This window comes from Myxine glutinosa, chromosome 5, assembly GCF_964187855.1.
Source record: "Myxine glutinosa chromosome 5, kmMyxGlut1.1, whole genome shotgun sequence".
NCBI lineage: Eukaryota > Metazoa > Chordata > Myxini > Myxiniformes > Myxinidae > Myxine > Myxine glutinosa.
Window position 1 is genome coordinate 127,315,674 of NC_136265.1, and position 72,089 is coordinate 127,387,762.

The following is a 72,089-nucleotide window of genomic DNA, read 5'->3' on the forward strand; positions in this document are numbered from 1 at the left end:
GTGAACCTCGAAGATGTAAACGGTGTTTAAAATGGATATATATTTAAGTCGTGTATATCTATATCGACTATATTCATAAACGGGTTCATGTTAAATTTTTTATTTTTTTTCACCCGTATTCATTCTTCATGGAGATTCGTTCTTTAAATTAGGCGAAAGTGCAATTGATGAGGAATAGAGTGGTTTATGTACGAAATAAAGCACTAATAATTGAAACCTCAGTGTCTCACTGTGTTGGGTAAAAGATGGACGAGTTAGGAACGAATCAGTACCGGATGTGACGTGAGCGAATTGGGGTATTCCCATTTTCCCCGGAAGTAAGCGAATTAGCGAATTTAGTCGGGGAGGTGTTTCGTTCGGAGGATCGAAGTGAGAGGAAAAGGGAAGCTTGGTTTATTTGGTTCCGGGGAAAAAACCAAAACTCGGACTCGGACCAAGGCAAGAGGTAAGACAGGACTCCCACGACGCCACGGTACACACCAGACGGTACACACCAGACGGTACACACGTCACTGTACGCACACACCAGACGGTACACACGTCACTGTACGCACACACCAGACGGTACACACGTCACTGTACGCACACACCAGACGGTATACACCAGATTGTACACACGCCACTGTACGCACACACCAGACGGTATACACCATACGGTATACACCAGATGGTACACACGCCACGGCACGCACACACGCCACGGCACGCACACACGCCACGGCACGCACACACGCCACGGCACGCACACACGCCACGGCACGCACACACCAGACGGTACACACGTCACTGTACGCACACACCAGACGGTATACACCAGATTGTACACACGCCACTGTACGCACACACCAGACGGTATACACCATACGGTATGCACCAGATGGTACACACGGCACGCACACACGCCACGGCACGCACACACGCCACGGCACGCACACACCAGACGGTACGCACACACCAGACGGTACGCACACACCAGACGGTACGCACACACCAGACGGTACGCACACACCAGACGGTACGCACACACCAGACGGTACGCACACACCAGACGGTACGCACACACCAGACGGTATACACCAGACGGTACACACGGTACACACGGCGCGTTACGCACACCAGACGGTACGCACACATCAGATGGTACGCACACATCAGATGGTACACACCAGACGGTACACACGCCACGGTACGCACACACGAGACGGTATACACCAGACGTTACACACCAGACGTTACACACCAGACGTTACACTCGGCACGATACACACGGTACACACGGCGCGTTACGCACATCAGACGGTACGCACGCCACGGTACACACACACCCAGGCGGTGCACACGGCACGGTACAGTACACATGGCACGGTACACAAGGCACTGTACTCGAGATGGTACGCATGGCATGGTACACACGGCACGGTAGATACAATACACGGCACGGTACATGGTACAGAACACAGCACGACACGGTACACACACCAGACGGTACACACACACCAGACGGTACACACACACACACACACCAGAGGGTACACACACACACACCAGAGGGTACACACACACACACTCCAGAGGGTACACACACACACACCAGAGGGTACACACACACACACCAGAGGGTACACACACACACACCAGAGGGTACACACACACACCAGAGGGTACACACACACACCAGAGGGTACACACACACACACCAGACGGTACACACACACCAGATGGTACACACACACCAGACGGTACACACACACCAGATGGTACACACACACCAGACGGTACACACACACCAGACGGTACACACGGCACGATACACACCAGAAGGAACACACATCAGGCGGTACACACACGACACGGTACATACGGCACCGTACAGTAAACATTGCACGGTACACACGGCACTATACTCGAGACAGTAAACATGACATGGTACACACGGCATGGTACACACTAGGCGGTACACATGGCACAGTGCAGTACACACCTGACGTGCACACGACACGGTATACATGGCACGGTACTCGAGACGGTGCACATGACATGGTACACACAGCACGGTAGATACTTTATACAGCACGGTAAACGAGACGGTACACACAGAACACGACACTGTACACAGTACGGAACACAGCACGACACTGTACACACCAGACGGTACACACGGCAGGGTACAGTACACATGGCATGGTACACATGGCACGGTAGATACAGTACACGGCATGGTACATGGTACGGAACACAGCACGACACGGTACACACAGCATGGTACACACTAGGCGGTACACATGGCACAGTACGGTACACACCAGAAGGTACACCCGGCCCAGTACGGTACACACCAGATGGTACACACGGCACTTGGTGTTCTTTCAACAGTACGACAGGGGTTCAAACTCAAGACCTTAAGATCTTAATGAAGCCAGCCACCTTAACTGTTAAGCCAACACCAGTGTGAAGAATACATATTTACATAAATACCGCTCACACATAAATACATATTTACATAAATACCGCTCACACATAAATACATATTTACATAAATACCGCTCACACATAAATACACATTTACATAAATACCGCTCACACATAAATACATATGTACATAAATACCGCTCACACATAAATACATATTTACATAAATACCGCTCACACATAAATACATATTTACATAAATACCGCTCACACATAAATACACATTTACATAAATACCGCTCACACATAAATACACATTTACATAAATACCGCTCACACATAAATACATATGTACATAAATACCGCTCACACATAAATACATATTTACATAAATACCGCTCACACATAAATACACATTTACATAAATACCGCTCACACATAAATACATATGTACATAAATACCGCTCACACATAAATACATATTTACATAAATACCGCTCACACATAAATACATATTTACATAAATACCGCTCACACATAAATACACATTTACATAAATACCGCTCACACATAAATACATATTTACATAAATACCGCTCACACATAAATACATATTTACATAAATACCGCTCACACATAAATACATATTTACATAAATACCGCTCACACATAAATACACATTTACATAAATACCGCTCACACATAAATACATATTTACATAAATACCGCTCACACATAAATACATATTTACATAAATACCGCTCACACATAAATACATATTTACATAAATACCGCTCACACATAAATACATATTTACATAAATACCGCTCACACATAAATACACATTTACATAAATACCGCTCACACATAAATACATATTTACATAAATACCGCTCACACATAAATACATATTTACATAAATACCGCTCACACATAGTAAGAGATTTTTAGTGATTGAAGAACGTGATTTGTGATGAGGTGAAGGGCTACACCTAAAGCCTGTATTTGAATAATTCACAAAAGGTAAAGGACCCCAAATAGGTGACCGACCATCATACCTTTCAGTTATTATGTACTGGAAGGTAACCTATCATGGGATCTTTAAAGTCCACAAGTGATGCCGGCAAATAGGACACCCAGCTTAACATTCCTCTGAAGGACGGCACCGGGCGCACACGTTGAGGAAACGCCAGGATGGCGGTTTATGTCTGAGATGTGAAGCCTGGCTGGACGTCTCGGAAGTGAGTGTACGCACCTTTAGGGTCTAGTCTAGGCTATCCTGCCAGCCCAGAAAAAAAAGTATTTAAATTTCTGTCCTGACTGACTCCTAGGGAAGGTAGTGGCAAACCTACCAGGATAACCAAAACCACCCGGAAGGTACGGTATAAAGAAAGTGCTCACATTTACATAATTCGAGAAATTGCCTCTTCCTGTTCCATGGTGAATGATCCATGGTTTTGTGTGAATTTTAGTGTTGTGCCGCCATCGAGGGATATCGAAACGGAGTCGGACGTAGTGGTTGTCCTGTGCCAGTGCGTAGCTGCCATCGGTCGATCAGCCACACGCAGTGTGGCCTCGGCTGGCTTACATTTGGTCACGTGCTGCTGTATCCACATATTATTTCCCCGAATTATAATTCGCCATTACAATATTCCCAAATTATGCAAATGATTATATGAATTCACATAAATTACCAATATTCTTATGCAAACTCCAGGCAGCACAAATCTTACACCGCTTAAGAATCATCACCAGACGTGATTACAGCCTGGAATTGTGGTTCAACCAGGAACAAACCAGACTGGCCTTGTGGTTACAGCAACCGCTCTGGGTGTAGGAGGTCGAGGTTTGCTTCCAACGCTGGCCGAGTCGGTCGTACCAAAGACTTCAAAAAAGATAGGTGCTGCTGACTTGTTCCACGCTCCACATTGAGAGGAAAGAGCACGATGAACCTTGTGGTTTGGCATGTCGTGAGGTGGGGAATTTCTCATTAATTGCTCTGCTGACTGGGGAGAAAAAATACGTGTGCCCTGGGAAGTGACGTCATTTCCCCCCCCTCCCAAGGGCAGCAGCTGCGTTTTTCTGGTCAGGTCTGGCGTTGTGGTGTGTGTGTGTGTGTGTGTGTGTGTGTGTGTGTGTGTGTTATATATATATATATATATATATATATTTTATAAACAGGAATCAAATTCTTGCTAAGTGTGAAAAATTCTGACAATACGGGACTCGAACCACGGACCTCCATTGATTACACGTCAACAGCTCACTGCGCTATTGAGCCAGCCGCAATCTCCTCAGAACTTTCCGCACTTAACACTGCGAGCTTTAGTTTGTGTGTGTGTGTGTGTGTGTGTGTGTGTGTGTGTGTGTGTGTGTGTGTGTGTGTGTGTGTGTGTGTGTGTGTGTGTGTGTGTGTGTGTGTGTGTGTGTGTGTGTGTGTGTGTGTCAAGATCAGATCTGATCATGGTAGTGGTTACCAGGAAGCAAGTGCCACACCAGCTATTGCACATGCATCTTGACCAATAGAAAATGCCTACCACGCATTGCCCTGTGGTGGTTATTCACATTATCCTGCCGCACATTAACCAGTTCTGCTAATCAAATGCGAAACAGGCGGAGCCGAAGCAAATGTTTAGCCAGAAGAGCCTTAAAAAAAAAAGTATATGTTTGAAAATCCATTCTCCAACGTATTTTTTAAAACTTAAATTGGATTATTTACTTATTTATAGAACTTTACTGTATTTAGTTAATTTGCAAGGTTGTTATTCTTACCCTTCATCACACAAACCTTCAATGTGTTGACATTACATTTCACAAGTGAGAAGTAAATATTTGATTGAATAACGAGACTTCTTTAAACGACGTTGTCATTTTTAACAAAGTGATCTGCGGCTCATGGAAGAGCTCTACATGTACCATACACAGGACAAGGACATTTGGAGATAACAGTATACCTCAACATGAATCACAAACACGTGAGTGGACATCGGACAGGTTAACACGGTACATCGTCGTCTGAACCAGGTTAAGTCGTCTCGTGAGATGTCTGCCCAGCTGGGATTACCAAACATTGAGTCGATTTGTTTTTATCCAATGGGAAGACACCAACTGGTTATCTTTTAATGAATTGAGCAGGAATGAACAGAATTGCACGTGGTCATTCAGCTTTTCCATATTGTTCGTCGAATCGCAATGGAAACCTTTAAGAGTTTGGTTTCTTGTCGTAGTAAAAACTCTGCTGTTTGTCTGTTATGGCATCTAAGGAATGTGGTAGCTAACTTCCTGAAGTTGGTGATGGTTATGACGATAAGTCACTGCGGATATGTTTTTCTTGTTCCCTGCCCCCTTATAGACCTTCAGACTACGTACAGTTCAACACTTGTTGGAATGGACAAATTGAAACGGCCTCGGTTGAAGCTCATCTGCGTTATACGTTTATTTGGGGAGCGTCATCTATTTATACTAATAAAATAGCGTGTGTGTGTGTGTGTATGTGTGTGTGTGTGTGTGTGTGTGTGTGTGTGTGTGTGTGTGTGTGTGTGTGTGTGTGTGTGTGTGTGTGTGTGTGTGTGTGTGTGTGTGTGTGTGTGTGTGTGTGTGTGTGTGTGTGTGTCACCACCATAGATCCATGACGATGACAGCTAGAAACTTGAAACTTTGTACGCATACTCGGGGGACCCCAAGGGTGTGCACCTTCGTATTATTTATTAATTAATTAATTTTTTGAACATTTCTTTTTAAATTCCTTGCTTTTACCGTCACTGGGGATGGCTCGTTGCGAACAAGGGAAAGCAAAATGGTTAATTTAAAAATGCATGGGGTTTATAGAAAAAAAAATAGCCCCGAGTGGTCATCTCTTGAGGTTGTAGTTCAGAGCTCTGCTGATTTTGGGACACCCCCTTGGGAGTACCACCGATTCCCTTGGAGGCCCTCTGATACAAGATCGAAAAAAATCTAAGACAGGGCAATCCTGTGGACCATCGAGTAGAAGGACTGTCGGGTTTCAATACAATCGGTTGGTAAATAAGGAATGAGTAGGGATCCGAAGTTTCAGGGGGTAACCCTCCTCTGGGAGCCCCTATCATCCGAAACCGAAAAATGGAAGCTGAAGTGATTGTGCGGCTACTCTCTTGCATTCATGTGACCAGTTTCAGATCAGCCGGGGGGTGATAAGGGAGGAATAGCAAAAATAGCAAAAAGTTAACGGACAGAAGACCAGACGGACAGACATAGTGACCCGTTTTATAAGTTTATCTCTTCGAGAATCGAGATGAGATGACCTAAACATAAGGGCAATACTTCCCTGGTAGATAAAGCAGTACACGACACCGACCGAAGGTATTCTAAACCAATTTCAGTCGTTCCTAGAAGACAGGGCAGCAGCCTCCCCCTTCATCGAAATTGTGTGTGTAGTTTCTGAGAAAAAGAAGAAAGCAAATACCTATTTTGTGGGGTCAAACATTGGCCCACATTGACCCCCGTAGACCTCCTTAGAGTTTGAACATACCAAATATAATTTGTGCCAAGTTTGGTCGCAATCTCATCAGCAGTTTCAGAGAAGAAGGTGCAAGTGTTGACAGACGGACGATGTCCCATCACATAAGCTCCCTGGAATTACGTTCCAGGTGAGCTAAAAATTATCTTGCTGTTCTTTTAATTCTGGTTACAATGCCACGTCCACCCTTCCTCCCCATCCCTGTCTCTCCTCCCTCCCCGTCTCACCTCCTGCCCGGCCCTGTCTCGCCCCCCTCCTTACCCCCGTCTCTGCTCCATTCCAGTCATTGGGCGACCCCCTCCCCATCCCAGTCTCATCCCCTTCCCATCCCAGTCTCACCCCCTTCCCATCCCAGTCTCACCCCCTTCCCATCCCAGTCTCATCCCCTTCCCATCCCAGTCTCACCCCCTTGCCATCCCAGTCTCACCCCCTTGCCATCCCAGTCTCACCCCCTTCCCATCCCAGTCTCATCCCCTTCCCATCCCAGTCTCACCCCCTTGCCATCCCAGTCTCACCCCCTTCCCATCCCAGTCTCACCCCCTTCCCATCCTACCTCACCCCCTCCTTGTCCCCGACTCGCCCCGCCCCCCCATTCCCTGTCTTGTCCCACCTGTCCCCCTCCCATGTCCCCATCTTGCCGTCTGTCTTGCTGTCCCCATCTCGCCCTCCTCCCCACCGCCGTCTCGCCCCCTCCCCACCGCCGTCTCGCCCCCTCCCCATCACCGCCGTCTCGCCCCCGCCCCACCGCCGTCTCGCCCCCTCCCCACCGCCGTCTCGCCCCCTCCCCACCGCCGTCTCGCCCCCTCCCCACCGCCGTCTCGCCCCCTCCCCACCGCCGTCTCGCCCCCTCCCCACCGCCGTCTCGCCCCCTCCCCACCACCGCCGTCTCGCCCCCTCCCCACCACCGCCGTCTCGCCCCCTCCCCACCACCGCCGTCTCGCCCCCTCACCACCACCGCCGTCTCGCCCCCTCCCCACCGCCGTCTCGCCCCCTCCCCACCGCCGTCTCGCCCCCTCCCCACCGCCGTCTCGCCCCCTCCCCACCGCCGTGTTCATGCTGTCAAATCTGTTATGGCATCATAACCATGATGTATAAAGGGATGCGCCAGAAGAATGTGCTGCACGCCTGGAACAAGATTGCCGTCGGGCAGGTACTCTGCTATGGTATCACGAATCATAAAGACAAGTTGAGCTACATTCAAAGTACACCGCCCCCATGACAAATAAACAACATATCGTGCAGTGCTCGACATTGCTGGGGCGCTTTAAGTGCCCGAGAATGCCACAGTGCAGCACATGGAGACGGAATTAGGAGGGAGCGGCGTACAATAACGTGATGCCACTGTTCCTGTAGGGAGCAGGTGCTTCTAGTAATAACAAGCATTGTAAAGTGATGATGTTTCATTCCCCGAGAGTGTATTTTGAAAGTCAGTGTTTTGTGTTTTGATGGACCAGGTTGAAATTGGAATGCTGAGATGGCTTCCGGTACATCCAGTGAACCCCATTTTGGCGAGGCACAGACCCCACTGGCTGATCGACCTTATCAACCAACAACAGAACCTGCTGTGCGAGATCCCCCTGGATCCTCTTCCAAGGCGTATTTGAGGTCAATAAATGGTCTGCTCAAAATAGCACAGGTGGTAAGTGCCACAGTTTATTGAGAAACTTAGAGCAATAAATATAATAAATCTATCCATCTGTGCCTCATCTGTACCATTTAGGCCTTAAAATGCATGTTGTTGTTGTTGTTGTTGTATCCATCTGTACCTCGATTGGTTGGTACTTTGGCAGATACTTAACTTAGCATTTCAGTTCACTGTAAACCAATTTGGGAATGTATGATTACTATTAACTTTTCCAAACTAAATTTAACAACTACTCCATCTAATCATATGTATATATATATATATATAGCTGGGTTCACGTCTGTGGGTCATAAGCATCGACCATTTCCCAGATGCTACCATTTTTTTTTTGTATACTTAGTCGAGGCTTGTAAAGTGGGAGACAAAAATGGGAGAGACGGAGAGAAACACAACAACAGTAGGGAAGAGGGACATCAGGAGATCTGTGGAAGAGAGAGAGAGGGTTGCGGTGGGGTGCACAATAAACAAGATGGACACTTCAGGGGATTTCAGGAAGGAAAACAGGGAATTTGTGTTTTGGGTGGATTAACAGGGTTAGAAAAGATCAAGGTTTTGGATAAGAGATGGTGGTGAACAGCTGTATTGAAGACCTGGAGGGAGGAGTGGGATTGAAGAGTGTGGGAGTTTGTTCGAAAGGCGGGGAAAAGAGGAATGAAAGAGTGAAAGTGAGCAGAGATTCTTGATTTCGGCAGTTCACCAGAAGAGGATTGCTGGCAGATCTTGAGTCCTGCAGGAATATTTGGGGAACCGAGCAGGTTGTGCAAGGCAAGGCCGGAGAGGAGTCGGCAGAAGACAGAAAGACCATCAACCATCCTGCGGTGAAAGAATAAAAGGCCCACAGAATCGGCTTCATCACGGGAGATTCCAATGATTCTGAAAGCTTTGGTTTCAACAGCGTGAAGACGAGCTCGGTGTGAGGCAGGAGCACCAGCCCAGAGGGGCGAGCAGTACTCCATTGAGCTGCGGATGAAACCCTTGTATGTGGTAAGAAGCTCAGTGGTGCCGTCGACGGAGAATGGCTCTATCTGCAACTGGCTTTGGAGGCCAGCTTGGAAATGTGGTTTTCCCAGGAAAGATCATGGCAGATAGTGAGACCCACAAGCTTGAGTGACAGAACTTCGTCGTTGTATCCTGTTGGCATTTTGAGGGAATTTTTTTTTTTTTTTTTTGGTGGGTGCCTAAAACACTTCCTTAAACCCACTAAGGAATGGCGTTGGGTCTGGTTTCATATTACCTTGCACATAACTTAGGCATTCTAGAGCACTTAAAAAAAATCTAACTTTTGTTTTCAAATTTCTCAAAAATGTTTTTTTGCCTAAAACACCCCACGGCACACACTGAGGAACCTGAAAGTTTGACGAACATCAGTTCAGCCATCTGAGAAAAATGTACATACATGCACACACATGCACACACATGCACACACATGCACACATACATACACACATACTCCCACACACATACACAAACACAAATACACCCACACACATACGTACTCACACATACACATACATATACACACACACATACTGTACATGCATACACACATACACACATACACATACACACACACATGCACACACATGCACACACATGCACACACATAAACACACACACAGTCACACACACACACGCCCACACACACATACATACATACACACATACACCCACACACATACACAAACACAAATACACCCACACACATACGTACTCACACATACACATACATATACACAGACACATACTGTACATGCATACACACATACACACATACACATACACACACACACACATGCATACACACATACACACATACACGCACACATACACCCACACACATACACCCACACATATATATATACACACACACACACACTGACACTCACACTCACACTTATACATACATACTGACACATATACATACATGCACACATATACATACATGCACATACACACACACACACACACACACACACACACACACACACACACACACACACACACACACACACACACACACACACACGGCACACTCCCCCGAAGCCCTCTCCCTCCCACAGATCTCCCGATGTCCCTGTTCTCTACTTTTGTACTTGTGTGCTTCCCTCTCTCTCCCCATCTTGTCTCCCGCTCCCTTTATTGTATGTCTGGTGTGTCCGTTTTTATTTTTTGTGATTGATGTGTGTGGTGTTTGTGTGTGTCTTACACGAGCTTTCATGAGCCTCGATCGTGTATACAAAAAAAAAAAAAAAAATCTCATACTGTAGTGGAATTACAGCTATGACTGCCATTTAAACATTGCTTGATTGCCGGGGGAATGTCGTACATTATTATTTTCCTTACAATAGAAACTATTAAGTGCTCTTCCATCTTTTCATCTCTCTGTGGATCAGGTGACGTCCTTCATTGCCTTCATTTGCGTCGAGGTGGTCGATAGATGCCGCAACTGCAAAGCGTTGTACTTCTTCGAGTTTGTAAGCTGCAGCGTATTTCTCATCTCCTTCTCTCTCCTCATCATCTTCTGCTTCAGACTGAACAAACGCTTTTCTGCCATCAACTGGAAGCTCACGGTACGTTACTCAAAAATATTTTGTTCATGTGTTACAAAAAAAAAATGGTGCGCATCCCTTGTTCTGTTTCCATTTTATTTTGCTATCACTTGTGGATAGGCTGACAAGATAGCTTTGAGGTACGCACACTCGCCCCTGCTGTCTAGCCTTGGTTTGAATCCCAATAAATAAGCTATAAACTGTGATCCCTGTGTTTCACATGCAGGGTGAAACATCAATGTGTGTGTGCCGTTCCCCTGCTGGACGTTTAACGGGCTTCCCATCTACCAGAATTATTTGGTGGACGTTAGAGATCACATGGTGTCGTTCGTGAAGAGTAGGCGAGCTGTCGCAGGCACCCTGAACAAATTACAAATTCCTGCCCTAACCAGCAGAGGGCAGTGCATCTGTGGCACAGTGCACCCAGGCGGTGTATAACAGTGTAACGTGTTAGGCCCACCAGAAAACCAAGATGGTGGCTATATAAATTTTGTCTCGCTGCTATGGTGGGTGGAGTCAACCGACGTATGTGGGTGTGGCCTGGCAGCTGTCTGACCATTGGGTGCTCGTTATCAAGATTCAACCCCCAACAAGAACCCTATCAACAGCAATGCGAAACTCTTGTAGACCTGCAACATGTCGCAGGTAAAAATATGCATTTTTCAAAGGGAAGGAAAAAACTTTGAATGATAAAGGTGAGACGACTAGCAGGCACTCCCACCCTCCGGGCATCGTCATCCAGACCGATGGCTCACGCCTCCGGGCAGGAGTCTTGGCCCACCTTCAATGGAAAATGCTACGGCACAGTCTTCGAAATGCACAGTATATTTTTTGTCATTTTAAAAATAAATTTCATTGATCACAACATATCGTACTCCATATCATGAGATAAAGGAAGATGTGTGTAATACTATCTACCACCAAAGGGGGCGCTATTTGCAGCCACGTTTACTCCATTATAGTAAGATTATCATTTTGTTCTGGTAATATTATTCAAATTAAAAGCCCCACATAACTTGTATAAATGTATAAATACATTTAATACAATTTAATACAAAAAAAAAAATACAATTAACAGTCACATGTATAAATAGAGATGCTGAAAAGGATAAATCGACCCTTCTAGCCTGGAACTCGTGTCCATCCAAACATTACAGCGCTTGCAGTTCGACCCCACTCGAACCCAGTAGTATGCAGCACAATGAAAAGACAATCTTGAACAGAGAGACAGCCGAGCAAACCAAACAGGTGTTGCTTTTTCCCCAATAAGTGAAGGTACGCAGGCTTATTTGAGGCAACTAGGGCATTGCCCGTACGTGGGTGCCCGTTCCTTGCCAAAAAAAAAAAAAAACGCTACCCGTACGCTCTACCCCGCCCGTACGCCCGTAAACAAAAAAAACAACGCTCTTCGCTTCCGCCCTTCGCTCTGACTGAATTGGGAGAAATAATGCGCATAAGAAATCGAATTACGTACCGTAATGGCGGTCAGCTCGTAACGCGCTCAGCTCCGCTCGTCTCACATCGGCCACGCCTACGCAACAAAGCGTTCTGTGATTGGCTGCCGGAAGTGAAGTCTTCACTGTCCGGAAGTTCGCAAATCGCAGTTACGATGAATCGTTTTAATTTAATCGCAGTTTGAATTCGTTTTAAAACATAGTTTAACGGCAACATAGTTTTCCAACGTGAAATAAATGAATACGCTGTCAAATGTGCCGTCCGAGGCAGAGTCTGATCGCCACGTTCGGCACACGTGATAGCTCGCTGCTCTCTGATTGGTTGAAGCGTTTTTTGGACATAGCTCGGTAAGTACTTGTCCGATTAATTTCAAACCTTGAAAAGGCACATCCTCGGGTCCCCAGCAATATACCTGGCAAGTTTAAAGTATATCGGACCCGTGGTTGTCGAGAAACAGCGGTCACAGACAAACACACAGACACACAGACACACAGACACACAGACACACAGACACACAGAGATTACTGGAATTATAGATAGATGGAAACAAGCCGGCACACACAGAACATGTCCTCAAACAGAAGTCAGCACCCACATTCAAGCACCGGTACCTATCAACGAGCACACTTCCCAAACTCTTGTGGGTATTAATAAATAAATAAAATCCATTGCAACCCATGAATATTTGTTATTCAATGGACAACAACATTTTTGAGAACAGTTAGGGTTAGGTTTAGGGTTAGCATTTTCATCCAAACGAATGGATCATAATGTTTGAAGCCTGGGTTGGAATAATACGTATTTGTCATCAGCATATTTGTTTGTACGTATTTGCCAGTAAGCCTGGTGTTGGCTTAGCGGTTAGGGTGCCGGCTTGGGATCCTAGGATCCTGGGTTCGAATCCCGGTCGATCGCTGAATTAACGCCAGGGGGGTTGACTCAGCCTGTCATCCTTCCGAGGTCGGCAAATTGAGTACCAGTTCACTGGTAATTCCCTGTGTGTCGCAAGAGGCGACTAACAGGGTTGGCGGCAGGAAGGGCATCCGGCCATAAAACATTGCTTCAAAAAGGGGACCAAGGTGCCCGGAAAAGGCCAACCCCTGCTCTGCGGGGGAAAATGGCCTCTAAAGGTGGTTCTTCTGTCCAATGTCTGCTAATGTCATTCTAATTCACAAAGTACACATATGTTTACTAATGTCTTTGGCTTGCCTGTGATGTCTGTACAAGTTCCATGAAGAGCTTCAGATCAAGGTTAAAAAGGTTGAACCAGGTGATTAGAAATTATCGCATTACAAGTGTGCGGAGATTGTGGTCTTACAAAAAAGACAAAATCACAAAAATACAACCACCGTGGGGAGGCTGTACATAATCTGCAAAGATGCAAAACAAGCAATGGCTTCTTCTCTTCATCAAGGCAAAGTGGCAGTCTTTCTGCCGGCAGGATGGCCTAGAGGTACGCACACTCGCCTCTTAGCTGTCTTGCCTCAGTTTGAATCCTGATCCAGCTGTAAACGCGCTTCCCAGGGTTTCAGAGGATGGGTGATTCATCAATGCGTATGCCGTCCGTCGGATGGACGTGAAAACCTGGCTTCCTGTCTGCAGAAATTAGTTGGTTGACGATAGATCCCATCGTGTTCTTTGTTAAGAGTGGGCAAGCTATTTCCGGCATTCTGGAACAAATTACAAATTCCTGCCCTAACCAACAGAGGTTAGCATTGCATCAGTGTCACATCCACACCCTCAGCCAATGATGCTACGCTGCAGCCTTGTGTTGCATATAAAGGAAGAACAAGAGAGATCATTGGTTAGAATGGAGGATGGCATGAAGTGGCAGTACACTGCCTGCTTGAAGCCTTGGAGGGAAGAGTGGGGGGGGGGGGGCTGGTGGGGGGGGGGGGGGGGGAGAATGGCCTTTGGGAGGCCGTTCCATCGACAAAAGAAGTGAGGGACAAATTTTTCAGTTGACTCTGTTGTAGAATATAACCACCTTTAGAGGCCATTTTTCCCCGCAAGCGGGGGTTGGCCTTTTTCGGGAACCGTGGTTGTTGTTGTTTTTTGGTCCCCTTTTTGAAGCAATGTTTTACGGCCGGATGCCCTTCCTGACGCCAACCCTTTTTGCCGCCTTTAACGACAAACAGGGAATTACCAGTGAACTGGTACTCAATTAGCCGACCTCGGAAGGATGACAGGCTGAGTCAACCCCCCTGGCGTTAATTCAGCGATCGACCGGGATTCGAACCCAGGATCCTAGGATCCTAAGCCGGCACCCTAGCCGCTAGCCCAACACCAGGATGTATCATTTATGTATCATAGAATGTATCATAGAATGTATCATAGAATGTATCATTTAAATGAAAAGGAGCTTGGTATAGCGACTACTACTTAATTCCAGATGCTTGTAGCTCTGGAGTGGCAATTGAAAGAGTGTGGGCACAATATCAGCAGCAACATTCTCCATGCAGACTATGTGGTGGGGGTGGGAGGAGGAAGGGTTCGGTGAAGAATATGACGGATGGATGTATCACAATTCGACACGAATATTTTTCTCTGGTGGTTATACCCCTGCCCTCAACGCTTCTACCTCCCTCCTCACCCCAAACCTTCCATTGACCCTTATTTTATTTAAATGACTGAACTCGCAGCATTGGTATAAATCTGTTTATAATGTAAACCCCCCCCCCCTCCCTCTTGTTTTTCTAGGACGAGATAAATGCATTATTGGCTACATTGTTCCTGCTCATTGCCTGCATTGTACTTGCTGTGAAAAACTCTGGAAATAGTGCTGAGATTGCTGCAGTTGTGAGTACATTTCCTGCTTCCTGGTATTTGGTGTATAGGAACCACCTTTAGAGGCCATTTTATGTAGGTGTATGTAGGAAAAAAAAAAAGGCTTTGCTTTCCACGATACACGAGAACGTTCTTCTTGAACATGCGCCCCTGGCTGATTTGGAGCCAGGCCTAGAAACCATTGTGTTTGTATGATACGGCAGGCGAGAGTTTCTTCATGCATTTTCTATGAAATGGGAATCAGGTTTGTGACTTGTGGGACAGACGTTTTGAATCGCCCAATGCTTTGAGCATATCAGGTGTGCCTAATTACCTCCGCTACTGAAGGTGGACGGAAGTTATGTTTTCACCCCCGTTTGTCTGTCTATCTGTCTGTCTGTATGTTTGTCTGTGAGCAGGTTATCTCAAAATGTTATGGAGAGAATTGAGACAAAACTTGATGGACAGGTTAGCTTTGTGACGAGGGCGAATTGATTAGATTTTGGTGGTGAACCGGATCTGGATATTCGAATTTCTTCAGTGATTCTTCACAATTGAGTGGAAGGGCCAACACCGATATAATGCACAATATCTCAAGAAGGTGTGGAAGGATTATGACAAAACTTTGTAGATACGTTGGGTAGATGACAAGAAGAATCCGATTAGATTTGGGTTGAGGTCCAGATACAGATTCGGCCTATCAGTGGGATACAAAACATAAACTGTTCAGCCTGGCAGAGGTATGCGCTCTACCGAGTTCCTAATTACGAAATTAAATGCACTTGTTACTAAAGGTCTACCTGTCTATATAAAAGTAAGGTGGTAAAGCGCATCATTCCGGTGGGTGCTCCTCTTGTGCCGTTCTGGAGATTGTTGTTGTTCTTTGTTCCCCTTGTCCTAAGGGACGATTTTCAGGCATAAGCAATATATATATATATATAGAGAGAGACCAAATTTACAAGGTTATAAAAAAGGAAAAGCTGGTAGTCATATTAACCATCCAGATAGTACTCCCAGGACCTCTTGGTTTCAGTAGGTGGGATTCAGTCCTCCCGGTACCACTTGGTTTCAGTAGGTGGGATTCAGTCCTCCCAGGACCATTTGGTTTCAGTAGGTGGGATTCAGTCCTCCCAGGACCTCTTGGTTTCAGTAGGTGGGATTCAGTCCTCCCGGTACCACTTGGTTTCAGTAGGTGGGATTCAGTCCTCCCAGGACCATTTGGTTTCAGTAGGTGGGATTCAGTCCTCTCAGTACCACTTGGTTTCAGTAGGTGGGATTCAGTCCTCCCAGGACCATTTGGTTTCAGTAGGTGGGATTCAGTTCTCTCAGTACCACTTGGTTTCAGTGGGTGGGATTCAGTCCTCACAGGACCACTTGGTTTTAGTCGGTGGGATTCAGTCCTCCCGGTACCACTTGGTTTCAGTAAGTGGGATTCAGTCCTCTCAGTACCACTTGGTTTCAGTAAGTGGGATTCAGTCCTCCCAGTACCACTTGGTTTGAGTAGATGGGATTCAGTCCTTTCAGTACCACCAAGTATCTACCTTCGTTTTGGTGAAGGAAATACGAATCGCACCATGACATTGCAGAAGCAATCACAGACTGTGACAAAATCACAGACTGGTCAAACAAGTGGAACGTCTTTCAATCCTGACAAATCTCACACTCTTACTATGTCTCTCCGAAAAGATCGACTGGACAACCCTCCCATCTACTTTCTCAACAATCCTCTCCAAGAAGTTCTGTCGCTCAAGCTTTTGGGTCTCACTATCTGCCATGATCTTTCTTGGGAAAACCACATTTCCAAGCTGGCCTCCAAAGCCAGTAGCCGACTGGGCATCCTCCGTCGTGCGAAGTCCTTCCTGGGCACACCTGAGCTCCTCACCACATACAAGGCTTTCATCCGCAGCTCAATGGAATACTGTTCTCCCCTATGGGCCGGTGCTCCTGCCTCACACCTGGCTCGGCTTCACGCTGTTGAATCCAAAGTTTTCAGAATCATTGGAATCTCCCGCGATGAAGCTATCTCTGAGGGCCTTTCACTCACTCACCGCAGGCAGGTAGGTGGTCTTTGTCTTCTACCGACTCCTCTCCGGCCTTGCTCCCCCAGCTCTCTCTGTGCTCTGTCCCCCAAATATTCCTACAGGTCGCACAAGATCTGCCAGCCACCCTCTGATGGTTAAACTGCCGAAATCTCGGCTCTCTGCTCACCTTCACTCCTTCATTCCTCTTTTCTCCCGCCTCTGGAACAAACTCCCACACTCCCTTCAATCCCACTCCTCCCTCCAGGTCTTTAAAACAGCTGTTCACCACCATCTCTTATCTTCCCCGATCCAAAACCTTGATCTTTTCTACCCCCACTAATTCACCCCAGATCCACCTTGTTTGAAATTCCAACTTCTTTCCTGGAAGTCCTGGCAGTGTCCATATGTTTTATACCTCTCCAACCCCCCCCCCCCCCCTTCCCATGCCCCCTCTCAAAGCCCTCGCCCTCTCTCAGATCTCTCGATGTCTCCATGTCTCTCGGTCCCTGCTCTCAAATGTTGTGTTTGTGTCCTTCCCCCTCTCTCCCCATCTTGTCTACCGCTCCCGATGTTATTTGTTTTATGTGTCGGTTTGTCTTTCTGTGTGATTAATGTTCGCTCTTTCACGAGCCTCGATCTTGTATACAAAAAAAAAAAAAAAAAAGCTCAGGTGTTTGGGAAAAACAAGAATTCAGAGTGTTTCCCAACAAACAGCTGTAGTTGTAACTTGTCTACACCATTGTGAGTCATCGTGAAGACCACGCAATGAGTTATAGATGAACAAAATAGAAACTGTGGGAAGAATTTACATTCCAAACCCATCTTTGGAAGCGTCGCTTACTCCACTCAAAAATCCGACATGTTTAGGGACAAGTTCCAGGTGCTTGGTGACGTGTCAAAAGATGAGACCTTCTAAGTCTCAAGAACTCCTTCAGTCAGCAAGTAAATGTCCACGAGCCTCGTCGGAGGAGGTGTTAGGTCTTACCCTCATACTCTATGTTGCTCACCTCGAACGATGTTCACCTTGGCTGCAGCTCACGGACTATTGAAATGATTCCTCCCCTGCAGGATCCTTTGACCGCACCTTTTTGTAAGAGGCTCGAGGAGACAAAGGTGTGTTTCGCATCATCGAGTGAATTGTGTCTCGAGCGAACCTCGATCCCTGAAAGCTTTTAGCACCGACGGAGCAAAGATCGCGGACCATTGAGCAACACCTGTGCGAGCCATGGCTAATCATTATTATTAACGGCAGGACAATCCCTCGTTAATCGTCGTCACACGATGCGCCGAACAATTCATTGTGAAGGAAGGAAAAGCAAGGTGCACTTTGCTCCTCCGCCTCCTCTCGCTCGGCCGCTTATTGCTTCGCACCTATCGATTGAGCCCCGAGCGACGCCGAGCACCTTGCAAAATGACAAATTGCTACGTCGGCGTGCCCTCGCAGTCGGGTTACCTTTGCCAGGTGACATATCATCCATGCAGAGTTACGTCACCACGTCTGGAGACTTCGCAAGATTTTCTGTTTTATTCTTTACGTTTACACAGGGGAGTCTTGCTGGGCTATCCTTTGGGGTTACCTGTGTCTTTCAGGTGTCTGTCTATTTGCCCTCTGTTGATCTGCTCTTCCATGAGCCTCGATCTCTGTATGAAAAAGTAAATGTCTGTATGTCTGACAAAAAGAAAAAGGAAGTTTTCTTTCCAGAAGTCAATTCCAAGTCTGGAGGCTTCGTGTCTCTTCATAACAAGACCGACAGTCTGACGATGGTGTAACCTGGCTTGGATCTGCCGTGCACCTGTCAAGTGACCAGATCCTCAGCTCTGATTGGTGGACGTTTGTGAGGGACATACATACACCGGACAGACAGACAGGTGCTGTTCCAGATGCCCTGCGGGCAACATTGTAAAAATAGAATACACTGAGTGTGTCGTAGCACAACAGGTGTTTCACCCACACAATGAAAATCATCAAGTTCAAAATTACTCGGGGGGGTGAAAATAAACGATCAAAGGGAAGGAAACCTGAAGTACAACTTGTGAGACAATTGGCACAACGATTCGTCTTCATCTTTGAAAGGTCGGCTCGACGCCAGTAGAGGCACTCGGCCCGTCTTACCTGCACAGATATTGATAAAAAAAAATTCTCTACCTTGAACACACAATGGCTACCCCTCAACTTAGTCCTGACCCCCTGGGGCATGAACCTGGGGTCAAAAAAAAAAATCGTTACATATTTAATGCATAATTTAATGGCCTTGTTCCCCAGCTCTATCTGTGCTCTGTCCCCCAAATATTCCTACAGGTCGCACAAGATCTGCCAGCAACCTTCTTATGGTTAAACTGCCAAAATCAAGACTCTGCTCACCTTCACTCTTTCATTCCTCTTTTCTCCCACCTCTGGAACAAACTCCCTCACTCCCTTCAATCCCACTGCTCCCTCCAGGTCTTTAAAACGGCTGTTCACCACCATCTCTTATCTTCCCCCATCCAAAACCTTGATCTTTTCTACCCCCGTTAATTCAAATCCTGGAAGTCCTAGCAGTGTCCATGTGTTTTATACCCTCCACCTTCCCATGCCTCCTCCCCCCAAGCCCTCTCCCTCCCACGGATCTTCCGTTGTCCCTGTTCTCTACTGTTGTACTTGTGTGCTTCCCTCTCTCTCCCCATCTTGTCTCCTGCTCCCTTTTTTGTATGTTTTGTGTGTCCGTTTTTTTTTTGTGTGATTGATGTTAGCTCTTACACGATACTCGATCCCCATCTTGTCTTCCGCTCCCTCTTTTTGTGTGTTTTGTTTGTCTGGTTGATTTGTTTGTGAAATAAATGTTAGCTCTTTCACGAGCCTCGATTCAGTATACAAAAAAAAAAAAAAAAAAAAAAAAAAAAAAAAAAAAAAAAAAAAAAAAAAAAAAAAAAAAAAAAAAAAAAAAAAAAAAAAAAAAAAAAAAAAAAAAAAAAAAAAAAAAAAAAGTACTGAGAACCTCCGGGAATCTGGCAAAAAGCAGTGTGATTAGGAAATGTTACTGACCGATATGTATCTTAACTTGATACACACTAGTATTTTTTTTGTATACTTAGTCGAGCCTCGTGTAAGAGCTAACACAAAGAACATAAAATAAATGGAGCGGGAGACAAGAAGGGGAGAGAGAGAGAAGCACACAACAGCAGAGAACAGGGACATCGGGAGATCTGTGGAAGGGAGAGGGTTGGGGCAGGATCCACAGTATAGAAAATGGACAACTACAGGGACTTTCAGGAAAGAAAACAGGGAATTGGAAGAAGGTGGGTTTGGGGTGGATTAACGTGCATAGAAAATATCAAGGATTTGGATGGGGGAAGATAAGAGATGGTGGTGAACAGCTGTTTTGAAGATCTGGAGAGAGCAGTGGGAGTGTTCCTCTCTCCGGGAAACAGAGGAATGAAAGAGTGAAGGTGAGCAGAGAGTCTTGATTTTGGCAGTTTCACCAGAGGAAGGTTGCGTCCTGCAGGAATATTTGGGGGACAGAGCTGGGGGAGGTAGGCCGGAGAGGAGCCGGTCGAAGACAGAAAGACTGCGAACCTGCCTGCGATGAGAGAGTGAAAGACCCTCAGAATCAGCTTCATCGTGGGAGATACCAATGACCCTAAAAGCCTTGATTTCTACAATGTGAAGCTGAGCTAGGTGTGAGGCAGGGGCACCAGCCCAGAGGGGAGAGCAGTATTCCATCAAGCTGCGGATGAAAGCTTTGTAAGTGGTGAGAAACTTAGTAGTGCCAAGGAAGGACTTTGCACGACGGAGGTTGCTAAGTCGGCGACTGGCTTTGGAGGCCAGCTTGGAAAGTGGTTTTCCCAGGAAAGATCATGGCAGATTATGAGACCCAAAAGCTTGAGTGACAGAACTTCTTCGAGAGGATTGTTGAGAAAGTAGATGGGTGAGTTTTCCAGACAATTCAGAGAGACATGGTGAGAGTATGTCGCATTTATCAGGATTGAAAGACATGTTCCACTTGTTTGACCAGTTTGTGATTTTGTCCAGGTCTGCAGAGTGTGAAGAGGCTGCTGCCCGCCGATCTGAGGGTTGAGATATGGAGCGGCAGAGAGTGGTGTCATCAGCAAAAAGATAGAGGATTTTCCAGAGAGTCGCAGAGATCATTGATGAATATTACAAAAAGCACAGGGCCTAGAACACTGCCTTGAGGAACTCCAGTCTGGAGAAGAAGAAGAGATGAGAGAATTCCATTCAGGGTCACACGTTGACTACGACAGGAGAGGAAGTCCACCAGCCATGCATGGATATTTCCATGGATACCATAAGAGGCCGTAGCCAAAGGTACTCCTGGGGGTGTGATGGAGAGAGGGTAGGGCAGGGACAGTGAGGAAGATAGTTTTTGATAAAGAGAGCAACTCCACCACCAGGACGAGGCTCGGGTCTATCATACCGGAGGTGGGAGTAACAAGGGAAAGATACTAAGGAGTCAGAGACATCTTCAAGTAGGAAAGTTTCTGTTGCACAGATCAAGTCTGGTTTGTGAAAAGCAACCTGTATGGAGAAATCAGTCATGTTTGACCGAAGGCCTAGGATGTTTTGAGGTCCATACCATTAAGGCTGAGGGAGGGGAAGCATCGGATACATAAGAGGGGAGACAAGAAATAAGGGGACGAGAGAGAAAACAAAAGTGCTGAAGGTAGTAGGGAGAAAGACAATAAAAAGACAATTGTGGACTCAAACTCGGAAAATGTAGGCCTCAAAAACCCGGCACAAAAAGTCTGACAAATACTTCCAAATTTGCACAGCCTGGTGTTGGCATAGTGGTTAGGGTGCTGGCTTGGGATCCTCGGATCCTGAGTTTGAATCCCGGTCGATTCATTGAATTAACGCCAGGGGGGTTGACTCAGCCTGTCATCCTTCTGAGGTCGGCAAATTGAGTACTAGCTTGCTGGGATGAATGATCCCGGTGTGTACCCCGGTTTAGAATAGGTACACTGTATCCCTGTGCATCGTAAGAGGCGACTAAGGGTTGGCGTCAGCAAGGGCATCCGGCCATAAAAAAAAACATTGCCTCAAACAGGGAACCATGATTGTCATGGGGCCCGCAAGGCTAACCCCCGCTCTAGCGGGGAAAATGGCCTTAAAACGATCATTCATTCATTCATTCAGTTTAATCATTCTCAGTTTGGCAAGTGTTCGGCTCCACTTAAAAAAAAAAAAAAATCCCAGACAAAGCCCTCGTTTTCAATATCAAAAACTGATTAATGCAAAAAAGTTTTCTGCTTTATATAGCCGAGTGTTGCCCCAAGGCACGAGAGGGAACAACGCTATCGTATACAAACGAGGAGCCAAAGGTACGGGATCCGTTCACCTAGCTCAGACAAACGGTGCTGTGGACACTTACATCGAGACTGGTCAATAAACGATTCATCATTTCACTTTTCCTTTCAAATCTGTGCTTTAATTCCTTACACATTCAACTGTGGAATAATTATTTTCATCCGTGAATGATCACGTGGTATTTTACCATGCCAACATCACCAATCGCCAACATTTATAATCAGAGCAACTATTGTTGTTTTGTGCCACCGGCATATATTTATTTTGATCTAACAATCACTTGGAATTTATTGCCAGTAGAGGGAGAAAGTTGTTTGGTAAATTGGGCAGAATGGTGGTGGCATACGTGGCATTAGATTCTGAAATTAATGAATTATTCTATGTCACTGTAGTAATTGTGCAGAGGCACTTGGTTTTTCAAATTAATCTCCACTCACAATGGCATGTATTAGTCAAAAATCGATCTGTCCTTAAGATGGCATTTGCTTTAATGAATAATGAGCAACATTTATCATTAATTTCAGTTTGGAAAGCCTTTTGACAGCTTCAGATGATTTGAGATGGGCACCATTTATCACTCCTCGGAAATAATAAATATGGCAATGATGGCTGTTACGGATGATGCACTGTACTGATGATCCACTGCAGTTAAATTAGGCGACTCCTTCGTTTCTCATTTGCAGGCCAAGTTATCCGCATCTCCCATGTTTTTCAAACATGATTGATTAAGAGCAATCAAGTGTGTCCGTGCAAGGCAAAGGCAGATCCGTGATTTGTTGGATCTGCGATAAAGGCCTTGTTTTTTGGACATTGCATGCCGACCACAAATGTCGCCTTTGGCTATCGGCCTTTTTATCAGCTAATAAAAGCGTGGCGCCGCAAGCCCAAAAAGGTTTCCGAGACCTTCGTCAACTGGACGGTGCTGGAGCGATATCTTGACGCCATTATTCCCGCGATGAAGCTAACTGCAAGGGCCTCTCACTCACTCACCGCAGGCAGGTTGGTGGTCTTTCTGTCTTCTACCGACTCCTCTCTGGCCTTGCCCCCCCCCCCTCCCCAGCTCTCTCTGGGCTCTGTCCCGCAAATATTCCTACAGGTCGCACAAGATCTGCCTCCAACCCTCTTATGGTTAAACTGCCAAAATCAAGACTCTCTGCTCACCTTCACTCCTTCATTCCTCTTTTCTCCCACCTCTGGAACAAACTCCCTCACTCTCTTCAATCCCACTCCACCCTCCAGGTCTTTAAAACAGCTGTTCACCACCATCTCTTATCTTCCCCCATCCAAAACCTTGATCTTTTCTACCCCTGCTAATTTCACCCCAATTCCACTTTTTTGAAATACCAACTTCTGTCGTGGAAGTCCTTGGTGTCCTTGTGTTTTATACTTCTCCCTCCCCCCCCCCCCCCCCTCCCCTTCCCACGCCTCCTCCCCCCAAGCCCTCTCCCTTCCACACATCTCCCTGCTCTCAAATGTTGTGTTTGTGTGCTTACCCTTCTCTCCCCATCTTGTCTTCCGCTCCCTCTTTTTATATATTTTGTTTGTCTGGTTGATTTGGTTGTGAAGTAAATGTTAGCTCTTTCACGAGCCTCGATTCAGTATACACAAAAAAAAAAAAAAAAAAAAAAAATTGTAAGTCTGGATTGGCGGACGATCTATGGAAAGCTTTATCAGTAAAGAAGGAAGTTTTAGTGGGGCATGTTCGTAATAGAGGGTTGGAAGGGATAAGGAAGCGTATAAATGAGGAAGACAGAAGGATAAGGAAGTGTATTACAAAAGAATAAATAAATAAATCTTGCCTGCTGTATTGAATCACAAGTTCATTTTGGTTTCTACCCATTTGATTATCCGTAACTTGCAGTTTGGATTTTTAATTGTAAATATTCGATCTTATAAAAGTACATTTGTATTTTAGACTTACGTTGTCGAAACCATGAAAAAGCAAATGCCTGGCCTGTGGAATGGCTTATTTATGTGCTTAATGTGAATTTGACAAATCGCTTCGTATGTTGCTTACAAGTGTAGGAATGTAAAGACTTTTTGTTTGTTTATTTTTCCATCCTGACCTGTACACGACTTGCTTGCTCACAGAAATCAAAATAGAGCATCAGACTGCCAATATTGGTTCGATTTTCAGACTGCCAATGTTGGTCCAATGTTGGTTCAAATGTGAATTGATTGGTACATTTCCTGTGGATGTTATTAATTTTGTTTTTATTCCACTTTTAGCATAACATCGGTATGTAAATTACTGTTCGATAAACAAACATCTGTGCTCATTATCAACGGGTACCCATACATCCATGCTTATTATCAACGGGTACCCTACATTCATGCTTATTATCATCTGGTACCTATACATCCATGCTTATTATCATCTGGTACCCATACATTCGTGCTTATTATCAACGGGTACCCATACATCCATGCTTATTATCAACGGGTACCCTACATTCATGCTTATTATCATCTGGTACCCATACATCCATGCTTATTATCATCTGGTACCCATACATTCGTGCTTATTATCAACGGGTACCCTACATTCGTGCTTATTATCATCGGGTACCCTACATTCGTGCTTATTATCATCGGGTACCCATACTTTCATGTGTATTATCATCCGGTACCCTTATATTCATGCTTATTATCATTGAGTACCCATACATTCGTGCTTATTATCATCCGGTACCCTTACATTCATGCTTATTATCATTGAGTACCCATACATTCATGCTTATTATCATCGGGTACCCATGCTTTTATGGGTATTATCATCCAGTGCCCATACATTCGTGCGTATTATCATCCAGTACCCTTACATCCATGCTTATTATCATCGGGTTCCCTACATTCATGCTTGATATTATCTGGTACCCATACATTCGTGCTTATTATCATCCGGTACCAATACTTTCATGCGTATTATCATCCGGTACCCTTACATTCATGCTTATTATCATTGAGTACCCATATATTCATGCTTATTATCATCCGGTACCCTTACATTCATGCTTATTATCATTGAGTACCTATACATTCGTGCTTATTATCATCGGGTACCCATACTTTCGTGCGTATTATCATCCGGTACCCTGACATTCATGCTTATTATGATTGAGTACCCATACATTCGTGCTTATCATCCAGTGCCCATACATTCGTGCGTATTATCATCCAGTACCCTTACATTCGTGCTTATCATCCGGTACATGTACATTTGTGCTTGTTATCATCCGGTTCCCATACGTTCGTGCTTATCACCCAGAAACCCATATATTTCTGACATCATATATGTATATATTCCTGCTCAATATTTTAATATGCGATTGTACTTGCAGTCCCAATAGTGTGTATTTAATAATCTGCATTGCAGTTTTTGCTTTTCTGTGCGAACCGAACCACAACTATCGTCTATCGTACACATAGCGAGCTATTCTTACCCTACTGTATAAAATAAGGCAATTTTCTGTCTGTGCATCTGAAAACCATGGGGAAAACACACGGCTAGGCCAATCTCCACCAAATTTTGCATTTGTGCTCAGGGTACCCAGGGTCAGGTCATGGGCACGCAAAAAATAATCACCCCCCCCCCCAAACAAAAGTAATAACACCAACAGCAACAATATTGACAAGAACTGTGAGCAGTGATGATAGGTTTCCAGGCAAAATGGCCGCCATACCACATGACTGATGACGTCATCATTTTCAGTAAATTTTCCTCATGGGTAGTCGATCATATCAGTAAATTTTGGTTTGGATCGGTTAAGCAGTTCTGCAGATATAGATTTTCAATTTTTTTTCTTAAATCTAAGATGGCTGCAATATCACGTGACTAATGACGCCATCATTTAAGAATATTTTTCCCACATCAGTAGTTGATCATATTGTTGTGGTTCTCACCGGCCTTCTCCCACTTATCAAGGGGGGGATTAATCCCCTTGTCTTTACTAGCCTGGCGGAACCGGGGCTTGCAACGTCCCTTCCAGACAGCGCCAAATAGGATTTCGGGACCAAATTCTCGCTCGTACCTAAGTACTCGCGCTGCCCTGGAAGCGAGGAAACAAGCCTCGCACGAACCACGTGTGATGGTAGTACGCCGAGCGGTTTGCGTACACGTGATCCGCGCAGTTATAATTAATGGACCCCGATTTAAGCGATCTTATTCGTGCCACGCTTAGTCAATGATGAAACCACAAAGACGATCGAGTTCAGAAGAAAGGAAGAACAGATAGGTTTAATTATTATTACACGTATAAACAGTTCAGGACGAAGAGACACAGAGAAATCCTTATACAGTCTTAATTACCCCAGAGACAATGGGCCCGTCTCACTCACACTCACACGGGGTATTGCAGATGGGCAGGTGTTCCCCAGCGCGGCCAAGGATGGTCCTCGTCCAGCTCTCCACAGTCCCCAGCACGTCCGCGAAGATGGAGATCGGTGAAGGCAGGGCCACGTAGCGTGCCTCTCAAGCAAAGGCGATATATCGGGGCGAACGGTAGGGGGGACTTTTACGGCAAAGGGCGGGACGGCTTTTACGGCAAAGGGCGGTTACTCAGCCTCGTTCACTCGCATGGCTGAAATGCGCAAGTTCGTTATAAACACGCCTGGCTGCGCCCGCATATATCTAGCGACCAACTCTTCTTCCTCAATTCACTGGGTGTTGGTTAGCGCGCGTGTTCTTATGCGATGGTCAAGTTCATCAAGCGGTACAATGCGAGTTCTCTCATCAAGTCCTCTCCCTCTCTGCTGCAGTCCTCCGCTTCAGTCCTTTACAACGCTGCAGTCCTGTGACGCAAGTCCTCTCCCTCTCTGCAAGTCCTCTCGAGGGCTTTGCGCAGCGGGTTATATAGGCACGCCCCGCAAACCTTCTGGAACTCACCAGACTCTTCTCACCACGCCCTCTGACGCCGCCACCTCTGAGCTCATTGGCGGCTCATGCTTACCGTCATCGCCCCTGCCGCTCCGACCTCGACGCCGCCCCCACCTTCTTAGGCCTACCTCGTGTTAACTCGACTAGTGAGCAAGCAAAGGGTAGCAAAATGGATTCCGCCTATAGAGGTAGAATGGTTTGCAGAAGTAGGACCTATTCCCCTGTCTTTACACAACGCAGAATTAACACTGGAAAGGGCCTATTCTCACACATACTAAGAAATAACTATACTACAAATGAGGCTACATGTTGCTTGTGTGACTATCTATGGGGGACAACCTTTAACCTTTATTAGACTCACTTTACAAACCTCAAAACCGTAGCAATATGTATGACATTTTACATTGATCTGATGAGCGGTACTCCAGAAAAGGTTATTTAATCTTTTGCTTAAATTCAAGATGGCGGCCAAACCACATGACTGATGACGTCATCGTTTGCAAATATTTTCCCCGCATCGTAATGTAAACACGTGTTCCAAGTTTCGTATCAATCGGTTAAGCGGTTTCGGAGAACTAGATTTTTAAATTGTTATTTTAAAATCCAATATGGCCACCAAACCACGTGACCGATGACGTGTTTTTTCGCAAACTTTTATCCCCATGACTAGGCGATCATATTTGTAAAATTTCGCGTTGATCCCTTCAGCGGTTCTGGAGAAGAAGGTGTTTAAAGTTTATAACATCATAGGCAATGGCAGCCAATATGTCAAAATTGCAAAAACTAAATTCATGATGCATAAGTTGCATTGGTATGTGTAACTAGTTAAAGTTTTGTAGAGTTTTCTCGGAATCGTTTCCACAAAATGTGTGAGAATAATAATCCTTGCAAGAACAATAGGCTTCCAGTGGGAACCTCACTAGAAGCCTAATAATAGCATAATAATAAAAACAATAATAATGGTAATAATAATTGGCAGTAATAATAAGGATAATAACATTACCACGGCCACTCCCGAAAGAAGCGGGTGTTTCTCGTTGTTTGAAAAATGATATTTGTGTTAAATACGATGTGCATTATTGATCTGATAGGATACTCAAAACACTGCTTTGTTTTGAAAAGTTTGCTTCCATAAAGAGGGGATTACCTGCATAATGGTGCATGCTAGGTAATAGAATAACCTTTTTTCCTTTTTTGGGAGGGGATGAGGAGGTGGGGTGAAGATGCTGCAGTTCATTGATCCTTATTGTCACCCATTCCCTCTTTATTTCACTCCACTCCCCCAAGGTCTTTGGCTTTTTTGCTTTGTTTCTCTTTCTGGGCAGCTCTTTCTTTGTGCTGCTGGAATGGAAACAAAGAGCACCGTGGTCCTCCAGGAGCACGAGCTCCAGCGGACCGAACCACAACTATTCTCGTACACGTAGCGATTCGCACCCGGAACAACCAAATCAGAACGTCTGACTTTGAAGTCTGTTCTCCACTGTACCTCCTCGTTGATTTACTCACTTCACTACAAAGGGAATTTGAGCAACTCGTGTGTGTGTGTGTGTGTGTGTGTGTGTGTGTGTGTGTGTGTGTGTGTGTGTGTGTGTGTGTGTGTGTGTGTGTGTGTGTGTGTGTGTGTGTGTGTGTGTGTGTGTGTGTGCGCGCGCGCGTGTTTTTTTTGTTTTTGTTTTTTCATTTTCTTCTCCCTCTTCCTCCCCAATTCCCATTGATCATGCTTAGGCCATCTTCTTTGCCTACATCCTGATGGTGCCTTTATCGACTCTAATTTTATCATTGCTTGTTCTAATTCATATGAGTTCAGATGATCTCTGGCTCTTTGGTGCGAAAAAATAACTGAAACAACATTTTAGACCTTTAAAATGAAGAATGCTTCTTTTGTTCGTAAATGATCCTTAACTCTTATGGGCTATGGGCCTATTCATTGTAATGTTTTTTGGAAGAAAAAGAAATTCCTTTTTGCAGCCTTAGTCTTTTCTCTTGCTTTCCAGCCAAAGGCCCAGTGACGCTAACACGCAGGCTATGGACCCTTTCTGTGGTTGAAGGTGTGCTGTCGGAAACTTGGCACACCACTCGGCCCTTTGGCAAGCAACAGAACCGGATGCTCTTCAATGCAATTGTTTCTTGCAAAAGGGTCCAAAGCGATTGGTAGACTTCTTTCGAGCTTTATCCAAGCACAGGTGTCTCAGAACAGCCCAGCCAAGTCATCCACCTGTGTGAGCCTCGCTCAGTACTCGATCCAGTAACTCCATGCACTGACCCACTCTATCACTAATGCTCTGGGGGTAGAGGTGCTGAGGGGCTGGCCAAGACCCTGGTCCATTTAGAGGCTGATGGATAGTGGTTATGAAAGGCAGGCTATGAAAGGCAGGGCTTCCAACTAGACGGCAAAGACCAGGCCCAAACACACAAAGACAACCCTGTGTGCTGGGGTTCTTCTTTTTTTTTTTTGGCTTGTCTTGTGTTACAATCCTGCAATGAAGACGTGATTTGTGGTCGGTTCCTATTTTTTTCCTGACTGTCGGATGTACGCGTCAAATATCTGTCAGCCACCCACTTTTCCTATGTCACGTTCACGAAGATTAATTTTAACGCGACACGCAATATTAGCGTATTTCAGTGGTTGCATCTGCTTGGCCTATAATTATATAAATTAAAAAAATTATTGTGTTTCATTGCTGGGCACACTTACAGTTCCCGGGTGAATATTAATTATCGAACAAGTAATCCATACATTTTAAACATTTTATTCACTTCCTCATGGCATTTGCTCGCAAATTACCCAGGACAGGAGGTTGACCCCATGATGATTCTGAATAAAGTTTTGTGATGTTTTAGACGCATCGAATTACTATTTTGATATGCCTTCCGCAAATTTATTGACGGAATCATCAGGTGTTGCTTTTGAATGCATTTTTGCATTTCTCATTGATGATTCGATCAATGTCTATTTTTTATTATTATTTTATTATTATTTTCAATCAATTATTATTATTATCAATTATTGTTATTATTATTTTCTTTGGAGAGGTAGGTATGGTGGCGGCAGTCGTGACATTGCGAAGACCTCTGGATTGATTAATTAACAACAGATTCCATATGTGGTGCAATGACGACAAATTAAATAACCAACAGATGTTGGTTTGTGAAATTGCCTTAGCTTTGCACTTCGTGTTTTCGGAACAACGCGTGCTTCTGTGATCTGGTCTTTACGCTACTCTTCGTACAGCTAACGTAAATAGATTGGAAAATTGTTTCTTTCAAATACAAAACATTCTCACCATTTTACAAAACATCAACAACCTTTAGAACGTTTTTGTATTTGGTTGATATAACACTTCAAAAATTGACGTTCTTTTATCAATTTGTTAAAATACAACTGTGGACCATCACCTTCATAATATTGCCGAATCATATTGCGTAGCTTACAGGTTAATGAGCATTTTTCTGTACGCTGATTAGCAATTTGTGTCTACGACATTGTGCGTAATCTACTCTGGTGGTTCAATGTCGACTCGGATGCTTACCTCCGACACCGAAGGTGAACTAAGTTAGCATTGTGTTCAACCGTTTGTCTGTCTGTCAGCAGGACATCTCATAAAGTTATGAATGTATTCGGACGGAACTTGGACAGGTTGTGTGTGTGACAAGGAAGAATTGATTAGATTTTCCGGATATGAGAATTATATTATTAAATTTTAAAGTGATTCTTCACCATTGATCAGGCCAAAAACGATATATAACACGATAAATTGGGACGAAACTTGGGGGGTGAGTTGGTTAGGCGACAAGAACAAGTCGATTATATTTTGGTTAAGGTCGGGATTTGATCCGGCCTATCAGTCGGATGCAAAACGTAAACTGTTCAGCCTGGCGTAGGTATGCGCTCTGTCTACCGAGTGCCGTTCTGGTTTTTATTTGTTATTGAATATTAATTTTTAAAATTGTAGTTCAATGCTGGAATTCAGTGCAATGATGATGTATTCCCTGAGCAAATTATACAATAAGTGAAACCGATTCCGTCAAAGCATTTTGGGGTAAAACCAAGATGGTCACCAACATTGTGACTTGTGTGTCTTGTGAAGTTCACAGGCGACTGTGTGCACAATTTGGCAATGCACATCAATCTCATAGTTTTGTATTTAAATGGCATACTGAGTTATAAAATGGCCTTGAATTTGGGAGCACTCTTGATCATTCTCGCTTGGAACCAAATGCCATCACCCGAGCAAACTTGATACGTGTTTTCCAGATAATTTTGGAGGAACAACGGATCAGAATGCATTAAATTGCAGAAGAATCTGTTGGTGTTGGAAGCAAAGGAACAGTCAGTTATTTTCATTTGAAATTCAATTCGGACGGTGCAAGGTGGGGACCTAAGGCCGTGTGTGGCAACAGAAGTTGAGCTCCAGGAAAGCTAGCCGAGAGAGTTTATTTATTGATGAAGATTGTGACAGGTGATGAGGAAATCTTGGTCTCCGCCACCAAAGGAATCCAACGTTCAGCCATGAGCCGGAAGCCTCTGATTTAGTTGATTCAGAATTTCTTGAAACTGGGAGGATCAATGTACAGTGACGAAAAACCTGCACTTGGCGGCCATGGATTTTGTTTCGCGACGTGGCTTTGCTGTACGATAATGCTCGCCATCACATGGTAAATGTGACCAGGATTATACTCGAGCAGACATGGGTTTGATTATCTGCCATGCGGTCCAGACTCGTCACCTTGAGATTTTCATCTATTTCGACCACTCGAAGAACACCTACCTGGGTGGCATCAACTTTACAAATGACGACACCAAATCACTTGTCATGAAATGGCACCGTGAACCGTTCCAAAGATTTCTCTGCAGATGGCATCAGGTCTCCACCACATCATTTGGACAACTATTTAAGTGTGCAAGAGAAATACTGTACCTTGATAAACAGGTGAAGTTTCATGTACCCTTTGATTTGTCGCGAATAAAATGGCCACTACCGAGGTACACAATTGGCATCAACAGGGACAGCATCAAGTTCACGGCCAGTCACTCGATGCTTCTTCTTCTTCTTCTTCCTATTGTTTGCCCGCATTGTTTATCATTTTTGGTTTGTGAAACTTATTTTCCATTTGTGTTTATAATGAATGGCTCAGCGATTGACATTAATCTCTTTGCTAACCGCAGCTTATCAAAAACGGGTCGTTACCCAAGAAATTGAAACCTTGATAGAAAATGAAGATGTCAGTGCAAGTGCCAGAGCTTGGAAAGAAGAAGAAGAAGAAGAAGAAGACTGGTTAATTCATACCAACAAGTGGTTAGCACTCTGGAGATGGGTGGACCACACACACCGAAGAAGGAATTAATAAAATTTCATACTTTCTCCCCTTTAACCAAGCTAAGTCAAGTGTTCAATGAGAAACTTAAAACTCCATATTGCAGCAGGATGTCTCTCCCCTTGCACATCTTCAGTGCATCGTCGGTGGCTTATGTTGTACATGGTTTACCTGTGCATTTGCTCTGCTCTATGGCAAAGTTCCGAATTCAAAACTTTTACAATTTAGTAAATATTTTAACTTTGCCAGTTGTAAGCGCCTTTGGGCTTCATGAAAAGCGCTATACAAAATAAATGAATTATTATTTGATCGACTTTTAATATTTCATGGAAGTTTTACATCCACATGATTTTACCTTTCCTTTTGCGTGCGCACCACACGGTCACCTTGATATAGCGGTTTTCATTTTTACCTTTATTGCTGTGATAGACGCCGGTGAGTTTGTCAGACCGAATGTGATGTGAAGCCCTACGCAGAGGAGGGTCTTGGCCAACAGTCACCCATCACATCACGACCGAGCTTTTCGAATCTGTTACACAATGTTTGCTCTCCGGCCAGAAGAGCAAGATTCCTGACCATGGTAGATTTTGCTTCCTTCAGCTGATCCATTTTCATTTTCTCATGGTTGAGCTTCACAAGGTTGTGCTTTTATTTCCCTGCATGTTATAACTTTTCCATATTATGACTGGCATTTGGAAATTGTTTCATTGCGTCGAACAATCGTACTTCCTTTCAATGTTCTACTTGCTGAAATAAAAGTTTCCCCACTCGGCCCCTTCGTTGCACGTGGGTTGTGTTCAAATCACGTTTTGCTAAAGGTCTGAGGATAATCGGGAATATTGTGGAATGCTTAAATATTTAAATATATCCATTTAATGGGAAACTTCGCCCCCTCCCTGCCATTGTCCATACTTTGTAATGGTCCTGGATTTGATTCCCAACGGAATGGGTTCCAAGTATAAGGAACTGTTTCAAATGAGGAAACTGCATGTTTCATGAAGGACATCTTCCGCAAGGGTGTAGGCCAACGGGACAGAAACCGAGGTTTGACCACTTTGTTTCTCTCCAGGTCTATAACTAGATCGGAGATCTCGCGAGATCTTGGAGACAACGTCACAGATTTTCGAAGCTCCACACGGTCTCCACGTTTTCAAAGTTGTCATTGTTCACAATTGTATTTTGTCGAAACTGTATTTATCTTTCGGTGTGTGAACCTATAGTGTGCCCCTTGGAAGTTTCTCGGTGTTTATCTTTCATAAATTAATCGTATCTGTTTGCGGCGCGTGTGCGGCCTTGCCTCAGGCTTCCCCCATCGAAGTTTGTTCCTTCCTTCGCTGTTTTTGCTAGGTTTTTTGAATTTCCCTTCTCCCCCAAACTTCCCCGAACATCTACTCTTTGACTAACGTAGTGACCCCCACCCCCCCTCCCCCCAAAAAAACTTTTATTTCCCTTTCTCCTCGTGTGCTTTTGTCCCATCGTGCGCCTCTGTCCACGTGCACTGTCTCGCCCCGCCCCCATTATCGCCTTGCCTTCCACCTTTTGCCCTGTTCAAGTGACTCGTGGTTGTCCCTCAAGGCCCTCTCCCCGTTGGTATCTTTGTGAATATAAGATTGTTCTTCACGGGTCTGGTTAAATATGTTTAAACTTTCCCCTGCAGTGTTTTATTCAGTGGTTTATTACAACACGCTGTTTTTCTTCCTATTTAAAAGGCTCCTTTCAATTTCCTCTTCAACTCATTCCATTTCAAAAAAATATTCAATCTCTTATAATTCTTTCTCACTACATGCTCTAAATTCTCATTAATTCCACCCCTCCTCCATCGTTCTGAAACGGATCGCTAACTTGAAAATCACAATAAACCCAATTTTTTATAAATGTTCGTCTTTCATAAATCATCCACTTTCTAAACTCCCCCCTTGCCCCTCTCCTCCAAATCTCCCCCCTTGCCCCTCCCCTCCAAATCTCCTCCCTTGCCCCTCCCCTCCTAAACTCCCCCTTGCCCCTCCCCTCCAAATCTCCCCCATTGCCCCTCCCCTCAAAATCTCCCCCTTGCCCTCCCCTCCTAAACTACCCCCTTGCCCTTCCCCTCCTAAACTCCCCCCTTGCCCCTCCCATTCAAAACTACCCCCTTGCCCCTCCCATTCAAAACTCCCCTCCAACCCCTCCCCTTCAAATCTCCACCCAACCATCCCTCCCAAATTCTCCCTCCTCCCACTTCCTTCTCAAAGCTGCCTCCTCCCCACTTCGTCTCCTTTCTATCTCACACCTCCACCTCCCCCAACCTTCTACTTTCCTCTGCCCCCCTCAAACCCCTCACTGTTCCTCATCCCATCACCATTAAACTAGAGTCCCTGTATATAGAGAGTTGTGGCAACTCAAATTTGGACGCCATTTTGTGTCTAAGTGTGTCGGATTAGATATACATGTACATTCGCGATATGGGGTGATATATTCTAAACCTGCTAAAAAAAAATTTACTACACATATTTAGTCTTATTATTACATACAGGTGATATTTGTTTTGTCAAAAACTCAGCTATTGCCGTGAAAAAGAGCTGTGTGGTGATATTAAAAGTGGTATGGCAATGCATATTACAAGCCAACACTGCATATAAGAGCTAACATTATAAGTAAGACAAACCAATGCTGTCGTTCTCTGAATTTTAATAACTTTTAGAAAGGAGTGTGGGCATATCCAATATTTTTTAAAGGGTGCCGAGAGCAATTCCGGTGTAGGACTTCCAGCCGACATATAGTCTAACACACTTAAAACAAATTCTGTACGCGGTATTGCCATATTTCTATAGTGTACAACTTTAGTTTTATCGACATTTATATTCAATTTCCATTGTAATGATTTAACAAGCTGCAAGTCAGCTTCTGTCTCTGACATAAGGAAAACGTCATCGGCATCTAGTAAGATTGAAACGTTCATTTATTACTACACCCTTGCCCAGAACTCTGATGGATATTGCCTGATCGATTAATATGTTTCATAGCTGGCGACTTAATTAACACTTAATTTTCGACTGCGCCAAGCCATAATTAAACAGAGAAAAAACTTTTAAAAATACCTGCAGTGTGCACGGTTCGTCTAGTCGAACAGATATGGAAAAGCACAGATAAGACGTCGTATTCACCATAACTTGTTTAATTTCACCAGGAACACGATGAGACCAACACAGTAAACATTCAGTACAAAACTTGGTTCATACATTCAGTACAGAACATGATTCATACATTCAGACCATAAGAAAACTCTGCCCGTAATACAACACTCTGACCAGACCAACACTTCATCCCACTACGTTCACTCCTCACAAGTGAAACTCATCACTACTCCGTTCACTCCTCACAAGTGAGACTCATCACTACTCCGTTCACTCCTCACAAGTGAGATTCATCACTACTCTGTTCACTCCTCACAAGTGATACTCATCACTACTCCGTTCACTCCTCACAAGTGAAACTCATCACTACTCCGACAAGTGAAGACTTGAATATGACTACAGACGGAGAGACTGCTCACGATACGGCGAGAAGAGACCTCATCTGTCTTCTGCGATGAGTGCAAGAGACCTCACGACAGCCACGTGGATGAGAAGAGACCCCGTACGAAGAGAAGAGACCCCGGGAGTTCACATGACCATTTCACTTCTTTCACACCACACACACAGCCTGCTTTCCTCGACAACACGTGTAGAAAAGACAGTATTTCCTATCTCTTGCACCTATATTGCAGCCTCAACCAATTACAGGTTGCCACTCTGGTCACATGACCAACATCACACAACTTGAGCTCAATGTCCTCTGTCAACTCACAAGCGCTCTCTGCGCCTGACTGCACACGACACCATTTCCCCCACTCGAATGCCCAACACAAGGAAGCTCACACAGGCGACAAACCAGTCTATTTCCCACTATATAACAAATATACATAGAGAATAAGAGCGGACTTAAATTCCAGCCTTGTTTGACTCAACATCTATCGGAAACCAGTCTGTTAAAAAACCATTAATTCTTACACAGCATTTTACATTATCAGACACAGAAATGAGAAATTTCATAATATTGCCATGTCGGCCAAGATTTGAAGTTTGTTCCACAACATGTCTCGTTGAATATGATCGAAGGCTTTAGAGAACCCTAAATATACTTAAGTTAATTCAGATTCACATTAATTGCTGCAAGTGATGTGGTAACATGGGATCTTGCGTGCAATCTTGTCATAGCAGTGAAGAGTAAACCAGCATACGATCAGCTCAATCAGAAGTACTGTCAATGGCACAAGTGTCACAATATTGTCAGACTGGAACTGCATGAACAGGGTTTACTTTAAATTATCTACCAGTTTCCTCATTCCCATATTTGAGCAAATATGCCACAAGACGCATGAGCACTGCACAAAGCAAACAATAACTCGTCAAATTTTGGACGTATGGATGGCTGCACAACCCGCAAAAAAATTGAGCAGGTCCCCCCCTAAAATTGCTTTTATGATTGCCGATTAGGCTAAAGATTTTAAACCAAAAAAATAACTTGCCTCGGAATAAGTTTTGAATGGACGGACAGACAACTGAAAACAAAACGGACCATGGGTTTCCCACCCCTATAAAATCAAAATTAATTCCCTCTGAAAAAGTACAGTGACATTGCCCGCAGACTACCCAACCGCAGACCAGGCAATGTCACTGTACCGGGACATTTCATCAATCAATGACAATATGCGGTCCGCTAGGACTACCCGAAAAAAATTGAGCAGGGTTCTTCCCACGGAAATGCATTTTTGGTCAGCTCCTTGAAGATTATAAACAAACACAAATCACTTCCCTTTAAAAGGGTTTTCAATGGACAGACAACCAAAAAAAAACCGAGCAGATAGAATTGCTTTTGAACATCGATCATCAAGCGGCGTGGGCCTACCTGGCAGAGTCTCGAGGAGTCGATCGCTTTCCAGCTCTTTCGTCTGACTTTCGCTTCCCAAATTTGTCTTCTGACTTTATCACTTGGAAATCTATACATCTTATATTTCCCAGATTGGTTTGAACAACCAAAAGCAGAACAACCAGTCATTTTGTTTGGCAATAAACAACATTCCCGTACCAAGCTGACGTTCACGCACGGTGAAGTTAGACACAAAATGGCGCCACGAAATCACGTGACCAGAAATCTCGGGTCAGCGCATGGCGCAACTCTCTTTATACAGGGACTCTACATTAAACCTTTCGTCCTCCTCATCCTTCCCTTTCTTGTAACTCTTCTGTAATCTCTGACACACTGTCAAATGCTCTGCCTACCTCCCCGTCTCATCCTTCATCTGACCCTACCCCTCCCCTCCCATGTCCTGCACCCGATGCTCCCCCTCTCTCGTCATTAACGGTATGGACCTCAAACATCTGGGGCCTTCGATCAAACCTGATTGATCTCTCCATTCAGGTTGCTTCTGACAATCCAGACTTAATCTGCTTAACAGAAACTTTCCTCCTTCAAGATGTCTCTGATTCCTTAATATCTCTTCTTGGTTACTCTCTCCTCCGGTATGACAGACCTGAGCCTCGTCCTGGTGGTGGGGTGGCTATCTTTATCAAAATCTCTCTTCCTCACTCTCCTTGCACTGCCCTCTCTCTACCCCACCCCCAGGAGTACCTCTGGCTACGGCTTCCTCTCCGCTCCCACCTTTTTTTCATATGTGTTCTGTACCGTCCTCCAAACAGTGATGACTCCATTTACATTTCGCTGTCGGACAACATGGACCAACTTCTATCAACTCATCCCAACTCTCTCTTCCTCATATGTGGCGACTTCAACTGTCATCATGCCAGCTGGCTGGGTGTGGGTTCCTCTCTCACCAGCCATGGCACCTCAGCAAAGGACTTCTGCGACTCATTGGGACTGACACAATCTGTCAATTTCCCGACCCGGATCGCAGTCAATGGAGTATCTTCTCTTTTGGACTTGGTTATGACAAACTTCCCTGCAAATGTCTGCTGCTCTTCTTCTGCTCCAATCGGTTCTTCTGATCATGTGCTTGTTAAAGGGGACATCTCACTGGCCATTCTCAGAGAGCCTCCTCAGCGCCGACGTCTGGCATTTCACTCAGGCTGACTGGCACGGTCTTCAAGCAGCCATCAATCATCTGGACTGGTCCCCCATCTCTACTGCCTCTGACATCAATTCTTCCTGGGAATTCTTCCAAAGCAAACTGCTCTCTCTCATGCACAGATTTATCCCATCTTGTCTTCAGTTGTCTTTCCCTTCCTCCCGTCCATGGTACACTGAATCTTGTGGTGAGGCAGTTGCCCTGAAACAACTTGCCTTTGCCTCTTGGAAGGCAGATCCAACTGAAGGCAATCTCAGTTCCTTCCACCAAGCTCGGAACAAGTGTGTGTCTACCCTCAGGAGTGCCAGGAAGCACTATCTCTCCACACTCAAGATTGAACTCTCAAACCTGTCTCCTTCCTCCAAATCCTGGTGGTGTCTGGTCAAATCCGTTTCTGGTGTTTGTTTCCCCTCCATCCCATCCCTTACCTCAAATGGCTACACAGTTGATACCGCACGTTACAAAGCCGAATGCCTCAACTCTGTGTTTGCCTCAAAATCTTGTGTCCCAAACCCATCTCTCTCTGTTCCCACCTTTCCCAGTCGAACCCAACTGCTCCTGGACTCTGTGTCCTTCTCTCCTGACAAGGTGGAAAAGTTTTTGTCAAACCTCGACTCTGATTCTGCAACTGGACCAGACGGCATCAGCCCACAGGTCCTAAAATCCTGCTCTGTCGCTCTATCTCACCCTCTCTCTGTTCTTTTCACCCTCTCTTTTGCTCAAGGTCATCTGCCAGCATTTTGGAAATCAGCAAACATTACTGCTTTCCACAAAAAAGGTGCAAAAACAGATCCTTGCAACTACAGACCAATCAGCCTGCTTCCAATTATATTATCAGCAAAGTCATGTAATCCATCATTGCTTCGGATATCAAATCCTTCCTCTTCTCCAATGGCTTGATCTCTGATCATCAATTTGGATTCAGACCAGGTCATTCTACTCTGGACATGTTGCTTCTGCTGTCTCAACAATGGATGGAGGTCCTCAATGCCAAACAGGAAATCAGAGCTGTCTCACTTGACATATCACGTGCCTTCGATACGGTCTGGCACCCAGCTCTGCTCGCCAAACTCTCCTCCTATGGTATCCATGGAAATCTCCACTCATGGCTTGCGGACTTCCTCTCTGGTCGTTGGCAACGTGTGGCCCTGAATGGATTTCTCTCATCTCCCCTCCCTGTTCTGGCTGGAGTTCCCCCAAGGTAGTGTTCTGGGCCCTGTGCAATTTTTTTTTTTTTTTTTTGTATACTGAATCGAGGCTCGTGAAAGAGCTGACATTTACTTCACAAACAAATCAACCAGACAAACATGATATATTAAAAGAGGGAGTGGAAGACAAGAGAAGGGGAAGCACACAAACACTTGAGAGCACACAACATTTAAGAGCAGGGAGATGTGTGGGTGGGAGAGGGCTTGGGGGGAGGAGGCGTGGGAACGGGGGGTGGGGGGGGGGGGGGGTGGGAGATGTATAAAGCACAAGGACACCAAGGACTTCCAGGACAGAAGTTGGTATTTCAAAAAAGTGGAATTGGGGTGAAATTAGCGGGGATAGAAAAGATCAAGGTTTTGGATGGGGGAAGATAAGAGATGGTGGTGAACAGCTGTTTTAAAGACCTGGAGGGTGGAGTGGGATTGAAGAGAGTGAGGGAGTTTGTTCCAGAGGCGGGAGAAAAGAGGAATGAAGGAGTGAAGGTGAGCAGAGAGTCTTGATTTTGGCAGTTTAACCATAAGAGGGTTGCAGGCAGATCTTGTGTGACCTGTTGGAATATTTGCTGGACAGAGCCCAGACAGAGCTGGGGGGGGCAAGGCCAGAGAGGAGTCGGTAGAAGACGGTCTTCTGGTCTTCATCAATGATCTCTCCGACTCTCTGGAAAATCCTCTCTATCTCTTTGCTGATGACTCCACTATCTGCCGCTCCATTCCTCATCCCTTAGATCGGCAGTCTGCAGCCTCCTCACTCTCTGCAGACCTGGACAAAATCACAGACTGGTCAAACAAGTGGAACATGTCTTTTAATCCTGACAAATCTCACACTCTTACTATGTCTCTCTGAAAAGACCGACTGGAAAACCCTTCCATCTACTTTCTCAACAATCCTCTCCAAGAAGTTCTGTCACTCAAGCTTTTGGGTCTCACTATCTGCCATGATCTTTCTTGGGAAAACCACATTTCCAAGCTGGCCTCCAAAGCCAGTCGTCGACTGGGCATTCTCCGTTGTTCGAAGTCCTTCCTTGGCACACCTGAGCTCCTCACCACTTACAAGTCTTTCATCGGCAGCTCAATGGAATACTGTTCCCCCCTCTAGGCCGGTACTCCTGCCTCACACCTAGCTCGGCTTCAAGCTGTTGAAACCAAAGCTTTCAGAATCATTGGAATCTCCTGCGATGAAGCTAACTCCGAGGGCCTTTCACTCACTTGCCGCAGGCAGGTTGGTGGTCTTTCTGTCTTCTACCGACTCCTCTCCGGCCTTGCTCCCCTTGCTCTCTCTGTGCTCTGTCCCCCCCAATATTCCTTCGGGTCTCACAAGATCTGCCTGCAACCCTCTTATGGTTAAACTGCCAAAATCCTGGCTCTCTGCTCACCTTCACTCTTTCATTCCCCTTTTATCCTGCCTCTGGAACAAACTCCCCCACTCCCTTCAATCCCACTCCTCCCTCCAGGTCTTTAAAACAGCTGTTCACCACCATCTCTTGTCTTCCCCCATCCAAAACCTTGATCTTTTCTACCCCTGCTAATTCACCCCAGATACACTTTTTTTGAAATTCCAACTTCTTTCCTGGAAGTCCTTGCAGTGTTCACATGTTTTATACCTCCCCCCAAGCCCTCCCCTCCCACATTTCTCCCGATGTCCCTGCTCTCAAATGTTGTGTTTGTGTCCTTCCCCCTCTCTCCCCATCTTGTCTACCGCTCCCCTTATTTTTTTGTGTTTTTTTGTGTCGGTTTGACTTTTTGTGTAATTAATGTTAGCTCTTTCACGAGCCTCGATCTTGTATACAAAAAAACCCCCAAAAAAACAAACAAAAAAAACTACGTTGGTGACCGCAGAATGTGGGGTCTGGCACCTGAAAATTAATTTCTATTTACTTCGATTGGTGGTAAAGTTTGGACTATTTTGATTGACTGTGGCTGCTGATTGCATAATTTTGGGAAGTGTGGCTGTGCCCCTGTTACCAGTAAGCTGGTACTCATTTTGCTGACTTTGGAAGAATCACAGGCTGAGTAAACTCACCTGGTGTTATTTCAATGGCACGACAAGGGCTCAAACTCAAGACCACAATATCTTAAGCCAGCCATCTTAATCATTAAGCCAACACCAGACTTGTTAATCATACTAAAATTGAGCTGTAACATGTACAGTCACGTGAAAAAGTAAGTACACCCCATGTCAAGTTTTGACTTTTTCAACATATTTCAACATACAGCTATTTGATCTTCATTTCAACAATATTGATAGATAAAGGTGATATAATATAACAAATATCATGAAACATTTACATTTTGCAGTCCATTGTATAATTTAAATAAACATAAATGCAAATTTCGCTTGTGGAAAAAGTAAGTACACCCTTGGCTCTAATAGGTGGTATTGCTCCCTTTGGCAGAAACGACCTCAAGTAGGCGTTTCTTATAACTGTCTAACAGTCTCTGACATCGACTGGAAGAAATTTTTGCCCACTCCTCCATGCAGAATTCTTTCAGCTGTGTGATGTTTGAGGGGTTTCTTGCATGCACAGCTCGTTTCAAATCCCTCCACAACATCTCGATGGGATTTAGATCCGGGCTTTGACTTGGCCATTCCAGAACCCTCCATTTCTTTCTTTTCAGCCATTCCTTGGTGGATTTACTGGTATGTTTAGGGTCATTGTCATGTTGCAAGGTCCACCTTCGGTTGAGCTTCAACTTTCCTACAGATGGCCTCACATTATCCTCAAGCACCCTCTGGTACAATGAAGAATTCATAGTGGATTATATGATGGTGAGCTGCCCAGGCCCTGATGCAGCAAAGCTGCCCCAAACCATAATATTTCCACCACCTATGCTTTACAGTTGGTATCAGGTTCTTGTGATCAAATGCTGTCTTTGGTTTTTGCCAAACATGTCTTCTGGTACTGTGGCCAAATAGCTCTACCTTTGACTCATCTGTCCAGAGCATATTGTTCCTGAAGTGCTGGTCTTTGCCTAGGTGTTCATTGGCAAACTTTAGTCTTGCCCTGATGTTCTTTCTGGACAGCAAAGGTTTCCTCCTGGCACACCTCTCATGTAGATCACATTTGTGCATCCTCTTTCTAATGGTAGACTTGTGCACTTTGACATCAACAGTGGCAAGAGCTACCTGTAGGTACCGTGATGCTATTCTGGGGTTCTTAGAGACTTCTTTCAGCATCTTGTGGTCTGCTCTCAGGCTGAACTTGCTGGGGCGGCCTGGCCTGAAGAAGTTGGCAGTTGTTTGGAATCTTCTCCACTTGTAGATGATCTTCCGGACAGTCGAATGATTGATTTCAAATTGTTTGGAGATCTTTTTAAATCCCTTCCCAGACTCCTAGGCATCTATAACCTTCTTTCTGAAGGCCTCAGAGAGCTCTTTTGGTCTAGGCATGGTGACGCCGCACACTTCAACAACAAAGAGCAAACCAAACGAAATGTCTGAGGTTTAAATAAGACAGGTTCCTCCAAGATCCTCTCTCATGATGTTCTAATCATTTGCACCTGAGCTGGTGCACCTGATTCTAATTTTAGGTATTTGTAGTAGTGATAAATGTCGGGGTGTACTTACTTTTTCCACATGCGAAATTTGCATTTATGTTTATTTAAATTATACAAAGGACTACAAAATGTAAATGTTTCATGATATTTGTTATATTATATCACCTTCATCTATCAATATTGTTGAAATGAAGATCAAATAGCTGTATGTTGAAATATGTTGAAAAAGTCAAAACTTTACATGGGGTGTACGTACTTACTTTTTCACCTGACTGTTTGTGGGTGTGTACGTCTGCTCTGTACCCATTGGTTGGACAGCTGGCCTGACTTACCCACAATTATAACCTTAAAAAAACATACATCCACCATTTTTCGAGGGTGCATAGGCCTAATACCTCCAGTGTGAGCCCACGGCCCAGTGCTATTGGAATTATATATCCGAGCTACATAACCACAATATATGCACATAAGCAGTATGAATGTTTTTGCTTCATGTATGTACCCTGGGTTGTTTTTATTATTTTGGGAGCGATCGTGGCAATGGTCTGTTGCCTATACACTGCCCAAATTAATGGATAAGCAATTTGTGTAATAAATGAAGGTTTTATAGATAATTTTGGTTTTCGCCTGAGTTTTCAAGGCGGAATAGTGTGTAAATACAGAAGGGCTATCCGTCATAAGCATGAGGCATGTTTTTTCTTTGTTCATGTATGTAATCCGGGTTGCAGCGGTCAGTTGCCTATACACTGCCCAAATGAAGAGAAGAGCAATGTGTGTAATAAATGAAAGTTTCTGTGTGTAATTTCGGTTTTAGGATTTACCCTGGGTTGTCAAGGCTGAATAGAGTGTAAAAACAAAAAAAACAAAAGGGTCACCTATCATTTTGATGGGTGTTCCTGCTCGTGAGTATAATTGAATGTGAAAAGTATAAAATCAGAATTAAGCTTGCTGGACATCCATCGGATATATATATTGTCCCAATCATTAAATGATAATGTGAGATCAATTAATTAACAGTCCATTCAGAAAGTATTCAGACCCCTTCACTTTTTTCACATTTTGTGATGTTTCAGCCTTATGCTGAAATCGTTTAAATTCATTTTTTCCTCTCATCAATCTACACTCAATACCCCATAATGACAAAGAGAAAACAGGATTTAGAAAGTTTTGCAAATTTCTTAAAAAGAAAAAACTGAAATATCACATTTACATAAGTGTTCAGACCCTTTGCTATGACACTTGAAATTTAGCTCAGGTGCCTCCCATTTCTCTTGATCATCTTTGAGATGTTTCTACACCTTGATTGGAGTCCACCTGTGGTAAATTCAATTGATTGGACATGATTTGGTAAGGCACACACCTGTCTATATAAGGTCTCACAGCTGACAATGCATATCAGAGCAAAAACCAAGCCATGAGGTCGAAGGAACTGCCTGCGGAGCTCAGAGACAGGATTATGTCGAGGCACAGATCTGGGAAAGCCTACAAAAAAATTTCTGCTGCATTGAACGTTCCCAAGAGCACAGTGGCCTCCATAATTCTTAAATGGAAGAAGTTTGGAACAACCAGGTCTCTTCCTAGAGCTGGCCGCCCGGCCAAACTGAGCAATCGGGGGAGAAGGGCCTTGGTCATAGAGGTGACCAAGAACCCGATGGTCACTCTGGCTGAGCTCCAGAGATCTTGTGTGGAGATGGGAGAAACTTCCAGAAGGACAACCATCACTGCAACACTCCACCGATCTGGGCTCCTCTCTGGCCTTGCCCCCCCAGCCCTCTCTGGGCTCTGTCCCCCAAATATTCCTGCAGGTCGCACAAGATCTGCCTGCAACCCTCTTATGGTTAAACTGCCAAAATCAAGACTCTCTGCTCACCTTCACTCCTTCATTCCTCTTTTCTCCCACCTCTGGAACAAACTCCCTCACTCTCTTCAATCCCACGCCACCCTCCAGGTCTTTAAAGCAGCTGTTCACCACCATCTCTTATCCTCCCCCATCCAAAACCTTGATCTTTTCTACCCCCGCTAATTTCGGTCCCCTTGTGTTTTATACCTCTCCCCCCCCCCCCTCCCCTTCCCGCGCCTCCTGCCCCCAAGCCCTCTCCCTCCCACACTTCTCCCTGCTCTCAAATGTTGTGGTTGTGTGCTTCCCCTTCTCTCCCCATCTTGTCTTCCGCTCCCTCTTTTTGTATATTTTGTTTGTCTGGTTGATTTGTTTGTGAAATAAATGTTAGCTCTTTCACGAGCCTCGATTCAGTATACAAAAAAATCAGACAACAGAATCTTGTTTCTCACAGTCTGAGAGTCCTTTAGGTGCTTTTTTGCAAACTCCAAGCGGGCTTTCATGTGTCTTTCACTGAGGAGAGGCTTCCGTCTGGCCACTTTGCCATAAAGCCCAGATCGGTGGAGTGTTGCAGTGATGGTTGTCCTTCTGGAAGTTTCTCCAATCTCCACACAGGATCTCTGGGGCTCAGCCAGAGTGAGCATCGGGTTCTTGGTCACCCCTCTTACCAAGGCCCTTCTCCCCCGATTGCTCAGTTTGGCCGGGCGGCCAGCTCTAGGAAGAGTCCTGGTTGTTCCAAACTTCTTCCATTTAAGAATTATGGAGGCCACTGTGCTCTTGGGAACCTTCAATACAACAACAACAACATGCATTTTAAGGCCATTTTCCCTGCAAGAGCGGGGGTTAGCCTTGCGGTCCCCATGACAATCTTCTCCATTTTGCCCTATTTTCTGCATCTCTCCTTGTTAACCCCCTTGCTCGCATTTCTTCTTCCACCATCTTTAGCCAAGTCTTTCTCGGTCTACCCCGTCCTCTACTTCCTTCTACATTCATTTCCATCACTCTTCTCAACCAGTCACTTTCATCCTTCCTCAACACATGACCAAACCATCTCAACCTGTTCCTCTTCACAGCATCAAGCACAGGCAATATTCCCATCATCTTTCGCAATTCATCATTTGTCTTCCTCTCTCTCAACGATATTGTTGGAAATATTGTTGGAATTGGAATTCCAAGGTATTGGAATCCAATTGGAATCCAAGGTATTGGAAAGGGTGTTGGAGAGGAGGATAAGGAAGAAAGTGAAGATCGACGAAATGCAGTTTGGATTTATGCCAGGAAGAGGAACGACAGATGCGCTTTTCATTGTGAGGCAGTTGCAGGAGAAGTACATGGATAAGAGGAAGAAGTTGTTTTTTGGGTTTGTTGATCTGGAGAAAGCATTCGATAGGGTTCCACGCAAAGTATTGACATGGGCATTGAGGAAGTTAGGAGTGGAGGAATGGTTGATCAGAGTAGTGATGGCAATGTACAAAAGAGCACGCACAGCTGTAAGGACGAAGGACGGGAACAGTAGTGAGTTTGAGGTGAAGGTGGGCGTGCATCAGGGGTCGGTACTAACTAAGTCCACTACTATTTGTAGCTGTGATGGAGGTGCTGGCTCAGAACGTAAAGGAGGGTTTACCATGGGAGTTGTTGTATGCAGATGATCTGGTGTTGATTGCGGAAAGTATGGATGGACTGAAGGAAAAGATGAACAAGTGGAAGGAATGTATGGAGACAAAAGGTCTGAAGGTGAATATCGGAAAGACAAAGGTGATGGCAAGTGGTAAAGCATGTGGTGAGGTGGAAAGAACTGGGAAGTGGCCGTGTGCTGTGTGCAGGAAGGGTGTCGGAGTGAACTCCATTCAATGTACAATGTGTGCTGAGTGGGTTCATCAAAAATGTAGTGGTCTGAGAGGGTCATTTACCAGTGTGGCAGCTACATTCAAATGTAAGGTGTGCACAGAGGGAGCTGCAGATGGAGGAAATGTTGAGTTGGATCTTGGAGACGGCGTGAAGCTGGAAGGTGTGAAAACATTTTGCTACCTCGGAGACATGCTGAATGGAGAAGGTGGATCAGACTCGGCAACGGTTGCTCGAGTGAGATGTGCATGGAAGAAGTTTCGGGAACTGAGTGGCATGCTGATGAGGAGGAGAGTGTCGCTGAAGCTGAAGGGAAAGGTGTATGCTGCATGTGTGAGAAGTGTTATGATTTATGGGAGCGAGACATGGGTAATGAACGTAGAGCAGCAACGAAGGCTGGAAAGGGTGGAAATGCGAATGGTTCGATGGATGTGCAGAGTATCGTTGAGAGAGAGGAAGACAAATGATGAATTGCGAAAGATGATGGGAATTGATGGGATGGGAATATTGGAATGGGAATATTGCCTGTGATTGATGCTGTGAAGAGGAACAGGTTGGGATGGTTTGGTCATGTATTGAGGAAGGATGAAAGTGACTGGTTGAGAAGAGTGATGGAAGTTAATGTAGAAGGAAGTAGAGGACGGGGAAGACCGAGAAAGACTTGGCTAAAGATGGTGGAAGAAGAAATGCGGGCAAGGGGGTTAACAAGGAGAGATGCAGAAAATAGGGCAAAATGGAGAAGATTGTCATGGGGACCGCAAGGCTAACCCCCGCTCTAGCAGGGAAAAAAACCACCTTTAGAGGCCATTTTTTTCCCCGCAAGCGGGGGTTGGCCTTTTTCGGGGACCGTGGTTGTTGTTGTTTTTCGGTCCCCTTTTTGAAGCAATGTTTTACGGCCGGATGCCCTTCCTGACGCCAACCCTTTTTGCCGCCTTTAATGACAAACAGGGAATTACCAGTGAACTGGTACTAGCAGGGAAAATGGACTTAAAATGCATGTTGTTGTTGTTGTCTCTCAACGATACTCCGCACATCCACCGAACCATTTGCATTTCCACCCTTTCCAGCCTTCGTTGCTGCTCTACGTTCATTACCCATGTCTCGCTCCCATAAATCATAACACTTCTCACACATGCAGCATACACCTTTCCCTTCAGCTTGAACGACACTCCCCTCCTCATCAGCACGCCACTCAGTTCCCGAAACTTCTTCCATGCACATCTCACTCGAGCAACCATTACCGAGTCTGATCCACCTTCTCCATTCAGTATGTCTCCGAGGTAGCAAAATGTTTCACGCCGTCTCCAAGATCCAACTCAACATTTCCTCCATCTGCAGCTCCCTCTGTGCACACCTTACATTTGAATGTAGCTGCCGCACTGGTTAATGACCCTCTCAGACCACTACATTTTTGATGAACCCACTCAGCGCACATTGTACATTGAATGGAGTTCACTCCGACACCCTTCCTGCACACAGCACATGGCCACTTCCCAGTTCTTTCCACCTCACCACATGCTTTACCACTTGCCATCACCTTCGTCTTTCCGATATTCACCTTCAGACCTTTTGTCTCCATACATTCCTTCCACTTGTTCATATTTTCCTTCAGTCCATCCATACTTTCCGCAGTCAACACCAGATCATCTGCATACAACAACTCCCACGGTAAACCCTCCTTTACGTTCTGAGCCAGCACCTCCATCACAGCTACAAATAGTAGTGGACTTAGTACCGACCCCTGATGCACTCCCACCTTCACCTCAAACTCACCACTGTTCCCGTCCTTCGTCCTTACAGCTGTGCGCGCTCTTTTGTGCATTGCCGTCACTACTCTGATCAACCATTCTTCCACTCCTAACTTCCTCAATGCCCATGTCAATACTTCGCGTGGAACCCTATTGAATGCTTTCTCCAGATCAACAATCCCAAGAAACAACTTCTTCCTCTTCTCCATGTACTTCTGCAACTGCCTCACAATAAAGAGCGCGTCTGTCGTTCCTCTTTCTGGCATAAATCCAAACTGCATTTCGTCGATCTTTACCTTCTTCCTTATCCTCCTCTCCAACAATCTTTCCAATACCTTCATTCCATGCTCCAATAACGTTATCGCTCAGTACGAGCCACACTCCAGAGGGTCACCTTTCCCCTTGTATAGAGGGACGAGGGTACTCAGTTCCAAATCCACTGGAATGCGGCCTTCTTTCACCACCAGATTACAGATCTCTGTCATTCTCTTCACACCCCAACTTCCTGCTGGCTTCAACATATCTCCCACAACTCCCGTCGGCCCTCCCGCTTTTCTACTCTTCATTGCTTTTATCACTTCCTCAACTTCCTTCTCGGTTATCTTCTATGCCGGTCCTAAAACTGGGTTACTCTCTATTTTGCCATCCCATTCATTCTCTGTATTCAACAGCATTTCCATATATCTTTTCCATCTTCCTTTAATTCCATCTGGGTCCACAAAGATTTGTCCCACTTCATCCTTCAAGCAACTCACCCCCATCACATCGCACCTCTCTTCCGCTATCTGCTTTGCAATCCTGAATACTGCTCTCTGACCCTCTTCCGAACCCAAGCGTTCTTTGAACATTTTCCTACATTGGGAACCTTCAATGCAGCAGAGATTTTTTTTGTAGGCTTCCCCATATCTGTGCCTCGACACAATCCTGTCTCTGAGCTCTGCAGGCAGTTCCTTCAATCTCCTGGCTCGGTTTTTGCTCTGATATGCATTGTCAGCTGTGAGACCTTATATAGACAGGTGTGTGCCTTTCCAAATCATGTCCAATCAATTGAATTTACCACAGGTGGACACCAATCAAGGTGTAGAAACATCTCAAAGATGATCAAGAGAAATGGGAGGCACCTGAGCTAAATTTCAAGCGTCATAGCAAAGGGTCTGAATACTTATGTCAATGTGATATTTCAGTTTTTTCTTTTTAATAAATTTGCAAAACTTTCTAAAATCCTGTTTTCTCTTTGTCATTATGGGGTATTGAGTGTGGATTGATGAGGGAAAAAAATGAATTTAAACGATTTCAGCATAAGGCTGCAACATAACAAAATGTGAAAAAAGTGAAGGGGTCTGAATACTTTCTGAATGCACTGTAAACAGTACAGTCAGAACACGACATTCACAGTGAATACGTTCCTGGAAAATGCCGAGAATGTCGAAACCGCAAATGTCGGGGCATTGTTTGAATAGGGGAGGGGGTGTTTATTGTATTTACCATACATGGTCTCGGCTCGTGGAAGAGCTATGACACAGAACAAATCAGAACACAACATGTCAAAGAGAACAGCAGGAGTAAGGGGAAATATCAACAGCAGGGAGGAGGGAGAAAATAGACAGAGACGGACAAACAACAGATACAGGTAACTACGAGGGGTAAGGGAGAATGCAATGGGTGGACGAGATGGATACATAAGCAATTTTTTTGTGAGGGGAGGGGATGGTTTAACAGGTGTAGAAAAGATCATGATTTTAGATAGGAGATGACTTGAGATAGTGTTGAACAGCTGTCTTGAAGACCTGGAGGGAAGAATGAGACAGAAGGGAGTTGGAAGGTGATTCCACAGGTGGGAAAAACAAAAATAAATGAATGGAGGTGAGCAGTGGTTCTGGATTGAAGCAGTTTCGTGAGGAGGAGGTTGCTCCTGGACCTCGTGCATCCTGCAGATACCTGTGGGGGATAAAGCACGGTGAGGGCAGATGGTGCCAATCTTGAGAAGGTGCTTTCTTGACAAGGCAACTGCTTCACAACAGGAGTCGGTCATAGTCAGAGTATCAAGAGCGGGAGAATGGGTAAGAAAATTGAAGAGATGGATGAATCTGTGCATAAGAGAGAGCAGGTTTCGGTGGACGAATTCCCAGGCTGTATTAATATCAGCGGCAGTGGATATTGGGGAGACCAGTCCTTATGTGTAATATATATATATATATATTGTTGTGGATATGAGAATGTTTTTTTATTTTATTGTTGTGGTAAAATGTTGTTGTAAAAGGTTGTTGTAAAATATCACCCCTCCTCCCTCCGTTTGTGGTTGTATAAAGGTCAAAGGGCGTTCCCGTAGTTAGTCCATAAAACATACATGCAGGACACGATATATCTTTTTTGACAGTTATATCCTTATTATGTGTATTAGTGTAAGGCTGTGTCTTCCATTAATTGAAATACTCCATTGCACCAGTGAAAGAGAATAGATCCCCTTTCCTTCCCATCCCCAAAATCTCCCTTTCCTTCCCATCCCCAAAACCTCCATTTCCATATTACATCCCCTCTCGTCATTGCTGAGCCCTCGATTCCCAATCACCTCCCCTCCAATAACCGCCATTGACCATGTGCTTGAGTCGGAGAAGAAAGGCGTGTCTCCACCTCGTCAGAGGGGAGGAGGGGCGTGCCCGCCCGTCGTCATCCAGGGCGGAGCCCGAGGGTCGCGCGACCAACCAGGGCCGAGGTGAGCACCCCGATGGGCGTGTCCAAAACGCCGGCGGCGTAATCGCTGGAGGCGCTATAAAAGGCGCGAACGGAAGTGAGTAGTGAGTTGGTCTGAGTCGGTTGCCAGAGGAGGGTCAGTGGTTGCGTTGGTCGCGTTGAGTTGTCAATGGTGAGGAGACACCAGGGCCAAGAGAGAGAAGGTGCCAAGGGCCATTACCAGCAGTTGCGCCAGAGACGGCAGACGCGCCCTGAGCTGAGCCAGAGAGGCAGCGTTGACTCCACCAGGCAGCTTCAACCCGTTACCCCGCGGGGACCAAATAGCGGTGGCATCGGTGGCCGTCGAGGTCCAGCCGACGTCCCGTGCGGGATCAAGCCCGAACCATCTGCCCCAGCTGAACCTTCCCATTCCTCCTTCCAACATTCATTCCATTCCATCCTTCTTGTATACGTGAGTTTGTTTTGTTTGTTCTGTCCCTGGGTATTTAATTAAGTCTGTAGGTAAGCTAAAATTTGCACTGTGTCACCTGCGTCTTATGTGTTGTAAATAAAACTTGATTGCTCCTTTTTGCTTGTGTGTGTAAATAATAAACCCCATTACTCGTCTGTACGTCTTCTCGTTTTATTCCTTTTCCTCTTTGCATTCGTCGCCTTTGTCTTTTCCCTATTGACTAGCTGTGGTGCGATCCGGCCAAAGTCCTGGGTGAATCGGGTGAGTCAGGGATCCTGTTAGGTCGCGGCAATACCAAACCGCTCGGTAACTAACATCTTAATCCGCGATCAGTAACAATTGGTGTCTGGGAGTGGAATTCGAGGCCCGAACCAAATTTTTAAAACGAATAGGAAAAAAAAAAAAAAATTGGTCAAAATTTGGAGCGGCCGAAATTTGTTTTGTTTTACAAAACCTGAACTTTGAAATCGCGCCATGGCTGGTCAAGGCGATCGAATGCCGGTGGGTGAGCTAGAGGAGGGGTTAGGAGTAACCCAGGATCAAATGGAGGGGAGCAATGAGGAGGCGGTTGAGGGAGTATCAGACGCACAAAATGGCGGCCTCGCGCACATGATTATTGTGGCGCCAAATTTAGCCGCGCCCATGACCGTAGCAGCGCCGCCGATGGATTGGGGCCTATTTATGGAACAAATAAAGGCGCTCATGGTCCAGACAAGTGAAGACCTGAGGAATGACTTGGGAAACCAAATGGGGGTAATGGGAAACCAAATGGGGGTAATGGGGAACCGGATGGATGCTCAGAGTGAGCAATTGGGAGTAATGAGGGACGAAGCGAGGGGTACCGGTGAGGAGTTAGACAAGAAATTTGGGAAGTTCGACAATAATTTTGAGGGGTTAGACAACGGGATAAAAGAGGTAAAGAATGGGTTAACGGGGGTGGAAAACAGAATGGCTGCCCAGGAGAATCAGTTAGAGGGGGTGAAAAATGGGTTAATGGGGTTAGAAAATAGGATGGAGGACAAATTGCGGGAAATAGGGGAACAATCTGCCAGGGAAATCAAACAAATGGGAGAGCAGATAGAGGAGGTGAAAATCGGGGTAGAAACCAAACTGGATGCTCAGAGGGATGAATTGGGACAGATGAGGGTGGCATCTACAAAAGAGATGGAGGAAATACGACGAGGGGTAAGTGAGGAGGTTTCGGGGCTACGCGAGGAGGTAAAGCGAGGTGAGAAGCGTATGGAGAAAGAGGTGAGAAATAATACGGCTAAGTTACAAGGGGGCATAGAGGGTCTGACGGAGGAGGTGGAACAGCTGACGGAGGGACAAAAAGAACTAGTGGAGCAGGTTCAAAAGAACACTGCGGTACTAGGAGGGTTAAAGGCGACACAAAAAGAAATAAAAAACGAATTAATAGCGACGCAGAGGCAATGTCAGATGGTACGGGAGGAACTGACAATGAGGGTGGATGAGGTGACAGAGATAATGGAGACAAAGGACCGGCAGGTGAGGATGCACATAGAGGCGGTCACGGTAGCCTTAGAGGACGAACTTGAGGAGACGCACCAAGAAATAAAAGAGGTTAAACAAAAATTAGAGGAAGTGGAAGAAGAGGTGAGTGAAATTAAGAAGAGACGGACAGAAACTAAAAGAGAAATCCAGGAGGAGGTGATGGAATATGTGCAAGGTCGGTGCTCAACTCATAATGTGATGCTCACTAACCAAATAAAGAGTTTGCAGGTGGCAAAGGAGGTGCGGAGACGAGGTACGGAGGTGAGTGGCAATGTATATGATGTGAGGAAAGCTTCAGTCGGCTTGGGGATTGGTTTGGATCCGGGTGTTCGTGAAAGGCCGTTGGTGAAGTGTGTGACAGGTCAGGTGTGCGAAAAAAGAGGTGTGCGAGAATGTCCGACCATGGGGTGTGTGAGGAAAAAGTGCACGCCGAGGAGTGAGTGTGCCGTCAAGAGTGAGTTGGTCGAAGCGCGTGTGCGAGGGGGTACATGGAAGCGCGGTGTGGTGAGTGTTACAGAGGAAGTAACGAGAGAGTGTACACCTGTGGGTGAGTGTTACAGAGGATGTAACAAGAAAGTGTACGCCTGTGGTGAGTGTTACAGAGGATGTAACGGGAGAGTGTGCTCGAGAAAGGTGTGTAACGGACAGGTGCATGAGGAAAGAGTGCGCTGTCGAGAGTAAGGGTGAGTGCGCGACCGAGAGTGGAGGTGAGAGTAGTGAGAGTGACACGGAGCGTGAGTTGGTTGTGGCAGGTGAGCGAGGATGTACACCTGGAATGGTAGAGCATGAGTGGGAATGCACGCTGGAATTGGTAGTGAGGCACGTGGTTGGGTGTGCGGGTGAGAGCACACCTGTGATTGTCACAAAGGAGGTGACCGAGAAAGGTGCGCGAAGAGGTGTGTTGGTGAGGTGTGCGAGCGACGAATGTGTGCCAAGGTGTTCGGTGGTCAGGTGTGTGACCAAGTCTGTGAGCGGAATGAGTGTACCGAGGTGTGTAAGAAGAGGTACGACGAGGAGCATGGAAACGGCTGCATGTATGAGCAAGAAAGGGGTAGCGTATGCATGTAAGCATCCAGGTGAAGCATCGACGGTAACCGGTTTAGCGGTTAGAGCGACTTATAGCCGAATCGGGCCCTCGGTGCGTTCCGGGCTTCGCGTGCCGCGAGAACCAGCGGGGATCCGAGCCACGGCGGGTTCGAAAGGACCGCCGTGCGCGATCCACGCTGGGCCTCGCGTGGAACGGCCACGTCCGGGCTCCACTAGGCGGAGCGGGCAGCTCGATAGGAAGGGTCGTCATGGCGACCACTTTCTATTGAGACGTGCCGGCAGGTCGAGATCGGGACATTGGATGGCTCCACGCCGAGGTGGTGCGTGGGATCTCGGCACGGGTAAGCCCCCGTCCCTGCACCGAATGCGGGACGTATCCAGCCGCTGGCACAAAAGAACCCGCGTTCATTGCTCGGCTGTACGAAGCCGGGCTGTAGATGTGAATTGGCGCACCGAGAGGACCTAATAAGTAGACGGGTGATGGTGATAGTGATAGTGATTTGATACGAAATTTATAATAGTGGGTAGAATTGGCAGCAAATGGAAAATTTTTGAATTGGTTGGAATTTGGACGAGCAAAATTTATAGTGAGAGACCCCCGATGTGGTGGGATGGCAAATCCACCATCCCTCACAGGGGGGGCAAATGCGCAATAGATTATGGGGTGTATGGCAGTGAAAACTAGCCCGGGTGGGTTAGGATATTGATAGGGCCCTAGAAGATGACATTAGGTGACGTTAAGGTTAGTTAGTGACTGATACCTGTAGTGGGGACGCAGGTAGATTAGTGTGGATGATAATGACGAGGGAGCGCAATAGTTTAAAGGGACGACTGGGAAGCGCAAGTTTCAGAGGGGAGTAGTTAGATGAGATGATGCCGTGTGTTTGAGGATTGAACAGGTGTGATTGCACAGGTGTGCAACTGAACAGGTGTGTGGAGCAGTGTATGAGTGAGTGATGGTGATGTGTGTTGTGTTGACCAACTGGTCCAGGAAGAGGAGGAGGGTGCAGGTGGCACCAGGTATGATTGCACAGGTGTGCAACGACAGGTGAATGGAGGACAGGTGTATGGAATAAATGGTATGGAGTATTGGAATGGATGGTCGTGGAGTGAGTATGGTGGAAATTGTGGAGTGGAGTGGATGGTGCGAAGGTGTGAATGGGGGAAGAGTGGACCCCCATCACGGATACCCGGGGCGGGTAGTGTAAGTGTTAGGTAGAGGGTACAGGTAAATTGTGGTTGGATATTGGCATCTGTGGTGCGGGTGAAAGAATGGTCTTTGGATGGGTGCATTAGTGTTGTGGAAATGGCTGGGCGTGTAGCCTGTTAGTGTGTGTAGTTGGTTGGGCGCTCCACCACTGTGAGGATGTCGGCCAGGTGAGGCCGCAGGTGGGCTCTGGGAGCCGGTAGTAGTTGTTGTGGATGGGGCCTGAGGATCTGGAGGACGGACCCGGGTAGCCCAGTGCCAGAGGGCACCGAGTGGGGTGACAGAGCCAGGAGGGGCCTGCCCCAGTTAGATAGGTTAGGGTGAGGAGCTAGGTAAGCTCGGGTGGCAACTACAGTGGTGGAGGTGTGCAGGTGGGTAAACCTGCTGGAAGAGCTACACGTCGCAGCCCAGAAATTGTGCGAGGGCACCGGGAGATGAATCGGGGGAGTGAGACCCCAAATTAGGAAGCGCCACAGTTTGGTCAATGGGAATTGGTTTTTAGAACCCATAGTGTAAGTTGGCCAATGGATTGGCAGGGAGAGACCCCGGGTAGTGTAAAGTGTGTTAATGTCAGTTAGAAAGTAGTTAGGATGAAGTCTCCTCGCACCATCTGCATCCACTCACCTGAGGTGACAGGTACTCCGCACCATGCCATGTTTAATTATTTTTTACTGTGCAAATGTTTGGATTGTGAGACGCATCATGACGTGGGTGTGACATTGTGCTTTGATGTTCCATCTCTGCCTCCTTATGAGGATTGATGATGAATTTGGTGATGGCAAATTTTGAAGTAGAGGGATTGTGGAGACGAATTTGGTATAGGGGAAATATGGGGAAGACGTGACAGTAGTGACGAATTTGTAAATGTGTAGATTTTTGTACATATGGGGTAAGGGCAAGGGTAGGGTAGGTGACAGGGGGGTGACGTACGGTAGGGACGAGCTTTCTCACTTCGCCCTCCGTACGCATTTCGCCTTGCATTGCCTTATTGATGTGTACCCTTGTGACCTTACCCCTCGCTCATTGTCTTTCCCCTTTTGTCTCCCACATGACCTGTGCGCCATTGGGTGCCGAGGGGAGCGTGCGTGAGTCGGCCATTGTGCGCCCGGCACTCTCAGAACCAGCTGTCTGCATCGATGCACCACATTATGGACCACATGCCTGTGGCCGAGCACCACTGATGGACCCCATGGGTTGGGGCATGGCCCCTCTGCTGGAACCGGCCATGAGGGCCCGAAATCTTGCTGGCGGACCTTGGCCACAGGGCACCGATGCCCCACAGGTGAACCACACGTAGTCGGCCCTGTGGGCCATAAATAAACGGAAATAAAAAGGACACATTGGGCACACTTTATTGCAAATAGGCCGCCAGTAAGCAAAGCAAAAGAATGACAACATCTGGAAGAACAAATAATAATAACCAGCAGAGGGAGCCAAAGAGCAAGAGATCACCTGCAGGGTTAGGGGTTGTTGATTTTATTTTTATGGAACACTGATGAACTATGGTGACTGCACCGATTGGTGCTTGGGTGTGTATTGGCGCGTTTTTGGGTGCTTTAATGGTGCGTCGATGCAGAGCAGACTGTCTCCCCCCCAGAAAGAACAATCACAGGTCCTGGGTTAGTTTTGTAAATAAAAATAGCATCATTGTAAATAATGCTTCCCACCATCAGTGTATAGTTTGAAGACCATTCCGCAATTCGGTTAACTGTGGGCGTAAGTCTGTTAGGCAGGGTGCAATGGAGCAGCGGGACACATTTATTTATGTTTTAAAACTGTCGCACTCAGGGTCAGGTTAAAAGTAGAGGGAACTACACCTACGTGCCACACTAAGGTAAAAGTTATAGGCCCGGGACGTGCCTAAGGGGAGGAGGGTGCAGTGTTGTGGATATGAGAATGTTTTTTTATTTTATTGTTGTGGTAAAATGTTGTTGTAAAAGGTTGTTGTAAAATATCACCCCTCCTCCCTCCGTTTGTGGTTGTATAAAGGTCAAAGGGCGTTCCCGTAGTTAGTCCATAAAACATACATGCAGGACACGATATATCTTTTTTGACAGTTATATCCTTATTATGTGTATTAGTGTAAGGCTGTGTCTTCCATTAATTGAAATACTCCATTGCACCAGTGAAAGAGAATAGATCCCCTTTCCTTCCCATCCCCAAAATCTCCCTTTCCTTCCCATCCCCAAAACCTCCATTTCCATATTACATCCCCTCTCGTCATTGCTGAGCCCTCGATTCCCAATCACCTCCCCTCCAATAACCGCCATTGACCATGTGCTTGAGTCGGAGAAGAAAGGCGTGTCTCCACCTCGTCAGAGGGGAGGAGGGGCGTGCCCGCCCGTCGTCATCCAGGGCGGAGCCCGAGGGTCGCGCGACCAACCAGGGCAGAGGTGAGCACCCCGATGGGCGTGTCCAAAACGCCGGCGGCGTAATCGCTGGAGGCGCTATAAAAGGCGCGAACGGAAGTGAGTAGTGAGTTGGTCTGAGTCGGTTGCCAGAGGAGGGTCAGTGGTTGCGTTGGTCGCGTTGAGTTGTCAATGGTGAGGAGACACCAGGGCCAAGAGAGAGAAGGTGCCAAGGGCCATTACCAGCAGTTGCGCCAGAGACGGCAGACGCGCCCTGAGCTGAGCCAGAGAGGCAGCGTTGACTCCACCAGGCAGCTTCAACCCGTTACCCCGCGGGGACCAAATAGCGGTGGCATCGGTGGCCGTCGAGGTCCAGCCGACGTCCCGTGCGGGATCAAGCCCGAACCATCTACCCCAGCTGAACCTTCCCATTCCTCCTTCCAACATTCATTCCATTCCATCCTTCTTGTATACGTGAGTTTGTTTTGTTTGTTCTGTCCCTGGGTATTTAATTAAGTCTGTAGGTAAGCTAAAATTTGCACTGTGTCACCTGCGTCTTATGTGTTGTAAATAAAACTTGATTGCTCCTTTTTGCTTGTGTGTGTAAATAATAAACCCCATTACTCGTCTGTACGTCTTCTCGTTTTATTCCTTTTCCTCTTTGCATTCGTCGCCTTTGTCTTTTCCCTATTGACTAGCTGTGGTGCGATCCGGCCAAAGTCCTGGGTGAATCGGGTGAGTCAGGGATCCTGTTAGGTCGCGGCAATACCAAACCGCTCGGTAACTAACATCTTAATCCGCGATCAGTAACAATATATATATATATGTGTTGGGTGTGTTCAAAAAGTATCCGACCTTTGTTCATAAAAAATACTCGTATCCAGATACAACAAACTTACACTAATCTCCTTCAAAGTAGTCCCCTTGGGCTGCCACACACTTCTCCCAACGGTTCTGCCACTGTCGGAAGCAGCGCTGGAACGCCTCTTTTGGGATGGCGCGCAGCTGGTCCGTTGCATTCCGCATGATGTCTTCTCTGGACTGAAATCTGGTCCCTTTCAGGGGCATTTTCAGCTTGGAGAAAAGCCAGAAGTCACACGAAGCCATGTCGGGAGAGTAGGGAGCCTGACGAAGCACAGGTGTGTTGTATTTGGCCAAGAAACTCTATCAAATGTGAAGAATGGGCAGGTGCGTTATCGTGATGGAGCTGCCAATTGCCCGCTGCCCACAGGTCCGGCCGTTTGCATCGCACAGCGTCACGAAGGCGACGCAGAACCTCTTGGTAATATTCCTTGGTGATGGTTGTGCGGTGTGGTGCGTACTCGTGATGAACCACGCCACTGGAGTCGAAGAAGACGGTCAGCATGACTTTGACATTGCTGCGGACCTGCCTTGCTTTTTTTGGCCTCGGAGATGTTGGATGCTTCCATTGTGATGACTGCAACTTGGTTTCTGGGTCGTACCCATAAACCCAGGACTCATCGCCAGTGATCACTGTGTTGAGGAAGCTTGGATCGCTGTTCACAGTCTGCAGCATGTCCTGTGCGATCTCCAAACGGAGTTGCTTCTGCTCAATCGTTAGCAGCTTTGGTACGAACTTCGCTGAGATTCTCCTGAAGCCCAAATCCTCCTTCATAATGGAATGAACGGATCCAATGCTGACGCCCACCTCGTCTGCAAGTTCTCTGATCGTGATTCGACGATCCTGCATCACCAGGGTCCTCAATTGGTCAATGACAATCTCATTTCGGGATGTTGAGGGCCTACCCGAACGTGCTTCACTCTCCACTGATGTGCGGCCATCTTTGAAGCGGTTGTATCACTCCTTTATCTGTGTGGTGCTCATTGCTTCGTCCCCGAAGGCCTGTTGAATCTTGCGGATCGTTTCCACTTGGGAATCGCCAAGCTTTACACAAAATTTGATGCAGTAGCGTTGTTCGTTTTTCCGTCATTTTGTCAAAAACGAAAATCCGACGGCGCTCACTTACACTTTCTCACTCAACGGCGGTCTGCCGTCGAATGACAGCTTCTGCAGGTGGGAAAAAATTAACGCGTGCGCATTAGGATCGACTACATACGTGCACCAATCAACGCCTCCCTAGCTTCATTTATTTACGCATGACAAATTAAGGTCGCATACTTTTTGAACACACCTCGTATATATTATATATATACTATATATATATATATTATAGTATATATAATATATATAATACTATATATATATATATATATACTATATATATATATATATATATTATATATATATATTTATATATTTTTTATATATATATATTTTATATATTTTTATATATATATATTTATGTATTTTTATACTATATACATTTATATATTTTTATATATATATATGTATGTATATATAACTATATATATATATATATATATATAATATATATATATATATATATATATATAATATATATATATATATATACTATATATAATATATATATACAGTGGAACCTTGACTTACGAGTTTAATTCGTTCCGTGACCGAGCTCGTAACTCAAATTGCTCGTATCTCAAATCAAATTTCCCCATTGAAATGCATTGAAATGCTATTAATCCGTTCCAGCCCGCCAAAAACCACACCAATTTTTTAAAAAATATACAGTATATATAAAAATATCTCGCGCTTTATATTTCACCTGTATGCAGCATACAAGTTGGCAGGATGGCCTGGACTGGAGGTACGCACACTTGACTCTAAAGTCTAAACTGTCCAGCCTGGGTTTGAATCCCGACCCAGCTATAACCTGTCATGGGTGAATCACAGGCAGGGTGATTCATCAATGTGTGTACCGCTAAACTGGGCGCCCCGTTTGCGTCCCATTAGTTGTTGGATGTTAAGGATCTCACCGTGTTTTCCACAAAGAGAAGGTGAGCTATCGCCGGCATTCTGAACAAGTTGTGGCCTGGCATGCTCTTCTCCTCTGCCGTTATATACGTCCTCCTCGACACCTTCGCTCATGTTTTTCGACGATTGCGTGTTTTATATCCAAGCACATCATCCTCTTCTTCTTCTCAGCACTGCACTTGCCACTCACTTTCTTAGGCCCCATGGTTAAAACTAAGAAATTTTCCGAAATAACCAAAATGCGAAAAAAAATGCAGCGCTGTACGACAGAGATACGTACTGTACGTGCACGGCAAGATAACCACGTGACCAGAACCCACCTGGCGGCGTGAACTCGAAATAACCAAAATGCGAAAAAAAAAAATGCAGCGCTATACGACAGAGATACGTACTGTACGTGCACGGCAAGATAACCACGTGACCAGAACCCACCTGGCGGCGTGAACTCGAAATAACCAAAATGCGAAAAAAAAAATGCAGCGCTATACGACAGAGATACGTACTGTACTTGCACGGCAAGATAACCACGTGACCAGAACCCACCTGGCGGCGTGAACTCGAAATAACCAAAATGCGAAAAAAAAAATGCAGCGCTATACGACAGAGATACGTACTGTACGTGCACGGCAAGATAACCACGTGACCGGAACCCACCTGGCGGCGTAAACTCGAAATAACCAAAATGCGAAAAAAAAAATGCAGCGCTATACGACAGAGATACGTACTGTACGTGCACGGCAAGATAACCACGTGACCGGAACCCACCTGGCGGCGTAAACTCAAAATAACCGAAATGCGAAAACTAAAATGCAGCGCTATACGACAGAGATACTGTACTTGAACGGCAAGATAACCACGTGACCGGTGTGGCGAAAGCTCGTAACTCGGATCTCGGCTCGCATCTCAAAGCAATAAACCGCCGGAGCGACGGCTCGTATCTCGAAAAACTCGTAAGTTGGGGCACTCGTAAGTCAAGGTTCCACTGTATATATATATACTATATATATATATTATAGTAATAATATATGTATATATATATTATATAATATATATATATATATAGTAATATATATATATAATATATATTGTTGCCGTCTGTGACCTTTTTCTTCTTCCTTTCCTCCACCCCCCCTGTGAGTTAGACCAAGTGGTTTGGTCCATGTGTATAAAGCCTATGATTGGCTGTCGGGGAGGGGAGGGGCCAGGAAGGTGATTCAGAGGAGAAGTGGCCATTTTGGAGGAGGGCTCATGGCGGAGTGCATTTTTTGGGGTTGTAGAGTTTCCAGCTGCAATCGCTACTGAAGGGTGACCTTGATCGAACTCTTTCTGCCGTACCTCTACTGCCCTGGGGCCTAATGTTGGGCCAGCCTTGGGGCCTACCCGTGGACTTGCCTACTCCTACCCTCTCGTGCTAGGCCTGCACTGGGGCCTACCACTGTGCCTGCCCTGGGGCCTACTGTTGGGCCTGCCTTGGGGCCTACTTGTGGACTTGCCTACTCCTACGCCCTCGTACTGGGCCTGCCCTGGGGCCTACTGTTGGGCCTGCCTTTGGGCCTACTGTTGGGCCTACCTTGGGGCCTACTCGTGGACCTGCCTACTCTTGACTTGCCTACTCGTGGACCTGCCTACTCTTGGACTTGCCTACTCTTGGACTTGCCTACTCTTGGACCGGCCTACCCTTGGACTGGCCTACTCTGGTTTTTTCCCTCTTCTCCCTTCTTTGTTTTATGTGTCGGAAGAGATTTTTCATGTGATAACCCATAAATAAAGCCATTGTGATTGAAGGCTTGGCTTGGTGTGCTTCAGGCCGTAACAATATATATATTTAATCGCAAATACGCAGAGCGTGGATGTACAAGCAGGTCACATGTTGTGAGCTGCGAATATATGAATAATAGTTATGAGGGGTCTGCAAATGTTGGGACAGTGAATATAGGGGTCTGACTGTACGAGCAGGGATCAGCGGAATGGAATTTTGTGGCAAAAAAAAAAAACCTCCCTTTATTTTGGCAGTGTATAGACAATGAAGCGCTGCCTCACATGCTCCAGGAAGTTTATGTTTACTGCTAACAGCCCCGTATTCATTTTAGTCATCCGCACATTTATTGCCAAAAAAGAATGTTATGAATTTATTTTTATGTTCCCAGGGATCCAAGATATCTTGGGTGAGTAATCCTGGGATCTCCAGGAGTAAAATAGGCTATTTAGTTTTCCAAATTTCAGCTTTGGTCTCCAGCATTCTCAGGTTTAGACTCACGCATAACATTCGCGTTCGCATAATGTTCATTGTGACGATGTTCTCATTGTGACGATGTGACGATGTATGTGTTCACGGTAGTGTTTGACTTGACGGTGTGAACGTAATTTCGTAATGTTTTTCGTTTCGTAATCCTTTAATGAACGTTTAATGTTTAATGAACGTTTAATGCCCTTCGATGTCCGGGGCCGTACATGCGCTACACTGGACGGGCCAGTGTGCACCTTGCCCTTTGCCGTCAGGCTCGGGTAAATCGCTGAGCCCCATCCGTGATGGGGACTGGGGCTTGAGACAGAGTCCCACGAACGAGGAGTTCCCAGTAAGCGCGAGTCATCAGCTCGCGTTGATTAGGTCCCTGCCCTTTGTCCACACCGCCCATCGCTACTACCGATCGGATGGTTTGATGAGATCCTGGGATCAGCCCCTGCATGGGCCGTTCTCAGCTCGTGGGCATAATTTATGCTTTGTGACGAACAATATTGATAAATAGTAAAGAAAAAAAAATTATGTGGCAGATCGAGGGAGAGGAAAGGGGCAATGCGGGCCGTTCATAATTCAATTTTACGTATAGCTTATATTGGTTGTAATCTATATTATAAAACAGGAGTGTGTGTCTGTCCATCCCTGAATGGCCTAGCCCTGCCAAACCTTCTGTGAAACGTTTTGGGGTCCCAACAGGATTCCTAAGGTAGGTGGGATGTTTCATAAATTCTTCAATGGAATTATGATTTTGAGTTTCGATCCGGACAAGGTGTTAACGTATCCGCCCTTGCTCGCTGGCAAATCCGTCTGTATTGGTTATCATGTCAGAATGTGCGTCTATCGTCGTTGACTTCATGGGGATTTTTAACATTGTATTTTGTTATATTAATGGTATAGTATTAATTTGTGATTGGAATGATGCTGTTTGGAATGAAAGTAGAGAGATTGAGTTGAAAGGAAATGATGTGAGGGTTTCCACTGGTGACATTCGCAGTTTCACCATTGACTGGGTATATAAACATTCAGCTGCAGTACGGTCCGTTTTTTGCCCAAGTCCTTTACGAACCTGCTGCCAATGCCTGACGTTCGACTGAAGGTGGCATAGGAATGTGGAATGTATTGGTACATGGTTTGGCGTTCACCATTTCCGCATTGTCTATTTGAACGCGGCCTCTGACCCGTGCATAGCACCGGTACCTCACTAGTGATCTTGAAAAGGTTTTGTTTATTGAGCCAAATTAGTACATTTGAAGTTTTTTTTAAAGCACCATTTTGTTTGGAGCTATTTAAAAAAAAAAAACACCTTTAGAGGCCATTTTCCCCCGCAAAGCGGGGGTTGGCCTTTTTCGGGGACCGTGGTTGTTGTTGTTTTTCGGTCCCCTTTTTGAAGCAATGTTTTACGGCCGGATGCCCTTCCTGCCGCCAACCCTTTTTGTCGCCTTTTACGACAAACAGGGAATTACCAGTGAACTGGTACTCAATTAGCCGACCTCGGAAGGATGACAGGCTGAGTCAACCCCCCCTGGCGTTAATTCAGCGATCGACCGGGATTCGAACCCAGGATCCTAGGATCCTAAAGCCGGCACCCTAGCCGCTAGCCCAACACCAGGGTTTGTTTGGAGCTATTAACGCTCCAAATTGAATTTTGGATCTGCCCCTGAGTTTATAGATCTCGCTGCAAACAACCTTGCAGGTTAGTCGGCATGCAGAATGTTCAGTGCATCTCCTTATCCAGAATTCATTCAGGTTGCAAAGATGCGCATATCGAGAGGGTCTCCGACTCTACTCGGTGCATTGCACAGCTGTCCGTGTGTAGAAACACTGGTGGGAACAGGGTATTAGGTGCCCTGGGCAAATTTTAAAATTTGTAAAGCCCCCCGCCCCCCCCCACGGGGGCCACTTTTAACACTCCAAAAGTGCATATTGTGCATTAGTATAAATAAAACTTCTGCAAACGAAAGATGGAGGAGCTCGATCCATCAAAAAGTCCTGGAATTGGATTGAAGAGAAGAAGACTCAACCAATTTCAATGAATGTATCAATTGCCAAAGGAACATTTAAGGGTCAAAAAATACTAATTGGTTCTTCAGGGTTTATCACAATATTCATTGAAGTTTCTCGAATAAGAGATGAACTTTGAAAAATCGAAAGCAACGACTTACGAACAAGTAGTGTGAGAAAATTGGTTTCTATCCTCAGATTCAGAGAAACAGAAGTGAACAACTCATCCACCAAGTTTTGTCCTCGCCCTTCCATAACTTTTTTGAGATATTGTGCCATCTATTGCTTTTTGGTCCCATCTATATATATATAAAACACAGTTTGTGTGTGTGTGTGTGTGTGTGTGTGTGTGTGTGTGTGTGTGTGTGTGTTGTTACCGGTAGACTCCTAAACGGAGAGGCTCACGTACTTGATATTTGGCACAGACATGGCCATTGAGCCTGGGACGAACATGGCCGACCTAAAAATTGATTTCATAATATTTTTTTTACCATATTTTTACCTCAGCGCGAAATATTATGACCGGAATCTGACCGGTAGCAGAGCAGCGCGCTGATTCGCTCAGAGCGATCACGTGATGTTCGTTGCCGCCATTAACTCAGTTACGCGTTCGCACGTATTTCAGAGCGAAAAGCAATTGCGTTTTTGCCGGGTACTTCTGCATGATTAGCATTTAGCATGATTTAGCATAGATAGTAGCATGTTTCACATAGATTTTTTTTTCAGCGAGCAGAAGTACCCGGCATTGTACGAATAATATATAGATAGTGCCGTGTAGGGCGGAGTGATGCCGCTGTGGGAGGGACCGAGCAAGGTCGCTGTGGGCGGGACCGAGCGAGGTCGCTGTGGGCGGGGCCGGTCGAGGTCGCTGTGGGCGGGACCGAGCGAGGTCGCTGTGGGCGGGACCGAGCGAGGTCGCTGTGGGCGGGACCGAACGAGGTCGCTGTGGGGCGGGACCGAGCGAGGTCGCTGTGGGCGGGACCGAGCGAGGCCGCTGTGGGCGGGACCGAGCGAGGCCGCTGTGGGCGGGACCGAGCGAGGCCGCTGTGGGCGGGACCGAGCGAGGCCGCTGTGGGCGGGACCGAGCGAGGTCGCTATGGGCGGGGCCCAGAGAGGTCGCTGTGGGCGGGGCCGAGCGAGGTCTGCGTTAGTGCGTTGCCGTTGCCTGGTATAAAAAGATGGTGCTTGATGCTCTCTGCGTCAAGATACGGACTTTATGTCCGTATCTTTACAACAGACATTCCAATGATGATGATGATAAATGTAATACCACTCAAGGAAGGCCCACAACTCAAGAGAGTGGAAAAAAACAATAAAATGAACAAAAATATGGGGAAGGAGAAGCAACCACTCAGAAGAATGACAGAAAATCATTTCCCTTAAATTTACCGTGTTCACCAACTTGCACGACCAGATACAGGACACCAAAATAATTTCCCTTACACATATCGTGTCCACCAACCAGCAAGACCATACCACTTACCTCTGGATCAAACTGTATTTCAAATATTCAAACGGTTTTTACATGCTGCCGTCTCCTAGCAACCAATGAATTTTTTCAAAAATATTGTAGTACATTTATTTTTTAATAATGTACCATATTTACGGCAGTATATTTATTTACGCCATGAGTAAGGAAGGAAAATTTCCAGCGCGCTGATTCGCTCATTCGCGCTCATTGATGACGATCACGATCACGTGATGACGTGATCAGAATGATGTTCGTGACGTGATCACGTGATGTTCCTTGCCGCCATAAACTCACAGCAAGTAGCATAGATTTTAGCATGATTAGCATTTAGCATGATTTAGCATGATTTAGCATAGATAGTAGCATGTTTCACATCGATTTTTTTCAGCGAGGAATATTATACACGGATTCTGACCGGTGGCAGAGCAGTGCGCTGATTCGCTCAGAGCGATCACGTGATGTTCCATCTCCGCCGCCAGTTGGCTTCACTTTTCACGGAGTATGAGCGTTCTATATATTTTCAATTCAGTGCGCCCGACTCACTCACGTACTTGATTTGTGGCATAGACATGGCCATTGGGCCTTCACGGTGTAATTTGTGCGAGGCTTTTGTCCGAGTGAGCTTGAGTCGAGAGGGCGAATGTATGGGTTGGGAATGTACGGGTCTCCCTTCCCCCACCCGGCAACGCCGGTACTGGAGGGCGTCACAGGATCGGTGAGTCTCCAAAATCCGCTTCGTGCTGTTGCGAAGATTCAGGACGATGTTGCGATTGTTGTGCTGCTCTCCGACCATGAGAACTGCAACGTCATTGTTGACTGGCCCTCCCCTTCCCTCCCCCTTCCCCCTCCCCCCTCCGTCCTCCCCTCCCCTCCCTTCCCCCTCCACCCTACCCCCTCCCTTTTCCCCCTACCCCTTCCCCTCCCCCCTACCCCTTCCCCTCCCCTCCCCCTCCCCTCCCCCTCCCCCTACCCCTTCCCCTCCCCTTCCCCTCCCCTCCCCCTCCCCCTCCCCCTCCCCCTCCCCCCTCCCCCCTCCCCCCCTCTCCTTCTCTCCCCCCCTCCCCCTCCCCCCTCTTCTCCCTTACGTTATACACTGAATGCCGGGTACTTCCCCCCCCCTCTTCTCCCCTCCCCCCCCTCTTCTCCCCTCCCCCCCCCTCTTCTCCCCTCCCCCCCCCTCTTCTCCCCTCCCCCCCTCTTCTCCCCTCCCCCCCCTCTCCTCCCCTCCCCTCCCCCCCGTTCCCCTCCCCTCCTCTTCCCCCTCCCCTCCCCCGCCCGGCAATGCCGGGTACTTCTGCTAGTCTCTCAATATTGAAGAAACACTTTTGAAATGAAAAAAGAATTATACTATTTGGTTCCGGATCTTCAGAAAAATCGAATCGATTCGTCCTTGTCACATACCCAACCTGTCCACTAAGTTTTGTCCGAATCCGTCCAGAACCTTTTGAGATACCCTGCTCACAGGCAGACAAATAGACGAACAGGGGCGAAAACAACTTCCGTCCACCTTTGGTTGCAGACGAAAGACCTTGTGTGCAGTTCATCTTTGAACGTTGGAGACCTTATCAATATTTTATCAGAAATAATCATGATGTCCACAGATGACATTCCTACAGAACAAGGAGTTGATACTCTAGGTCCCCCACATTTATTGGCTGGTCTGATAACAATACATTTTACTTGTATAGCACTTTTCAAATACAAAGAAATCTCAAAGTACTGAACAAGGGAAAATCAGTTGATCAAGTGAAAAAAAAAGAAAATAAATTTGATAAGAATTAAAGTGGAGCACAACTAGATAGAACAACACTCTTCGACGTCGACCGATATGCCTCCACCCACATTATTACATCATTATAATAGTTCTACCAAGTTTGATTTAAATCCATTCAGCTGTTCTCAAGTTCACATTTTTACCTGACATGACCTCTGACCTCTGGCATTTGACCTCGGGACCCCAAAATATAATCAGTTGCTCTTTAAATTATTATACACGAGCAGGAGCACCTGGGGAGGGAAGGTGGGTAGGAGGCAGGAGAGGGAGGTGGTGAGGAAGGGAGTGGTTGGAGTGGAAGGGGGTTCATCACCTTTTCGTTGAATATAATGGATGCTGCTGAATGTGCCGTTCATCGCGTTTCTGAGTTGTGTGATGCTGATCAGGAAGAAGAAGCAGCCGTACTACCAACTTCGTACACTTCCGGAATTGTTTGATTTATTTGTGTTCAAATGTCTGGTGATTGTTTTGTATTTATGTATGCGAATGTGTACTTGTATAGAACTGTCATTAATTAAAAAAGGCTTAGGCACTATCGAGCGATTTAAAAAAAAAAAATATTATTATTTATTTATTTATTTTATTTTATTTTTTAATTTAAAAAAAACACGAACTTTTTAATTTCAGTTTTTTGGGGGCCTAAAACACTCCCAGGCACTCACTGATGAACCACTGAAAGTTTGATGAAGATCTGTTAAGCCATCTCTGAGAAAAATGGTGACACAGACAGACACACAGACAGACACACAGACAGACACACAGACAGACACACAGACAGACACACAGACAGACACACAGACAGACACACAGACAGACACACAGACAGACACACAGACAGACACACACACAGACAGACACACAGACACACAGACAGACACACCTACAGACACACCTACAGACACACAGACAGACACACAGACAGACACACAGCTCTTATATAGTAGATATCTGTACCAAGTTTGAATTAGATCACTTCAGCTCTTCTCACATTATAGACCTATTACAGACATTGACCTTTGACCTAAATTCTAATCATTTCATCTTTACATCATTCCACATAATTGTACCAAATTTGGTCAGAATCCCATCACTGGTTCACAAGTTATCGTGGTAACAGTTTTTTTTTAACCTAACATGACCTCTGACCTTTGACCTCGTGACCCCAAAATCAGATCAGTTCATATTTACCTCATTATACATACCTGCACCAAGTTTGATTAAGATCCCTTCAGCCATTCTCAACACTACTCGGCGTAGGGGCGGGAGACAAAAGGACGTTGAACTTATGGAGATGATGTTGGACTCAGGGAGACCTCTACACAAGTGTTGTGTCACGCTACTCCTGTCCTTCCCAGTAAAATAAAGGACACATTCAGTATTGAAACTCGCCCTCTCAATATGGCGGATCTAACAACATCAAGGTCCAGAGACCTGGTTCCTGACAAGATGGAAACGATTCTGAATTGGTTGATTCGGTCTCAAAGGCAGTTTGATAAACAAGATGAGGTTTCTGGCATTGATATTGAAGGTCATGTTGATCGAAAGGGACTAAAGCGTCCCCATCTCTTTTAGTGGTCGAAAGAAAATGGCTACAAATGTTGATCTAGGACTTCCAATCAGAAACATATAGGCAAAGAGATCATCACCAGGCTCAACCGTCATGGGCCTACTACTACTACTCCTGGAAATGTGGGCAAATTGATCCAAGCTGAGCCAGTGGTATCACTGAAGCGTTTGAGGATGAAGATGGATACTACTACAGAGTAATATTGTCTTAGGGCAGTTTGTTCCGTGTGCTGCAGATAACGCACACAGTATCTACAGGACACCCCGACTGGCAGGGATTCTGTCACACAGGACATGTTCCATCTCCAGATAAGCGGGTTCATCATGGGGAAGGGGACAAACGTCAGCTTAATAATACACAACATGGTATGCAGTAAAGTATGTCCAATGATGGTGAAGAAGATTCCAGTTGAGATTTTTCCACCCAGTCTTGTCTAAAACAGGAAATGCTACATGGACTTTATATGGCCTGGATTTTTGTGATTTTGTCTGAAAAGGTTAGAGAAGACTTTTACACAAGACCTTTGCCAAAATATTCCCACCGTTACATTTGATGAAGACATTTTTACGACCAGATAATCGGCACCAGACACAGCCATGCGCAGCCGGATGTTGGGGGAGGTGCAAACAGTTAAACTCAAAATTCCATTAGAAGACTTATTTCATTTAAAAAAGCTGTTTCATCATGGAAGAGCACAACTGACTGGGCGTACCCAACAACATAATAGGTGGACGGAGACGGACAAACAATTAGGGATGCAGGTAACGATGTGGGTCAGAGGTGAACACAAGGAGACGGACAAGACGGATAAATACGCAAAATTCTGGGAAGGATGGGGGTGGTTTAACGGGTGTAGTAAAGATCATAGAATTGGATGGGGGATGACTTGAGATGGTGGGAACAGCTGCTTTGAAGACCTGTAGGGAAGAATCAGATTGAAGAGAGTATGGAAGGTTGTTCCACAGGTGGGAAAAGAGAGGAATAGATGAGTCGAGGTGAGCAGTGGATTTCGGGAGTTTAACTCGGGTTGATTTCTGGTGGACTTTGTGCATCCTGCAGATGGGACATCCTGCAGGGTGACAGAAAGAATGGAGAGGGTGCAAGACCATAAACGAGGCTGAAGAAGACAGAGAGACCATTGACCTGTCGGTGATGGCGAAGTGATAGATCCATAGACTGCCTCATCATGAGAGATTCCATTGATTTTGAAGGTCATGGTTTCACTTTGTCAATCTGAGCAAGATGCGAGGCAGGAGCACCAGCCCAGAGGGGAGAGCAGTACTCCATGAAGCTGTGTATGAACGCCTTGTACTTGGATAGGAGCTCAGGTGTGCCAAAGAAGGACTTTGCATGACGGAAGATGCAGTCGGTGTCTGGCTTTGGAGGCAAACTTTGAAAAGTGGCTTGAGAAATCATGGCTGAGAGTGAGTGAGATCCAAGAGTTTGAGTGACTGAACTTCGTCGAGAGAGTTGTTGAGAAACTAGACGGGAGAGTTTGGGGAACGGAGAAAGAGTTTCCGGAGAAAAAGAGAGTGTGTCGGATTTATCAGGATTGAAAGACATATTCCAAGTGTTTGACCAGATTTTGATTTTGTCAAGGTCTGAGGAGAGGGAAGAGGCTGCTGTCTGTCTATCAGAAGGATGAGGGATGTCACAGCAGAGAATGGAGTCATCAGGAAATAGATAAAGAGGATTTTCCAGAGAGTCAGAGAGATCATGGATGAAGATTAGGAGTCATGGATGTAATGGGTCATCATTCTGCCACAGGGAGTCAGGGCAGGAATTTGTAATTTAGTCAGGGTGCCAGCGATAGCTTGCCTACTCTTTGCGAACGAC

General features: G+C 45.8%; 1 protein-coding gene across 1 annotated transcript; it reads left to right on the top strand.

Annotated features, from left to right (window-relative positions):
- Positions 1–262: 262 nt before the first annotated feature.
- On the top strand, positions 263–30,358 carry LOC137427117 (CKLF-like MARVEL transmembrane domain-containing protein 4). Its single transcript, XM_068116300.2, has 5 exons — positions 263–445; positions 8,359–8,543; positions 10,943–11,119; positions 15,254–15,352; positions 28,806–30,358. Exons 2-5 carry the CDS (start codon positions 8,379–8,381, stop codon positions 28,977–28,979), a joined length of 615 nt encoding a protein of 204 aa, XP_067972401.2. The 5' UTR covers positions 263–445; positions 8,359–8,378; the 3' UTR covers positions 28,980–30,358.
- Positions 30,359–72,089: the final 41,731 nt, after the last annotated feature.

Coding starts and splice junctions, on each gene's coding strand:
- LOC137427117 (XM_068116300.2), top strand. CDS start 8,379: ATGGCTTCCGGTACATCCAGTGAACCCCATTTTGGCGAGGCACAGACC. Junction 11,120..15,253: donor CCATCAACTGGAAGCTCACG/GTACGTTACTCA, acceptor TTGTTTTTCTAG/GACGAGATAAATGCATTATT. Junction 15,353..28,805: donor GTGCTGAGATTGCTGCAGTT/GTGAGTACATTT, acceptor CACTCCCCCAAG/GTCTTTGGCTTTTTTGCTTT.